Below are 72,089 nucleotides of genomic sequence, written 5' to 3' on the forward strand. Positions count from 1 at the left end.
CTCTCTGCCTTGTCCATATAAGTGATTGATTTTCCTTAATCATCTAGAAATGTTGTATTGGAATAATCCCCCTACTGAAAAGTTTAGATAATGGGGTCATAGAAAAGCAAGCCATATCTTTTTGTCTGAAGACCTAGAGAGTTCCCTTTCAACATAGGATGGATCAAGTCATGGTCTGGGTCGTTGTAAAAAAGATCAATCACACTCACACACATAGTTTCTATGACTGAATTGTATAGCCATGAATAGCAAATCTAATCTCTTTCTACCTTCCTCCTGAACTTATGTGTCCAACTGCCTACTGGGCATCACCACTGGTATGTAATCGCTTTACACATACCTCAGACGTAACAGATCTAATACCAAATTCATCACCACTCCCATCTTAATCTACCACACATATTTTATATTAGTCTTTGGCAACACCATCTATGCAGTTTCCCAGGCCAGGAAAGTGGGTGTCATCCTCGAATCCCCCTTTTCCATCACTCTTCCACATCCCATCACCAAATGCTGTCAATACAGCCTCGAAAAAGTTTCTCACCTCCATTCCCTTCTCTCTATTCCCATAGCTGTTGTCTGACTTTGGGACATTGCCATCACTCTGTTGGACTATTGTAACCTCCTATTCTGTGATCTCCCTGACATCATGCTCTTCTCTGTCATTCACTCAGTGATTATGAGGTTTCCAGAACACAAATCTGATCATATCTTTCCCATACTTAAGAGTTTGCTGATTTTCCTCTGGCTACAGGATCAAGTTTGAATTGATCAGTAGGCCTCTACCTAGCTATCCAGAGGTATCTTTCTGCTACTCCCACTCACATATCCTAGACTCCAGCCACACCAGACTACTTGTCCCCAGCACATTGCTAACTTGCCTCATGCTTTTCTCTTTGCCTGGCATGCTGCCACCTGACACCTGTTCTCTGCTCGTGAATACCTACTTCTCCTTCAAGTTGCAGCTCAAATGTTACCTCCCCTCTCAGTAGCTCTCCCTGACTTCGCCAGGCAGAACGAAACAGTCCTGCTTCTGTGCTTCCCTGGTCCCAGAATTGTCTGTAATTCCGTCCATACATTGAAAATAGCTCCTGTCTCAAGGTATTGCAGTTATTTGTTTTTCCACAAATAAAACAAGCTTGGGGTTAAGGAGATGGGTCTTATCTACTTCTCCCCCATCCTAAACATTTGCATAGTATTTGGCATTTAGTTGGTTTTCAGAGAATACTTACTGAATCTGTAATTCATGAATAACTTCATTTAATCATTGAGCCCCTATGTTAGGCCCTAGGAATTTGGCAGTGACCCAGCAACGCCTGGCCTGGCCCTTATGGAGCCCACCATCAATGCTTAGACTGGTAGAGGATGCCCACAAACTATAGAATTCTAGCAAAACATAGCAGTTGTACAGTTTGAATTTCAGCTGTCAGGAAGCATAACACAGAGGTTAAGAGCATGGTCTCTTCTCTGGAATTGGGCTAGCCTGGGTTAAAATCCTGATTTTTTTTAAACATCTTTATTGGAGTATAATTGCTTTACAATGGTGTGTTAGTTTCTGCTTTATAACAAAGTGAATCAGTTATACATATACATATATCCCTATATCTCTTCCCTCTTAAATCTCCCTCCCTCCTGGAGTATAATTGCTTTACAATGGTGTGTTAGTTTCTGCTTTATAACAAAGTGAATCAGCTATGCATATACATATATCCCTATATCTCCTCCCTCTTGCATCTCCCTCCAACCCTTCCTATCCCACCCTTCTAGGTGGTCAAAAAACACCGAGTTGATCTCCCTGTGCTATGTGGCTGCTTCCCACTAGCTATCTATTTTACGTTTGGTAGTGTATATATGTCCATGCCACTCTCTCACTTCGTCCCAGCTTGCCCTTGCCCCTCCCTGTGTCCTCAAGTCCATTCTCTACATCTGCATCTTTATTCCTGTCCTGCCTCTAGGTTCTTCATAACCATTTTTTTAAAGATTCCGTATATATGTGTTAGCATACAGTATTTGTTTTTCTCTTTCTGACTTACTTCACTCTGTATGACAGTCTCTAGGTCCATCCACCTCACTACAAATAACTCAGATTTGTTTCTTTTTATGGCCGAGTACTATTCCGTTGTATATATGTGCCACATCTTCTTTATCCATTCATCTGTCGATGGACACTTGGGCTGCTTCCATGTCCTGGCTATTGTAAATAGAGCTGCAATGAACATTGTGGTACATGACTCTTTTTGAATTATGGTTTTCTCAGGGTATATGCCCAGTAGTGGGATTGCTGGGTCGTATGGTAGTTCTATTTTTAGTTTTTTTTTTTTTTGCGGTACGCGGGCCTCTCACTGTTGTGGCCTCTCCCGTTGCGGAGCACAGGCTCCGGACACGCAGGCTCAGCGGCCATGGCTCACGGGCCCAGCCGCTCCGTGGCACGTGGGATCCTCCCAGACCGGGGCATGAACCCATGTCCCCTGCATCGGCAGGTGGACCCCCAACCACTGCACCACCAGGGAAGCCCCTATTTTTAGTTTTTTAAGGAAGCTCCATACTGTTCTCCATAGTGGCTGTATCAATTTACATTCCCACCAACAGCGCAAGAGGGTTCCCTTTTCTCCACACCCTCTCCAGCATTTGTTGTTTGTAGATTTTTTGATGATGGCCATTCTGACCAGTGTGAGGTGATAACTCATTGTAGTTTTGTCAAATCCTGATTTTACCATATACTAGCTGTGTTGCTTTAGGCAATTTATCTAATATCCTGCTTTCCTCATCTGTAAAATGGGAATTATCATAGTCTTTACATTACAGGGCTGTTATGAAGATTATATGAGTTAACATTTGTATAACAGTATCTGGCATATAGCAAGTGTTTAATAAAATAAATTAAACAAATCCTAGTGGAGAGTACAAAGAACTTTAAATTGCTTGGTTTGAGGACTAATGTGGCCGGCCTTGTTCCCTCCTTACCAACTGTGATTTTACCTCTGTATAATGATTGTCCCCATTCCTGTCACTTTAGGTGCAGGGCTTATTTGGGAAAAGAAAAGAGGAAGGTATGTTGGGAATGCCCATGCAGGATGGAATGCACAGCCCAGCATCCTGCCACTCTTTCTACTTCCCTGTCTCACACACTGGGAAGCTCAGCCTTGCTTGGGGCCAGTCACCTCTCTGGGGCTGGGGCTGAATCATGGGGCCCTGACAAGAGGGCCTTAGGTACCTCTCTGTCCTATCACCAGTCTCATCTCTTTTCCATCTCTTACTGGAGGTTGTTCTTAGCTCATCCCTGCCTGCTCTCCTCACAGAGAAGACTGTGGCGCCCCTTGGGGCTTTGCAGGCAGACATTTTTGCAGGGCTCTCAACCTCTGGCCAAATGGAATCCTTGGCCCCAGCTATTCCTTCCGCTGTCACCTCTCTTCCTGTGACTGTCACCCTTGTGGGGCCTTTGATCCCAGTAGTGTCAGGGATGGGGAAGGGAGGGAGAGAAAAAATAGCTAATAGTCTCAGTAATTATTTATATATTGCTTTATTTCCTGAGACAACTGTTTTGCCATATTGCTGCAATGTGTGTCTGTGGTCTCAGATTTGGCAGGCTAATTATGTCACTGCTTTAATGACTCCAGAGCCATGTCCCTGAGAGGTCAACCTAATTGTTTCTGCCTCCCCAGCTTGTGCCAGGGGTGTTATGTCTGTCTGGAGGTTGTGGCCAGAAAGACATGTAGTCTCAAGAACCTTGCCCTCTGCCCATTGCCCACCTCCTCTGCTCTGGGATCAGAGATCTTAAAACCTACTGCTGGCCCCTGGGAGAGCTGGTAAACTCCCCTTTTGCTGGAGATAGACTGAGAGATGAAGCATGGCAGGTACATGACATGCTCTACTTAACAGCAGAGGGGCTGGGAGGGACGCCAGATGTATCTCATCTGGTCATTAGCTGTCAAGGTCACTGCACCCTTAAGACTCCCTTGGGAGGTTCACCGGGTGCCTTTAGTGCTGGAGTCCTAATAATCCCTTATGTCTGGGTAGGGATTTCTAAGCATATTCATACACATTATTTCTTCTTACTCACAAAATAATCTGGTGAGGTAGATGGTATTATCATCCCATTTTACCGGAGAAAAAAACTGAGGCTTAGAGAGGTTAAGAAGTTTGCTGATAGCATGGGAACCCTGACCTTTGCACTCAAGTCTGTGCTCCTTCTAACCTTCCAGGGATGTCTCTTCAGTCCTTCCTGTCCCTCCATCCCCAGACAGGGTACAGATGAGTTGCTTTATCAGCCTACCCTTTTTGTGTCCCTCTCTCTGTTTATAGTGTCTCCTCTGCTGTTCCCAGTGCTCTCTAGCTGTACAGGAGGCCTAAGCAGTGTCCTGTCGTTTAAATCTCCCTCTTCCCCCCTCCCAGAGAGAGAAAGAGCTGGAGAATCTGATTCCTACTACTGAGCTGATGACTGATCCTTGGTAGCAGGCCTTATAGGCAGGTCCTAGGGAGTTCATCTTTTGAATAAGGACTGAGGCTTAAAGGAACAATGCTCACCTGCTGGAGGTTCAGAGGCCAAGGTCGGCTGGTAGTGGGGAAAGGAAAGTATTTCGAGTATGAGGACAGCTGGATCCTGCTATTTCCAAATGCTGTTCAGTTGCTACAGGAGTTAGGAGAAGGCTGTGAAGTTCTCGCTTCTGACATCTGCCTGAAAGGGGCTCAGTCTGTGCTGCTACGTTTCTGGCTGGTGAGCAGCAGGGAAGCACACACATCAGCAGTCTCCACTGCTGGGTCCAGATGGGACCCTCTCTTCTGGGTAGAGGACCAACTGCTCCCAGAGAACATGAGTGGGAAGAGCCCTGGGTTGGGAGTAGAGGGGTCTTGGGTTCTCATCCCTGGTTTGCCATTGCTTCATTGGATAAACGCCTTTACCTCTCAGGTCCCTTTTCCTGTCTGTAAAAATGGGGTGATGCTCTTTCAAACAGAAAATGAGCATCTGGATGGTACCGTATACTTTCCACACACTGTATTTTGATTAATCGGCAAGTTTGCTTTAAACTGAGGATGAGGAAGCAGGCTCAGGGAGGTATGTGACTTGCCCAAGGTCTTATGACCTGTAAGTGGTAAAGCCAAGGTTCAGGCTTAATTTTGTTGGCAGTCACACTTCAAATCTTTAGATGTTACATGGGGATGAGGAGGATGGGGGAGGAGGCTGAGAAAGCTAATGAATGCTTATCATAAGCCAGGCTCTGTGCTAAGCACCGTTATTATATCCTTACAACAACTCTGTAAGAACAGTACTACTCTTATCTTCATTTTACAAATGCTAAAAGCTGAGGCCCGGAGTGGTTAAGTGTCCTCTTTAAGGTCATAGTACTGGTAAGTGGCAGAGTTAGTGCTTAAATTCCTGGCTCCTAGGGTAGTGCTCTTGACGCTGTACTAGTCTGCTTAAAAGGCTAGATAAGAAAGTGCTTTGGGAATATGTGGTGCTATCTGAAGGCCAACTGGTCCCCTCCATCATGTTATCAGACCCACTGATGTGCCTGGCAGCCTCTAAGGGGAACACATACTTGTCTGGGCCCCAGGCCAGAAGGTCAAAGTAGGATGGGGACATGCCTTCAGGAGACTCACTTTCTCCAGGCTCGAGCTCTCTGAAGGTAGTGTGGCACAGAATCTTCAGAACTACCCTGTTGTAGTGTCAGCTGACTGCACATCTCGAGGGGGCCTAGCAGGCACCTGTTGGGAGCACGCATTGTTCCATTTCTTCCTTGCCACCTTGACTCCTGGCCAAAGCATTTGTTCCCTGTATCTCCGGCCTCCTCCAGCAAGTAGGGACACACGTCCCCTTCCCCGACCCCTGCTCTGTCTTTAGTTTGTCCAGACAGGAGTTGGTCTGTGAGCCCTGTCACTTTACCTCTGGGGTCTTAAGGGAACCAAACCTAACATACTATCTGCTGTAGCATTTTATTTGGATCCATGTCAGGACACCATAAAGCTTGCATCCTGTCTCTTGCAAATTAAAAGGGATTCTATCGCTGGGCTCTTGGAGTCCCGATCGGGACTCAAGCTACCCCTGGCACTAGCCCTCACCCTTCAGCAGTACCACTCCCTCTCTGCAAAGTCACAGTTTACGTTCCTCCTCCGAGTTTCCAGCCTACCGTCTGCCTGTTATCACGTTGCAAAGAGATTTCAGGGAAGGAAATCTAGAAATGTCTGGGGAGGCTGTGCCACTGTGCAAATTCGATGCCACACCAGGCAGGATAAAGTTGAGCAAGCTGCAGTGCCTGCTAACAAGATAGTGTTTCCGAGGACAGGCTGGTGCGGAATCAAGTGGTTGCCAGTGGCGGTGTCGCATTTTCCAAGTCTTTCAACCCATCTGCAAATCCTGACCCAACTCAACTCTTCCTTTCCTAGATCTCTTCTCCCAGACTTTGAAATACCTCTAGAGAAAGTTACATGACTGTGCAGATTGGTGCCGCCAAGTTCTGATTTTCCAAGCTAGGCCAAGCCTCCAGTGCCATTCCACACACACCTCCCTTTTGCATCTCCCGAGTCTACTTCCTTTTGAAAGTCCCACATCCAGGGATCCATCCTGTCCCACTGCCCTCTGCCTCACAACAGAAGAGCTTGTCTCCTGCCTCACAGAAGAAAGGGTCTTTGAGATATGAACTTCCACCACTCCACGGCAAATCTTATATTTGTATCTAACTTTATTTTCGTTTTTCAGCTGTTCCCACGCCTTTTCTAAGGCTAATCTCCCCACCCCTGCTTTTGGTCCTCCACCTCCTACCTCCACAGTGTGTTGTTCCATTTCTTTTCTCCCATATGCTCAGTCTTCTTCACCCAGTTCTCCCCTTCTCAGCCCTTGAATGTGTTTGCATCTCTCCATCAAAAATAAGAATCCCCACCCCCACCCCAGCTACTTCCTTCCCCATTCTCAACTCTGCTGTGAAAATTCTCAAAATCATAGCTTCCATTTGTTTAGTCTTCATCTCCAGTTTGGCTTCTGTCTCCGTGACTGATTTCCACCACATCACAACATTAACAGCAGCTCACATTAAGTTCTAAATATGAACCAGGCACTGTTAGGTACTTTGTACAAATTGTCTTATTTGATCCTCTCAACAATCCTATGAGGTCGGTACTAGTATAATCTCCATTTTACAGACGGTGTTGGTTAGAGCTTCTAAGTGACTTGTTGAAGGTCACATAGCCTAGTGAGTGGTAGAGCTGGGATTTGAATAGAGGTGATTTGACATTAGAGCCCATTCTGTTTTGTTTTTTTTTTTCCGCGGGTCTCTCACTGTTGTGGCCTCTCCCGTTGTGGAGCACAGGCTCTGGACGCTCAGGCTCAGCGGCCATGGCTCATGGGCCCAGCCGCTCCGTGGCATGTGGGATCTTCCCGGACAGGGGCACGAACCCATGTCCCCTGCATCGGCAGGCGGACTCTCAACCACTGCGCCACCAGGGAAGCCCAGAGCCCATTCTTTAACTCAGGGGCCCACAAACTTGTTCTGTAAAGGCTTAGATAATAAAGGTTTTAGGGTTTGCATGCCATATAGTCTCTGGTGCTACTGTTCAGCTCTGCCATTGTGGTCTGAAAGCAGCCATAGAGGATATATAAAAGAATGAGAGTGACTGCATTCCAATAAAACTTTATTTATGGACACTGAAGTTGAATTTCCTATAATTTTTACATGTCATGAAATCTTCTTCTTCTTTTGACTTTTTCCCAGGCATTGAAAAATGTGAAGATCATTTTTAGCTTGCAGTCCATACACAAACATGTGGTAGGCCAGATTTGTCCCATGGTTGTGGTTCGCTGACCTCAGCTCTAGCCATTACATAATTCAGGGCTCCTCAAATTGTCAAATCCAATGGTTACAGTTCTCAGTGCTGATAATACACACCCCCTTTCTTTCTCCCCCCATGATTTTGAAGGCAACACTTACTTCCAGTTCTCCTTCTACCTTTATGATCTCTTAGTCTCTTCAGAAAGCTTCCTTTCTCCCACCTACTTCTCAAATGTTGGCATTTCCAAGGATCAGTAGTTAACTTATTTCTTTGTTTACTCTACTCTGCTAGAATAATTGATTCTAGTTCAATGACTAACACCGCTGTTAACATGGTAGCTCAGCGCATGGGGTTTGGAGTTTTACTTGCCTGGCTTTAAATCCTGGCTCCAATAGATACTACTTGTGGTACTTCATAGGGTTGTTGTGAAGGTTAAATGATTTATTATTAGGAAAACTCTCGCAACCATGCCTTTAATGTAGTATATATTTAATAAAATAGTTGTCATCATCATTGTTATCACTATGATGGGATGTTGATTTCCTAATCTATGTCTCCAGCTCAGACTTCTATTTTGAGTCCTAGACCCACATATCTAACATCTGTACTTGGATGTCCACTGGCACCTTGACCTCAACATGTCCCACACCTAACTCATCATCTCTCTCCCACCCCTGTATCCCCTCACCCTAACCTGCTCTTTTCCCTCCATCATTCCTTGTTCTTCTTAACAGCAACACTGTTCACTCAGTCACTTAACTGAGAAAACTGGAAGTCCAGTTTCATGTTAGAAAAAAATGACATGAAACATCTAGCTTTAAAGTGAAGATGAGACTGAACATTTAAAATCTCTCCTTAGTTGGGACTGGAGATTAACTATGTGGTTGATTTGAAAAAAAAATTCCTCTCTTCCCTTTCCTAATCTTCTCTTCACTCCTGTCAGATGTATCTCCTCTCTCTCCCTTAAACTTGATGTGCCAATTTCTAACTCCTCACTTGGATCACATGATTCCTCTCATCTGAAATGCATCCCCCCATATATCTCCAAATGTCATCCATCGTTCAAGGGCTAAAACACCCATGAAAATTTCTTCACCTCTCTAGTCAATAAAATAAGGTATATTTTGGAACCAAGAGCTTATATTTTTAAAGCGAATGTCATTATTACATATTCCATACTTTATAATGCTCTCTGTCACAAGTCTCAATATCATATTGTTTCATCCGGATTATAAGCATCTTAAGTTCACAAGGCATAGAATGTTCTTCCTCTGAATTCTCCACGATGCTTGGCACAGTTATCCTTTTGCCTTCCATAACTCTTTCTCTGGCGCCTCTCCTTCCAGTTAACATGGACCATCAGGTTCTACTTTGTCTGCTTTTCCCCTCTTCTGACTTTCTTCCTTAGACATTGTAAATCTACTTTTTAGAGATAAAATTTTTATATGTATATCTATGACTTCCCAGATTTTCATCTCATTTCCTAACCTCTCTCTTGAGCTCCATTTCCACATCTAAATTTCTTGGTGGACATTTTTATAAGGATGCTTTGTCTGGCTTCAAACTTCATACTATATCAAAATCTCAATTCATCATCTTTGCATCTCACCCCACCTTCACGTTTCCTTTATGGCATCATCATTCTCTGTTACCTGGACAAAACTTGCAGTCATCTTTGACTACCTTCATCCCACATATACAACAGTTCACCATAATATATTTACTTTTCCTTATGGTGTCTTTCACAGCCCCTCCTTTCCAGGCCCACTACTACAGTAACAAAAACAGTAATAAAATCTACAACAGTTAACATGGATCAAGTGTGTGCTATGGCCAGGTACTGGGCTAAGTACTTTATATGTATTAACTCATTTTATCCTCATATCATTCCCATGAGGTAGGTCTTCTTAGTATCCTCTTTTCATAGACGAGAACATGAAGACTCAGTGTGGCAGAGCTAGAATCACACCCAGAGCTAGTCCACACTGGGTTTGGACTCAGATTCAATACTCAACCACAGTGTCACTTACTCCTCATGCCTGGATTTCTATAATTGCTTCCTAACCAGTATGCCTGCCATTGCTTGCTCCTCCATCAATCCTTCCTGCATAGGATTTCCAGGATAATCATCCCCAAACATTGCTATCCTTATTTCATTTCTTATCTCAAAATCCATTGCTATCTCTGTTTCATACATTAAATTAAATCTAGCCACATCCTAACATATAAAGCTCTCCACAGACTTACCACAACCTAATTTCCCAGTTCTGTCTCTTAGATGTGCCTGCGTAGATTTCCATGAATGGATTAAACCACAGTGTCCTACTCAGCCACACCATGATTTTACTCATCCAACTCACTCCTGATCATGTTGTAAGCTCCTAGAGGGAAAGAGTGGGCATGCACATTTGTATCCCACAGTGCCTTCCACCTAGTCCACACTCAGTGAACATCTGTCAAGTGATTGACAGTAGGGGCTCAGTTAACCCTTGGAGGATTTGACTGTTTAATGACTACTTAACACTCTCCTCTTTCTTTCCTCCCCATTCGCTCTCTCAGTTTTCTCTTCCCTGGTATAATGATCCTATGACAAATGTGAAAATCCTCTTTTCTGCAGTCCTAGGAAAACCTTTACTTATACATCACCACTTCATCAGCTCTTTCCTTGATTTATCCCCAAACATACCTTTCTTTATTGCTTGGTATTTCTTAGACTAAATGGTACCAATCTAGGAAATGTTTCTGGGAATGACCACTTTGTGAAGATGTCAGCACAGTCTATAGCATAAAGTGGCTTTTGAGGTAAAATATTTTATGTAAGCTGCAGACTTTCAGGTGATGTTCAGTACTGGCCAGGGCCCCTGAGCCACTGTATCTAAGAGATGGCAATGGAAGTGACAACTGGGAAGCTCAGTTCCAAATCCAGATGTCATAAATCCCCAGATGTTCTTGCATCACAGAGAGAAAGCATTCCCATTTTTAGTGGATTTTTAAGTTTTTCTTTGGACCCCTGTTGCTTTCTGGGCATTGCCACAGATTTGGTACTACAACACCAAAGGGTAGCATAGAGTTCCCTAATAGTTCAGGAAGACCAAGGTTTTTATGTTTAGGCAGAGATTCATTTATTTATAAGGATTATTTATAATATCTGGCCAGTGGTTCCAATAATTCAAAGCAATATTTATCAAACTTTTTGACAGTAACACACAGCAAAAAAAAAAATTTACATAGGATCCAACATACACACAAACGTGCACATACTCACACACACATATGTTCACCACACACACTCACAGACTCACATACATACGGTACTGAACAAAAGTTTCATGAAACAATGTTTACTCTTACTACATGTGATTCACATTTTTCTCTTTTAATCTATTTTATTTAAAAATAGTGGTGATGAACTACTAAACTGATTTCACACTATATTAATGAATCATTGCCCACATTTTGAAAAACACTGGTTTAAACAAAAAAAGGATGATAAGATGTTCTATTTTGTGCTATGAGAAGACAAGTACATACTGCATGCAACTGATATATTGGGAAGAAGCAGTTCTTAAGTTACAATGTCCATAGAAGGGATAACAGAAATAATTAACTGTGGCATATTGATTTTGTTATCAGTTTTACTCAATTATTTGTTTAAACCAAACTTGTCATCTTTTTCTCTGCCTGTTGATATATTACATTCCACCCAACTATATGGTAGTCTGTTTCAGTGTTTACAACTATGCAAAAGTTCCACGTTCTTTTGCAAGTTAGATGGAAAGCTGTGTCAGTTTTTAAAAGATTATTTATAAATAAGACATTGGGCTTATTTATACTAAAATATGATCCCCTTGTTACTCTGTGGGGTAATGAGAACTATATTTCATGAATTTTTAATGTTTTTTGCCCCAGTGTGCACTGTGAGCACTTCTCTCCTTTCTCTATCTTCCTCCCCCACCCCTCCCCTCTTGTGTTTGTGCTTCCTGGGATTCCAGGATTCTGGAATGTTCAGATAAAATTGGTGGGATATATAAAAATATTGAGGCATTAGGGTTATATGATGTACAGAGTATTCAGGTGAGCATCATGGGGTCAGTGGGACTATAAAGCGTTATAGAAAGTGGGCATGGTCACCAATTGCTTGCGTAACTGATTGGCCCAAAGATTTGTCCCTTAACACAGGTGTTAGTTCTTCCAAACTTGTGTTGTATTGAGAATGTAGCAAAGGGACAAAATGGATTTGGGCTGTAGCTTGAGAGGTTTTGTTATGATGTAAAAACCTTTCTGCACATCAATTCATAGTTTCTTACATTTTCATTCAGAAGTTCTAGAGGGGAAAACATAAAATGGTGCAGGGGTGGTGGCAACCAAGTAGATGGGAAACAGTGGAAGCAAGGCTTGTCACTGAATACCCTTTTATATATTTTGATTTTCAAACAATGGACATAAATTACCTATTCAAAAATTTAAATAAAAAAGAAAACAAAATAACAACAAACAGCAACAAGGAAAACAAAAATAACAATTGAAAGAGCTTTCTGATAATGAGCAGGCATTATAATGCAAGCCAAGGGGAAAATGCAAGATTTGGAGGAAGAGACACCTATGTTCCCATTGTGCCTCCACCGTTTGCTAGCTGTACAATATCAGGCATACCACTTAACTTGCCTGATCCTGTTTCCCCATCTGTTAAATGGGAGTAATAATACCTATCATTTAGAGACTGTAGTGAAGATTATTTAAGATAATGTATTTGTAGCACTCAACACATAGAAGATTATGGTAGGCAACGTAATGGCCCTGTTATTTAAGATAATGTATTTGTAGCACTCAGCACATAGAAAATTATGGTAGGCAACATAATGGCCCTGCAAATATGTCAGCACATCCCCAGAACCTGTCAATGTGTTAGGTTAAGGTTGCTAATTAGAATACCCTAAAATAAGGAGATTATCCTGGATGATCCAGGTAGGCCCAATATGATCACATGGGCTCTTAAAAGCAGAAGAGGAAAGCAGACAGAGATGCAAAGGAAGAAGAGGCAGGAGAGATTCAAATTGTGATAGGGACTCAACCTGCCCTGGTGGCTTCCTTTCAGTCAACTCTTTTGCCCACACTTAAGGCTTTTACACTGAGTACAGAGAGAAGTGGACCTGGGGAAAGTTCATATTTTTAGTTTTTTAAATGATAAGCTGCATGAATTGTCCCTACATGCCCAGTAGGTAGTTGTTTATTTTCAAATGACTTTCTGATGCTTTTTGGGATAAGCTCTAGCCAGTGCCTCTCAAACTTTAGCATACAAAAAAATCTCTGGGGGATATTCTTAAATGTCAGATTCTAATTTGGTAGGTCTGAGGAAGGGTCTGAGATTCTGTATTTATAAATAGCTGCCAGGGGATGGTGGTGCTACCACTGTGGGGACCACACATGGAGTAGCAAGGCCTTAGCCCACTCATTCTAGCCTCTTTCCTATACTTGTGATATTCTCCCTATAATGTGAAAGTTTTTCACATCATTCTTCTGGGCTGTAATAGACATGTCTTCATTGGCGTCTTTTCTCAGATCCTAAAAGAAACTATGGTGGGATTAATGGTAACCAGGCATCAGGGCTAAAGAATGGAGGCAGGAAACAGCCTCCCTGCAAACCTTCCTTCTTCTCATACTTTACTATGAAAATCATCTGCCTTCTCTTTTCTATTTCCTTTGTTTTAATTTTTCAGGAAGTGTGTGTGTGTGTGTGTGTGTGTGCATACATATTTATGGGTGCCAATTCTGAGTATACAAAGCCTAAACCATAGTTACTAGATTCTACCAGCTTCCATTCCTCAAAGCTAAAAGGGAGCGGCAGAGACTGGGTTTTCTAGATGTCTTGCTGTTGGTGGTGTGAGCCATATCAGTCAGATAAGTGTGAGCAGCTAAATCTTTGTCATGTTTAATTCTGCCCTCCACCTGAATATACTGGCTATAGGCATATGCCATGTTTTCTTAGCTAGCAAGATAGGTGTGTGTGTGTGTGTGTGTGTGTGTGTGCGTGTGTGCGCGCGCACATGTGTGTGTGCACGTGCGCGTGCTGGGGGCAAATGGTGGGTGAGAAGGCAATGCACAAAGATATGGCAATAAACATATAAGTATGAATATATAAATATGGGATGGAAGTAGAGGTCTGTGATCTTGATAAACTTGGCTTTTGTTACCTCTTAATTTTTTGGAAAGATCTTCAGAGAGCTTTAGGAAATATATTCAGTACCAGCAGGCAGTCCTGGGTTGGTTCTGTCACTAGCTGGTTCTATGTTTTGGGGAAGTTATTTCTACTTTCTGGGCCTCAATCAATTTCTTTCTTTCTTTCTTTTTTTTTTTTTTTTTTGTGGTACGCGGGCCTCTCACTGTTGTGGCCTCTCCCGTTGCGGAGCACAGGCTCTGGACGCGCAGGCTCAGTGGCCATGGCTCACAGGCCCAGCCGCTCCGTGGCATGTGGGATCTTCCCGGACTGGGGCACGAACCCGTGTCCCCTGCATCGGCAGGTGGACTCCCAACCACTGCGCCACCAGGGAAGCCCTGGGCCTCAATTTCTTTATAGGAGAAATGAGGGGATTGGACCCTGCCAAGATCCCTGCTTATTTCCTACCATCAGCTCTTTTCTTGCCCTTGCTAAGGCTAAAAGCTGGGGCAATTGCGTGGGCTACCAGCATCAACTCCACAGTGAGTGATGGACAACCAAACCTAGGGAAATTGCAGAGTTCCCTGACCCAGCGAACTGCAATTTTTGCTTTGTCCCACCAGCTTTTATTGTTATTATTTTTTAAATGATCTCTTCTTGCTCAGTTGAGTATGGTGTACATGTTTGCTTATGAGACCACAGCTGGGTCATTCAGGACTCCTTCCTTGCTATTGGGATGCGTTGGTTGGTCTCACTGGACAAAGGGCTTGAGAGACCCACCAACAGAAGGGAAGCTATGTGAGTTTAGAAGGGATGATACTATGGAAACCTCAGCTACTAAGCTCTGGACTCAGTGGCGAGCCTCAGCTTAGCCCTGGTCTGGGGTTGATTAGCTACAACTTCTGCCTAGAATGAGGCATCATTTCTGTCTGCAGGCTGCAAACTTTGTCGTACCCCTCCCCAGAAATCTGGAAACTAGCCAGGCCAGATCAGGCCGGTGGCACAGGGCACTCTGGGGAGAAAGGTCCTGCCCCTCTTATTCCCCACCAGTTCACAGGAGGCTTCTGAACGACTTTGTGTACTTAGCTGAAAACAAGAAACTTTGGCAGAAGTAAAGCAGGCAGAAATATTTTGGTCCCTCTCTTTCAGTGATGGAGTCATCGCAAAAGACAAAGTAGAATATTTGGAAGCAGGCTGGAGGGCAATAGCATGACATGTTTGAAATTATCCATTTGATAATTAAGCACCTGAATGGCTCATAGATTGGAATTGAATATGCCAAGGAGTGAAATGCGATGGCAAAAATGAAAATGTACTTCAGTGCTCCCCATTCTCAGGTTCTAAGGAATTCTCTCACTGTTTGCAGTGTTTACAAGGCAAGTCATAGGCAATTTTAGGGTGCTTCACTTCTTAATTAATTTCCCGGACTAATTCCATCCCCAGCCAAAGCAAAAGAAAGCAAACACCTGGATGGTTTTCTTTCCATGTTTCAAAACATCTTTGGGTTCTGTCCTATCCTTTTCCTCTTCATCCCCACTGCATCTGTAATTTTCTGGCCTGGACTTCTCTAAGCACTGTGGTTCTATGTGTCATTCTGGTTTCAGTTGTTAATTCTAGAAAGAATGGACTCATAGTGCTATAGCTCTTATAGCTGGTAGAAATGGCAGATGTTATCTGGTCCAGGTCTCTGCATTAGAGCATACACTAAAGCCAGGTGAATGTGTGTCAACACAGCTGAGGACTACATGGCTCTGTATCCCTGAACTGCCCATCTCTTTGTCCCCTGAGGAACCGTGGACCAGGACCCACTGCAGCAGCCAGATACTCACATCACCAAGAACAGAGCAAAGACCTATACCTTAGGCTTCATGCCTGTTGACACTTTCAGTTCTTCCCCTAGTATGAAGCTGCTGATTCTTTCCTACCTGTCTGCAACCTGGTCTTTGCTATTTATGGGAATGTGTAATTTTAACCTAAGAAGATATTTGCTTATGACTGCCTAAAAAAGTAACAGAACGGGCACCTTTTCAGTTCCTACTTGAGTAATCCTTGTTCTATCCTGTCTCTCGGCAGTGAGCATTAGAACAAATTGCCTGATGCAACATAAACAGTTCACTTAATGCAAAATCTGTTTCTCTCATTTGCTGAGTTGGAAAGAGGTAATTCATTGTATTTTGGTAACATAATAATAAATAGAAAGTTTAACAGAAGAGCCTGGATGCTTTGGAAGCACAAATTCAAATACTCCCCACTCAGCTACAGCAGCACAGAGCCCAGATTGTATGGAGTTGATCTGAGTCCTTGAAAAAATACATACACACCACATATATTACAACTTTATGAAAGCAGTGTCACACTCTATCTATCTATCTGCCTCTCTGTCTATCTATCTATCTATCTATGGTAAAACTTATATTTCTTTCTATCTATCTATCTATCTATCTACTTACCTACCTACCTATCTATGGTAAAACTTCATGAAAACAGCATCTTCCAGGGACCAAAACAGATTTCAAGTGGCATTCAGCTTTTCCTTCAACCTGGCAAATAGAGCTTGACCCTTTGGGTTTCCTTTATCCTAGGCTAAACATTTGCTTTGAGACCAACTTGGTACTATGCAAATGTATTTCCATGCCTTCTGGTTTAGAATAAGCAGATGTTAAAGACTGGGTGAAAGATACCATTTGACATCATTTATCTCAGGTTTTTAAGAGTCTGTAGGAAAGGAAACATCATATAACACCAAATACCAACATCTGTAGAACACCAAAAAAATGCCCGAGACCGACAATAGACAATTACAAACGCTACTATATAAACTTGCCATATTTGCTAAATGCCATGAAGATAAAGATATAGCAATAGACAAGTGGATCTGGGTGCCATGTCAATGTAGTAAATATTTTTTCATTTGAAGCCTAGGCTGACATGCACAGTCTCTAAAGGGAGCATTACTGATTAGCCTGTGTCTCTCCTAGTCATATGATAAACTCAGGTAAAGTTCAGAGATCCTGTCTTCCAGATCACTTTCCTGGCTTCCTGCTTTTTTCCTGGCTTCCTGTGGTAGCCATCACCACATACTTGACTATGGCAAGAAGATCCCAAGCTGGCAAAGGGGGAAAGAGCCCTTTTCCTAGTTTCACTCTTACAGACCATGGAGAAAGATCAGGATCTGGAAATACAGCTCAGTACCTGTGTGTGTGGGGGGGTACAATCATGATCATGGCTGTTTGTCCAAGTCAGTGTGTGTGTTTGGGGAGCGAGGGGGTGTCCACTTTGGAGCAGAGATCTGACTGATGTCTCCCTATTTGTATTTCCTGGTTCCTTTAAGGATCCAGGGAAATGAATCTGGCCATTTCATAAGTTTGAAGGATACAAAACAGAAAGAAGGTCAATGGGGGCTCTGGTCCCTGAGCCCTCGTGAGCTCACCTCCGGCTCTCGGCATCTTAAAGTGGCTTTTGGCCAAAGGGCCAGTGTCCTTATTCCATGCCCATCTCCCAAGTCAATATTGATCTCAGATCTCAGATCACTGTCCAGGGGTAGGGCAAAGCTCTGGTTTAGAAGAACATCCCAAATGAAAAGGATGTTTTTGGACATTGCCAAGAGCCACCTTGTCCTGACATTCCTAGAGCCCCAGCATATCTCTCTCCCTGTGTCCAAAAAACAATCTGTTGCTTGCTTCGCTCTGCTCCCCACCACCCTAGCCCACAGCCAGCCAGCGCCTCCCAGCCCTCAGCATCCCAGCATCTTCACTCAGCCCGCACCTCGCCGCCTTTTGGCAGCGCTCCGGCAGCAAAGCAGAGGGCTCTGGGCCGCCGGTCGACTTACCCCAGGCCAAGTGATTTGTTCGGATGTGCGTCGTCTGGCGTCCGAGAGCCAAGGAGCTCGGTGCTGCCGCCTTACCGGTTCTCCCGCGGCGCGCCAACAGCAACCGCCTGGGACAGCCCAGCCGGGGCCTCAAGGCTGCCTGGCCGGTGGGCGGATGGGCACCGGGAAAGGGGCGGGGCGTGGCAAGAAGCGCAAGTGCCGGCTCCTACCGCGGTTTCTCCCTTCGCTTCTCAGTCATTCCCAAACTTCCCTGTGGCCGGCCGGTTCTGCTCACCTTTCGCCTTCGTCAGCACCCCGAAACTCTCTGCTCTACCCGCGCCCCTGCCTTGTCCTCGCTCGCTTCTCCCGGCTCTCTGACCCAACGTGGGCCGCTTCAAAGGCACACACTCCTTCCCGCAGCCTGACACACAATAAGAGCAGGGGAAGAAACTGACACGGGGAACTGACAGAGGTAGCTGATGCGGGAGTGTGAGGGGGAGAGAGAGAAGACACGGGGAGAGACAGACCTGCATCCGCACTCTCACATGCACACACACACACTCCAGCTCCAGCTGCTAGGTACTAGCTGGCGGGAGCCCTGGCCACCCTTCCAAATCTTTCTAGACTAGAGGTTTCTGTCCCCTTCCGCTGTCGCTTCTGGAAAATGCTATACAACGAAGGGGAGAGAAAAGCAAAGAGGGGTGGGGAGGGGAAAATCGAGGAGGCGCGCTCCTTTTCTCCTCCGCACCCCAGCTCCAAAAATGTCCAACCCTGAGCTCTTCCCTTTCCCTTCTATCTGCTCCCGGCTTCCCTCTGCTCCTTTTCTCTTCCTCGTCTCCTTTGGGTGGCTGCGAGCTGGGAGAACCCGTCGCGGTTGTGAGGTGTGTGTATGTGTGTGTGTGTGGGGGGGGCGTTGGGGGAGCCCGCTGCCGTTGGCGAAAGCACCTCTCACCTCCCCCAACCTGGACCGGGTGCCTCACACACTCTGAGCTCAAGGCAGGGCGGGCGGGGCAGGGCGGGGGAGGCGGGGAGGGGGGAGGGAAAGAGAGGGAGGATGGGGCAGCAGCTCCTGCCTTCTCTGCAGCTCGGTGGCCAGGGGTGGAAGGAAGCCGCAGATGAAACCCCAAGTCAGCCCCCGCGCTGCCCTGTCCCACCGTCTCATCTCTCCCCCCTCGGTACGGAATTTTCTGTTTCATTCGTTTGCTCTCCCCGGGCTTCCCCCTCCCCTAGGGGGTGACAGAGACTGGGGGGCTGAGCGCGGTTTCGGGTAGAGGGGACCGGAGAACCTCGGAGCGCCTGGCCGGCAGACTCTCTTTGCCCCTTGTCCTGAGTGCCCCTCCTTTGGACTGTGACCCCCCCCCCGGCCCCCGTCAGCCCGGGCTCTGAGCCGCTGGTGGTGGGGCTGCATGGGCAGCCACGGGTCATCCCGGGGGGAAGGGAGTTGAGCCAGCGAGAGCGCGGGCGAGCGGCCGGTGGACAGCAGGACCTTGGCACCGAGCGCAGGACCCTGAGTCGCCAGGAGCTGACGTGGGGGTCTTGGATCCCTGACCCTTCTAGTGTAACCCAGTGCAGGCAGCCTTGGGGTGCAGCCCAATTCTCCCATCCTTGCCCCTCTCACCCGTAGGGTTAGGGTCGGTCATCCAAGACCCAACCTAGATAGAAGAGGAGTGGGGATGGATAGCAGTATTGTAGGATGAGGGAGTAAGTTGCTTAGCGGTGGCAGTGGCGTCTGTGTGTGTGTGTGGAGGGGTGGGTGTCACCGGCCACTTGGACCCCTCCTTGATCTTTGCACCTTCGGATCACGTGAGGCACCTCCCCACCCGCCACCACTCACGCTGTACTCGGGCACCCTGAACCCTCTTGAAACTTCCTGGGAAGAAATGGCTGAGATTCATACCTGCAACCTGCAGGTGCTTAGGTCCACTAGCTGGCAGCATCTCCTGGCCCGGCCACACAGCCCCAAAGCTCGGCTTTGTCTTTTATCTCCCTCACTACCTCTCTCCAGAAAGACGGGTGCGGGGCTCTGCCTTTCTGGCCGCTGGGCTGGTACCTGAAACCCTTTTCCCTGCCCGTTCTCAGAACAACCTAGAGCTCAGAGAGAGAAAGCTCTGCTGTGCTTGCCGCTGTTGCCTTAACCCCCTGAGCACGCACTGCGAGCTTGAGTCGAGCTCCAGAAAGAACCGTCTGCCCTAAATGGCCGAGTGTTCCCATTGCTGTACTGGTGAAGCTGGCTTACTTATGTTCAGTGGGAGCCCTAGCAACTCTCCTAGGCTACCCTGAGAAAGTCCCTCGAGGCACCAAGCAAGACAAGTTTATCTGTTGTCCTCTGTTCCCTAAGCCCCCGGTGGCCCAGTATTCTGGACAGTATTAAGCTTTTGTGTGGGATCAAGGCGCTGGAGAAAAGTATTGCTTTGGGGAACGAAGAGTTTGTGTTCCTGGCTGAGGGGGTTTGGGGGGCAGGGGTGAGAGTGGAACCTCCATTTCCATACTCTTTTTTTTTTTACAGCTTTATTGGAGTATAATTGCTTTACAATGGTGTGTTAGTTTCTGCTTTATAACAAACTGAATCAGCTATACATATATCCCCATATCCCCTCCCTCTTGCGTCTCCCTCCCTCCCACCTTCCCTATCCCACCCTTCTAGGTGGTCACAAAGCACCGAGCTGAACTCCCTGTGCTATGCGGCTGCTTCCCACTAGCTATCTATTTTACGTTTGGTAGTGTATATATGTCCATGCCACTCTCTCACTTTGTCACAGCTCACCCTTCCCCCTCCCCATATCCTCAAGTCCATTCTCTAGTAGGTCTGTGTCTTTATTCCTGTCTTACCCCTAGGTTCTTCATGACATTTTTTTCTTAAATTCCATATATATGTGTTAGCATATGGTATTTGCCTTTCTCTTTCTGACTTACTTCACTCTGTATGACAGACTCTAGGTCTATCCACCTCATTACAAATAGCTCAATTTCGTTTTTTTATGGCTGAGTAATGTTGCATTGTATATATGTGCCACATCTTCTTTATCCGTTCATCGGATGATGGACACTTAGGTTGTTTCCATCTCCGGGCTATTGTAAATAGAGTTGCAATGAACATTGGGGTGCATGTATCAAAGATATTGTTATGTATATTCCTTCAGGAGAACCAGGACCCTGCCCTGAGGTTGTACTATTGTTCCTTGATTGTTCCTCCTTTGTCTCTGCATCCCTCTTACTTCCCTGATTAGCAACTGTGAATCTGCCCTTTGGAACTCATGGAAGTTCTAGGAGGCTGAATGAAGCCTATTTTTCCTACAAACAAGAATGGGGGTGGGGGTTAGTGGAGTGCACAGAAAGGATTTGTACCTGGGAGGGCCCCACAGGGTGCTGCTTGGTTTCACCCCCATCTTGGGACAACCAAACATGTCTCCAGACATTGCTAAATGCCCCCTATGGTGCAAAATCACCCTCCCCATTGAGAACCACTGCCATTTAATGTAGTAGTGTCACATTTCAAAGATGGGGATGTTCACTTAATTTTACCCACCTGGGATTGTCCAGATGTTGTATGGAACAGAATCTCAGAAAATATGAAATATTTTGTGAGGAAACAACATGAAAAGGAGTCCTCACAAATTAATAAATTTTGACAAGTGATTGAATTCATTCTTACAATCATTGCTACCTCCCCATCACCATCTAACTTGTGGTGAGCACTAGCTGTGAGTAGGGTGTTGATTATAGCAAAGATCTACAAGGCATAATACCAGCTTTCAATACACTAAGAAACTATTGACTTTTTCATCCCCGAAGGGAAAGGTTTACAGATTTTCATGGAAAACCAGTTTCTGGATTGAATCTGGCCTTCTACCTCTTATTTCTCATTTGTCCCCAAACAGTGACTTATTCTTTTTTTTTTTTTTTTTTTTTTTTTTTTTTTTTTTTGCTGTACGCGGGCCTCTCACTGCTGTGGCCTCTCCCGTTGCGGAGCACAGGCTCCGGACACACAGGCTCCGCGGCCATGGCTCGCGGGCCCAGCCGCTCCGCGGCATGTGGGATCTTCCGGGATCGGGGCACGAACCCGTGTCCCCTGCATCGGCAGGCGGACTCTCAACCACTGCGCCACCAGGGAAGCCCCCTGACTTATTCTTTAAGGTTCTGCCTTAGGGAGATTGCCCTTTGTCTTGCTAATTACCATAGCTCTATGTTGAGATTTTTTGTGACTTCCCTATATAAAGCACTCATGCCATAACAATGTGTCCAGCATCGAAATGACCACAACATCATAAAGGCTTTAACAAATTGAGCAGTTTGAAGGCAGGTTTTTATTTACTGCTGACTAAAAAAAAAAAAAAAAAAAATGCACAGCCTAAAAGTTGAGAATTATTTTTTGTTTGGCAGACTGGAGGCAGCCTCTCAGATAGCTCTGAGGGACTGCTCCAAAGAGTTAAAGGAGGGGCCATGATACATAGGGGTTTTTGCAACAAAGACCAGGTAGTTGGAACAGCAAAAGATTACTGTTAATTAAAGAAAACCAGATGTCTCAGGTTGATGAATTTAGTGCTTTTCTACATATGGGAAGATGCAAGAGTCTGGGCTCATTAAAATCATTCCTTTGTTATGCACCTTAGTTATCTAGGGCCAGTATCCTGTTCTTTCCCATCCTGAGTCCCCCTCAGGGTGCACCACTGGGGGTTGACTGAAGGCTTGGCAGTGGGTAGCAGCCCGTTTGTCTCCATCCTGAGTTCCCTCAGGGCTAACTGTTGGGGCTATGGTAGTGGGTGATGGCTTGATGGCCGAAGCATCCTTTTTTTGCTGATATGACGGGCAACGTTTTTCATTCACAGTACAAAGGAAGGGACTTCTAGTTACCTGCATGTTAGAGAAATACTCAACAATGGCAAAGGAAATGGAATGAACTGGAATGGAATGGAACAAGAGATGATTCTTAAAATACTGCAGAGTGTTGAAAAAAATGTCTTGGTGTGATTGTGGGTTTTAACACTCAGCAGTATCTCTGCCCCAGGAAGTCAAACAACACTAATGTGAGTTGTGGGATCCTGATCAGGAATTCAGCAAAGGAAATGCAGGAGGAAGTGTGGAATATCTGTTTGAAAAAAAGCTGAGTAAACTCCTGCCTTAGAAAATAAGTTACCAGTGAGCCAGACTTACATCAGTGTCACTTACTTTGAATAACTCCTAACCCAACACCATGCATATGTATAGCAACATGCCACTTATAAAGGCCAATGCAGGGACCAACAAATCAGTACATTAAAACTTTGTGTATTCATAGATTATGATTTTCTTGTCAGGGCTGATGATTTATTTAAATAAAAGTTTGTCTGAATTGGGACCATGAGTGGCTGTAAGTGAAAACATGTTTCATATTTCAAAAGTAAGTTTAAGTTCTTACATAGCAACAGGATCCCTGTAATCAAGGCATAAGGCCTTAAATGGTGATTAATCTTAATAAAAGAAGTGTAAACAAAGTCACACATCATGGATTAGCTAAGGACTTTGCTGTGCTTACCACTAATAAGAATACAAATGGGGCTGGCCCTGGGCAAATTTATTAAGTGGGATTTCAGAATCACAGAAGATTAGAGAACATTGGGCCAGTGAGAAGGGCCTTGCCTGAGGCTGCATAATGCTTAGTGACAGAGACAAGTGACAGAGACAAGTCTTGCTGCTCTGTGACTGACTCTCTATGTGGCCTAAGGAAGGGAAGGTTTAGTCTTTATTCTGTCTGCTCCCTCCTCAGCTTATTAAAATCTGCCCTCATGAAATGATGTGATCTGCCCTAATCAAACTACCAGTGTGTTTCCTCTCCCAGGAGTAGTTCTGTCTTCAACCTTTTTTCTAATTGTGAACCCAAGACTCTGTCTCCTTAGTAAAGAGCATTAAAGCATGAGGGGGCAGGTATTTCTTTGGGATAAAGACTTCCCGAGCCCCCGAAATAACCCCAGTTACAGGTCAGGCCTTGTAAATCTGTGAAGGCTGTGTGTTTCTCCTGCCTTTTCAAGAATGGACATTTTTTTTTTTTAATTTCAGGGAGGGCTTGGTACAAAAATAAAATTTTAATTTGAGTATTTTTCTCTTCAGGGTTTGTTGGTGTGAAGGAATATCCGGTGAGCTGTGCTTTATTCTTGGTCAATAACACAGGTCCTTATGGACAGAGTACTGAGGGGCTAGCTGTGGAAAGTTCTTGGAGAGTGGGCTGTGCTAGAGAGTGTAGGCTTTGGAGTCAGACAGACCTGGGTTTGAATTACAGCTCCATGTATTATTAGTTATGGATATTAACTTACATGAACCTTGGTTTGCTGTTCTGGGAAATGGCAATAATGACTCACAGAGTTGTTTGGTGCATTTAATTGGATAATACATAATCTTAGCACAGAGCCTAATATATGGCATACCTCAACAATTGCTAATTTCCTTTCTTTTCCCTTTCTGCCCTTTTTGTATTGAGGTGACACATATAGCATAAAATTAACGATCTTAAACTGTATAATTCAGTGCCATTTAGTCCATGCCCATGTTGTGCAACCTTCATCTCAATCTAGTTCCAAAACACTGTCATCACCACAAAAGGAGACCCTGTACCCATTAATCAGTCACCCCCATTCCTCCCTCCCCTAGCTACTGACAACAGCTAATCTGCTTTCTGTCTCTATGGATTCAGCTATTCTAGATATTTTGTATAAATGGAATCATGCAATATATAAACTTTTCTGTCTGGCTTGTTCACTTAGCATAATATTTTCAAGGTTTATCCATATTCTAGCATGTATAGGTACTTCACTCCATTTTATGACCAACTAATATTCCATTATGTGGATATCATTATATGGACTGTCTTAGTTTAGGCTGTTATAACAGAATACCATAGATTGAGTGACTTAAGCAATAAATATTTATTTGTCATAGTGTCAACGTCAGGATTTCCAAGACCAAGATGCCAGCAGATTCTATGTCTAGTGAGGACCCTCTTCCTGGTTTGCAGATGACTGCCTTCTTGCTGTGTCCTTACATGGCAAGGGTTGGGGGAGGGAGAGGAAGAGAGAGAGAGAGAGAGAGAGAGAGAGAGAGAGAGAGAGCAAGCGTACAAGCATGCTAGCTCTCTGGTTTCTTCTTATAAGGGCATTAATCCCTCCTTGGGGGCTCCACTGTCATGACCTCATCTAAACCTGATTACCTCCCAAAGGCTCTACCTGCAAATACCATCACATTGGGGATGAATCTTGGGGGGATACAAAATTCAGTCCCTAGCAACCACATTTTGTTTTATCCATTCATCAAGTGATGGACATTTAGTTGTTTCTACCTTTTGGCTATTATGAATAATGCTGCTCTGAATTTTTGTGTACAAATATTTGTTTGAATACCTGTCTTCAGTTATTTTGGCTTTGTACCTAGGAGTGGAATTGCTGGGTCATAAGGTAATTCTGTGTTTGTTTGAGGAACCACCAAATTGTTTTCCACAGTGGCTGCACCATTTTACATTCCCACCAATGGGGTACAATGGTTCCAATTTCTCTACATCTTTGCCAACACTTGTTATTTTCCTTTTTTTTTTTTTTGCATTACAACCATCCTGGTGGTGTGAAGTGGTATCTTATTTTGATTTTGATTTGAATTTGCCTAGTGATTAGTGATGTTGAACATCTTTGCATGTGCTTGTCGGCCAATGTATATCTTTTTTGGAGAAATGTCTATGTAAGTCCTTTGCCCATTTTTAAATTGAGTCAATTTTCTGTTATTTGTTGAGTTGTAAGATTTCTTTATATATTCTGGATACTAGACCCTTATCAATGTATGATTTGCAAATATTTTATCTCATTCTGTAGATTGTCTTTTTACTTCCTTGGTAAGTATCCTCTGATTCACAAAAGGTTTTAATTTTGATGAAGTCCAATTTATCTATTTTTTTGTTGTTCTTGTTGCTTGTGCTTTTGGTGTCATATTTAAGAAACTATCACATAATTCAAGGTCATGAAGATTGCCCCTATATTTTCTTCCAGACAGCTTATGGTTTTAGCTCTTATGCTTAGATCTTTGATTCATTATGATTTATTTTTTTTATTATGTGAGATAGGGGTCCAACTTCATTCTTTTGCATGTGGATATCTAGTTGTTCCAGCACCGTTTGTTGAAGACACTGTTCTTTCTCCATTGGATGGTCTTGGCACCTGTCAAAAATCAATTTGCCCTAGGTGTATGGGTTTATTTCTGGACCCTCAATTCTATTCCACTGATACAATTTGTCTGTCTATGTGCCAGTACCATACTCTTTTGATTACTGTAGCTTTGTATTACTTTTTGAAATAGGAAAGTATGAGGCCTCCAACATTGTTCTGCTTTCTTAAGATTGACTTGGCTATTCAGGGTCCCCCAATTCCATATAAATTTCCATTTCCATTTTTTCAAAAAAGGCCAGCATTTCCATTTCTTCAAAAAAGGCCATTAAGATTTTAATAGTGATTATATTGAATCTGTAGATCACTTTGGGGAGTACTTTGATCTTAACAATATTGTCTTCCAGTCTATGACACTTGATGTCTTTCTTTTCATTTAGGTTTTCTTTAATTTCCTTCAGCAGTGTTTTGTAGTTTTTGGTGCATATGACTTATACCTCCTTGGTTAAAGTATCAATATTTTAATATTTTGATACTGTTGAAAATTAAATTGTTTTCTTAATTTTATTTTTGGATTGCCCATTCCTAATGTATAAAAATGTGAATGATTTTTGCACATTGATCTTGTACAACCCGCTACTTGTCAAATTCATCTAATGGCCCTAGTTATTTTGTGTATTCTTTAGGATTTTATCTGTATATAAGATCATGTCATATGTGAATAGAGATAGTTTTACTTCTTCCTTTCCAATTTGGATGCTTTTTATTTCTTTTTCCTGCCTAATTACACTGGCTAGAACTTTTATTCCAATGTGGAATAGAAGTAAAAAAAAAAAAAGTGGCATCCTTATCTTCTTTCTGATCTTAGGAGGATAGCATTCAGTTTTTCATAATTGAGTATAATGTTATCTGTGGGTATTTCATAAATGTCCTTTTTCCAGGTTGATGAAATTCCTTTCTATTGCTAGTTTGTTGAGTGGTTTTATCATGAAAGGTGTTGAGATTTGTCAAATGCTCTTTTTCTTCATTAACAGAGATAATCGTGTAGTTTTTCCTTCATTCTGTTAATTGGTGTATTACATTGATAATTTTCTTGAACCGATCTTACATTCCTCAGATAAATCCTACTTAGTCATGGTGTATATTCCTTTAATATACTGCTGGATTCAGTTTACTAATATATTGCTGAGGAGTTTTGCATCTATATTCAAAAGAGATACTGGTCTGTAGCTTTGTTTTTATGTCTTGGTCTGGCTTTCGTATCAGAGTAATGCTGGCCTCATAGAACGAGTTAGGAAAGACTTCCAAAATTTTTTTGGAAGAGTTAACCAAGGATTGGTTTTCATTCTTCTTTAAATATTCATAGAATTCAGCAGTGAAGTCATCTGGTGCAGAGCTTGTCCTTGAGACCTTTTTGATTACTGATTCAATCCCTTTGCCTGTTATACGTCTGTTCAAAATTTCTATTTCTTCTTGAGTCCATTTTGATAGTTTGTGTGTTCTAGGAATTTTTCCATTTCATCTTGGTTTTCTAATGTCTTGTTTTTTTGTTTTTTTGGGTTTTTTTTGCGGTACACAGGCCTCTCACTGTTGTGGCCTCTCCCGTTGTGGAGCACAGGCTCCGGACGCGCAGGCTCAGCAGCCATGGCTCATGGGCCCAGCCGCTCTGTGGCATGTGGGATCCTCCCAGACCAGGGCACGAACCCGTGTCCCCTGCATCGGCAGGCGGACTCTCAAATGCTGCACCACCAGGGAAGCCCCCAGATGCTTAATTTTTCTTATAATCTTTTAAATTTCTGTAATGTTGGTAGTAACGTACCCACTTTCATTTTTGATTTTAGCAATTTGAGCTTTCATTTTGTTCTTTCCTAGTCAAGCTAAGTAAATGTTGTTAATCTTGTTGGCTGATCTTTTCCAAAAAATAACTTTTTATTTGATTGATTTCCTCTGTTGTTTTTCTATTCTCTGATTTATTTATCTCTTCTCTAATGTTTATTAATTCTTTCCTTCTACTAGATTTGGGTTTAGTTTGTTCTTTTTCTAGTTCTTCAAAGTGTAAAGTTAGGTTACTGATTTATGTTTTAACATAGTTGTTTACAGTATGAATGTACCTTGGAGCCCTGCTTTTGCTGTATCACATAAGTTTGGGTATGTTGCATTTTCATTTTCATTCTTCTCAAAGTAATTTGAACTTTTCTCTTGTGATTTCTTCTTTAAAATTTTTGTTGTTTAAGGTTTGCTGTTTAGTTTCTGTTTATGAAATTTCCTGTCTTCCTTCTGTTATTGATTTCTATTCTTAGCTCCTCTCCATTTTGGTTGGTGAAGATACTTTGTACGATTTTAATGTTTTAAAATGTATTGAGGGACTTCCCTGACTGTCCAGTGGTTAAGACTCTGTGCTTTCACTGCAGGGGGCAGAGGTTCAATCTCTGGTTAGGGAACTAAGATCCCACATGCTGTACAGCATGGCCAAAAAATAAATAAATAAACAAAATAAAATAAAATTTAATGAGAATTATTTTGTGGTCTAAACTATGCTCTGTTTTGAAGAAGGTTCCTTGTGCACTTGAGAATATGTTTATTCTGCTGTTTTGGGATGGAGTGTTCTGCATATACCTGTTACATCTAGTTAGCTTATAGTGTTATTCAAGTCCTCTGTTTCATTAACCTTTTCTTTCTCATTGTTCTATTCATTATTGAAAGTTGGGTATTGAAGCCTCCAACTATTATTGTAGAACTATCTATAACTCCCTTCAATTCTTGAATCATATATTTTGAGTCCCTGTTGTTTGGTGTATATATGTCTATATTGTTATACCTTCTTGAATTGGCCCTTTTATCAGTATATACTATTCTTCTTTGTCCCTTATAACAATTTTTGGCTTAAAGTCTGTTTTGTCTGTTATTAGTATCTTCATCCCAGTTCTCTTTTTGTACCTATTTGCATCAAGTCTCTTTTCCATCCTTTTACTTTCAACCTATTTGTATATCTGAGTCTAAAGTGAGTCTGTTGTATACAGCAGATACTTGGATCCTGCTTTTTGTTAATTCTATTCTGCCAGTCTCTGTCTTTGAATTAAAAATTTTAATAATTTATACTTAAAGTAATTACTGCTAAGGAAGAATTTACTTCTGCCATGTTGCTATTCTTTTTCTATACATCATATATTTTTTGTCCCCCAATTTCTCTATTTCTGTCTCCTTTTGTGTTTGACTGATTTCCCCTTCAACTTTGGGATTCTTCCTGGCAAAGGACCAATATGGGAAAGCTATAAACCTATTCTTCATATATTTGTGCAATAACTATGAAATAGAAGACCCTCACCTCCCTCTATACCAACTTATTCATCTTCTCTCACAGGCATACAAATGAACCTCTCTGGTCCCTACCACTCACTCCCATACCTATCCACTTAAATGTTCAACCATCAGTTCAAACTCAGTGGTTCTGAAGTTGACTACCTCTCCCCATAAAATCCATTTTGTTTTAATAAGTAAAATATAATCAGGCCTCTTATTATCCCAGTCTTCTAGACTTAAGATTATCCTGGCTTCTCCACTCTCCTTTAGTCCCCCTTCTATAAAGTCACTAAGGTTTTTATGCAATTTCTCCTTGTCCCTTGAATGTGGGAGATTTTGAAGGCAAAATTCCAGGCAAAAGTGATAGCATGTGAAGACTCCTGGGCAAAAGCATGATATGTTCTAGGAAGTGAAAGAAAATAAAAACAAGTGTCATGTAGATTCCAAGGAGAATGAGTGGCGAGAACAGTCAGGGACTAGATTATGCGATTATGTGAAATCATGTGAGGGCTTGTCATGCTAGGGACTTTGAATTACATACTACGAAAAATGAGAAGCCATTGAAGAAGGAGAGTTACATGACCAACAATCCATGTTAGAAGGATCACTCTGTCTATGGAAAATGGGTTAGAGGGGAAAAGACTAGAAGCAGGGAGACGAGCTAAGAGTGTGTTGAAATAATATAGGAAAGAAGAAATGGTGGCCTAGAATTAAGGTAGTTACAGTCAGGATGTAGAAAAGAGGACAGAACCATGAGTTAGTTAAGAAATATTGTTAATGAGACAGTGATAGATTGAGTGTGGTTGATGAGAAAGAGAGATGTATCTAAGATAACTTCCAAGTTTCTGGCTTGAACAAGTAGGTGAATAATGATACCATTTTACTGAAATGGGGAAAGTGAAGACTATGCATATTTGATGGGAAGAACATGAGTTCAGGTAGGATAGGAAGAGTATAAGATGCCTGTGAGACATCCAAGGGGAGATGTTAGAGTAGGTCATATAAATCTGGAGGTCAAAAGAGAGCTCAATGTTGATGACTGGATTTGGAAGTTGTCAGAATGTAGATGGTATTTAAAAACACGTGATTGAATGATATCACCCAGGGAGAGAGTATATATAGAAGAGGGCAGAGGGCTGAGCTGTGGAGTCCTCCAAAATTTATAAATACATCAGAAAGTGAAGTAAAGTCCATCAAAGAAGACTGAAAGTACTAGGGAGAGAGGAAAAAAAATAGGAGTAGTGTGGTATTCCAAACAGCTGAAGATGGTGGCCAAGGGATAAATATTTCAAGAGGGAATAATCAACATTATCTGATGCTGCTGTGAAGGGCAAAAAATGACTAGTGAAGTTAATGACATGATAGTCATGGCTTCCTTGATTTTAGTTAGAATGCACTGGATTGATGAGTAAGAGAGAAGTGAGGAAATGGAAACAGTACAGAAAACTTGTTCAAGATATTTGGAAGAAAAGAGGAAATGAAAGGAGTGACTAGTTGGTAGGGCATGTGGCATCAAGTGAGGTTGGGTTTCTTTTTTATTTTCAAGATGGGAGAGGCTTTGAGATGTTTAAATATTGACAAGAAAGGACCAATAGGAAAGGAAAGAAGGAGAAAAGAGATAATCAATATGGTGGGGGTGCCCTAAAAGGGGGCAGGATTAGCCTTAGAGAGGAGGGGAACATCTTTTTCATAGTAACATGAATGAAGGGGCAAAAGTATCAGTGTAGATTCACATAAGTTTGTAGATTTCATGGTATAAAGGTGTGATGGTTTCCTTCTGACACTTATATTTTCTTTGGAGTATTAGGAAATGAGACCATTTGCTGAGAAGGAGGGCTCAAGGTGTGAGAGCTTGGAAGTTTGAGGAGAGTGGAGAAAATAATTTTGAGAATGGGAGCTCCAGCTAAGTAAGTAAACTAGAACTACCAGGCTGTGTTGAGAGCAGGTTAGTGGTTTTCTAACACTGCTCAGCAGACTGAGTGCAGATGTGGAGAAAGGGGATGGTTCATTTATCCAGGGTTTTACCAGGTGAGTGTGATAGAAGGTCAATGGATCCAGAGAGCTGGAGGTATGATGTGTCACTGAATCCAAGCTTGCCACAGAGAGGAGTGAAGGCAGGTGGAAGCTATGGATAGGGTAAAACAGACGGTTCCATGGACAGGTGGTCCCAGTGAGGTTGAAGGACCTCATTTTCTTGAGGATGATAGCATGCATGCAACAGAAAAACAGCAACTTTTGGTAAGAGAGTGGGGTCAGAAGTTGTAATTTTAGAGAATGAGCAATTTCTGGTACTGACAAAGTCAGGGTGTAGCTGTGAGAGTGGATGGCTGAGCTACAGTGGAGTAGAAGATAATTGGAAATAAACTGAAGGGTCAGGGTGCTGTTTGGATCATCCATACAGCCATGGATGTCACCCACGGTGATGGCAGGAGTTGGTATGTGGAGGAAGTTGAGGACATAAAGTTTTCAATGAACGGCAGAGGATGGAGATGGTGGTGGAGAGCAGTGGTGAGAAAGTGACTGTAAAGTTGGTACATGAAAATAAGAATGGTTAGAAAGCTATTTAGCTAAATGGTGTGAGCTATAAAGTAGCAGGGATTATATGGAATCTGGAGCCAGATTGCCTGAACTTGAATTCTGATTCCACCAGAGAGATGACTGTCAAGTTACTTGACCTCTGTGCCTCAATTTTTTATCTGTAAAATGGGTATGATAATAATACCTACCTCATAGGCTTGTTAAGAAGATCAAATGAGTTAATAGCTGAAGAATATTTAGAACAGCACCTGGTCCATAGTAATTGCTATTAAGTGTAAATTTTTATGTAGTGTCTTTTTTTTTTTTTTTTTCGGTACGCGGGCCTCTCACTGTTGTGGCCTCTCCCGTTGTGGAGCACAGGCTCCAGACTCGCAGGCTCAGAGGCCATGGCTCACGGGCCCAGCCACTCCGCAGCATGTGGGATCCTCCCGGACTGGGACACGAAGCCGTGTCCCCTGCATCAGCAGGCGGACTCTCAACCACTGCGCCACCAGGGAAGCCCTGTAGTGTCCTTTTTTACAGAAGGCTGGGTGCCCATCTATGATTATATTCAGAAGTAAGATCTCAACCAACTATAGATATCTCATTTATCTGCTTGAGGGGTTTTATTCCTATCATCTGTGATCTATTCTTAGTAGTTAGGTTCTTGGACTCAGCTGGGTCATCAGCAGGGAAGCCAGTTTGTTGAGAAAAAGACTAATGGGAAATATATCAGCAGTATACTGAAAGGCTGTAACAGTAATGAGGGACATTAGACTTACTAAAAGCAGAGTGACCTGGCAAGAACTTCATCAGCACCTTTAGAGTCACATTAAAGAATGTGGTATAACCATTCCCAATAGCCGTTTTCCTATTTGGAAACCACAGCCAGCCCCACAGTGTGAGAACCTTGCCTTACATAGCAAGGAAAGGATGTGAGTAGGGAGGTAAGAGGGTGGATTGTTTCTGCATGTTTTCTGTTTTCCTCCATTCCCACAGTAAGTGCCTAGCACTGAAAATGCACTTTTTATACCCCCTCTTTCACAATATGTTCTCTGGAAAAGATCTGATAAAATGATTTTGAGTACTTATGGCCCACCCCAGAGACACATTGTTCAATGGTGAGTGCCTTAAGTCAAAGGTGGAAAGGTGGAATTTTAGGCATTAGTGAGCTGAGAGGGGGTAGATGTTTGGAGGACCAGGAACCTTCTCTTCAATCTGGCCCTGACTATTGGTCCATTTTTTGAGCCATACACTGAGCTAGATCCTAGATCTGAATAAGACAGTTCCTGACTTCAAGAAGCTCAAGATCTATAGGAGGGGAATAGACACTGTAAAACACAATCACAACATGATTAGTACCGTTATCAGTGGTGTGGGCAAAATGGCAATCTAGAGGAGAAAGATTGACTACTTCCTAACCCTTTCTGTGGGACTCGGGGAAGACTTCGTGGAAGAGGTGATATTTTAACTGGGACTTGTAGGATGAATGAATGTCCTGGAGGAATATAGGGAAGGGAAGATATTCTATGCAGGGAGAATAACATGTGCAAAAACATGGATCCATAAAAGGATTTACTAAAAGTGTATTTTCTAGTGGTGTGAGAACTCTACTATAGCTAGAGCATAGAAAGTGTGTGGGGAAGGTGTGGCAGGAGATGAAGTAGAAGAGGGAGTGTCTCAGATTGCTAAGGAAGTTTTACACCATACTAAGGAGTTTGACAGTAGAGAATCAATAGAGATTTTTAAAAGCAAAGTGGATATGTGATTATATATGTTTGTTTTTATTTTTCAGAGACTGGGATTGGTAGCTTTATGGAGGATGAGGTAGAGACTAGAGAGGCATAGAGCTAGGAAGCTGTTGGAATAGTCCAAGCAAGAGACAGTGAGCATCTGAACTAAAGCTGTGTCTGTGATAGAACTGAAGAGACATTTCTGAAGTAAGATTGACAGGATTTGGTAACTAATTGGAAATACAGAGTGAGGCAGAAAGAAGCGTGAAGGATCATATTAAGGTTGGCTGTCTAGATATTAACCAAAATGAGGTAGACCGAAGGATGCAGCCTTAAGGGGGAATAAGATTAATTCAGTTTTGAGATGGTTATAGGGCATTCAGCTAGATAGAAATATGGTTCTGGGCTTCAGGAAGAAAACCAGAAGAAAACAGTATCCTGAAAAACAAAAGTATAACATTTTCCAAAAGGATAAATTAGAGTGAAGATGGAAAACCATAGTTTTCAGTGTATAGCTCTTTCACTTCCTTGATTAAATATATTCCTGAGTATTTTAATCTTGTTGATGCTATTGGAATTGTTTTCTTCATGTACTTTTTGGATAGTCTCTTGTTGGTGTATAGAAACACAACTAATTTTGTATATTGATATCGTATCCTACAACTTTACCAAACTCATTTATAAGTTCTAACAGTTTTTGATGGAGTCTTTAGATTTTCTATATATAATATCATGTCACTGTAAATTGAGACAATTTAACTTCTTTCTTTATGTGGTTGCCTTTTATTTCTTTTCCTTGCCTACTTTCTCTAGCTAGGACTTCCAGTACTGTGTTGAATAAGAGCAGTGAGAGTGGGCATCCCTGTTTTCTCTAGATCTTAGAGAAAAAGTTTTCAGCCTTTCACCATTGAATATAATGTTAGCTGTGACCTTATCATATATAGAAACACAGTTGACCTTTGAACAACACGGGGTTAATCCATGCATAATTTATAGTCAGCCCTCAGTATCTGTGGTTCCTCTGCATCTGTGGATTCAACCAACCATGGACTGTGTAGTACTGTAGTACTTACTTACTACTGAAAAAATGTCCAAGTATAGGTGTAACTGCACAGTTCAGACACACGTTGTTCAATGGTCAACTGTATATTCTTGATAGAAGCTGGCTCCAGAACACTATTGTATTAATTATCTGTTGCTATATAATAAACTACACTGAAATTTAGCAGTTTCAAAGAGCAAACATTTATTATGTCATACAGGTTTTGAGACTCAGGAATCTGGAGGTGGCTTACCTGGGTGGTTCTGAGTCAGAGTCCCTCATGCATTTTCTGACAAGACATTGGCCAGGGCTGTGGTCTTCTTAAGGCTTGACTGGGACTGAAGAATTCACCTCCAGATTTACTCACATGGTTTTCTGGCATGCCTCAGTTTCTCCCTGGGAGTTGGCCAGAGGCCTCTTTTTCTTATCCTTTGGGCAAACCGATAGGCTACCTGAGAGTCCTCATGACATGACAGCTGGCTTCTCCTAGAGAAAGTGATTCAAAGGAGAGTAGAGACAAAGACAAGGAAGCCACAGTCTTCTGTAACCTAATCTCAGAAATGTCATACCATCACTTCTGTCATCTGATACTTGTCACACAGACCAACTGTGTTAATGTAGGAAGGAGCTACACAAGATTGTGAATACCAGGAGGTAGGAATCATTGGGGACCATCTTGGAGGCTGGCTCCAAGAACAGTTATGCTCAACAAATATGCATATATTTGTGTATAGGGAGATACTGATGAAAAATACAGACATCAAAGTACCAAGAATGTTTATCTCTGGGAGATGAGATTATGGCTCTTTTTTAAATATATTTTTCTTTTTTATCTGTTTTGCAATTTTTATAGGGAACTCAATTACTGATATTTGATAAAATCAGAAACCAATCAATATATTTTATTAAAGGGATGAATGGGAGTTGAGGAAATAGAGAAACTGTATATAGACTATTGCTTCGACAATTTTGGTAGTCAAAGTAAGGTAGAGAGATTAGTTTTAGGAATAGGCGTAATTGAGGAATGTGGGTTTTTTACATCTGAATTGGAGTATAATTGCTTAACAATGGTGTGTTAGTTTCTGCTTTATAACAAAATGAATCAGTTATACATATACATATGTTCCCATATCCCCTCCCTCTTGCGTCTCCCTCCAACCCTCCCTATCCCACCCCTCCAGGCGGTCACAACGCACTGAGCTGATCTCCCTGTGCTATGCAGCTGCTTCCCACTACCTATCTAACTTACATTTGGTAGTGTATATATGTCCATGCCTCTCTTTCGCTTTGTCACAGCTTACCCTCCCCCCCCATATCCTCAAGTACATTCTCTAGTAGGTCTGTGTCTTTATTCCTGTCTTACCCCTATGTTCTTCATGACATTTTTTTCTTAAATTCCATATATATGTGTCAGCATACAGTATTTGTCTTTCTCTTTCTGACTTACTTCACTCTGTATGACAGACTCTAGGTCCATCCACCTCATTACAAATAGCTCAATTTCGTTTCTTTCTATGGTTGAGTAATATTCCATTGTATATATGTGCCACATCTTCTTTATCCATTTATCCGATGATGGACACTTAGGTTGTTTCCATCTCCAGGCTATTGTAAATAGGGCTGCTATGACCATTTTGGTACATGACTCTTTTTGAATTATGGTTTTCTCAGGGTATATGCCCAGTAGTGGGATTGCTGGGTCATATGGTAGTTCTATTTGTAGTTTTTTAAGGAACCTCCATACTGTTCTCCATAGTGGCTCTACCAATTCACATTCCCACCAGCAGTGCAAGAAGGATCCCTTTTCTCCACACCCTCTCCAGCATTTATTGTTTGTAGATTTTTTGATGATGGCCATTCTGACTGGTGTGAGATGATATCTCTTTGTAATTTTGATTGGCATTTCTCTAATGATTAAAGATGTTGAGCATCCTTTCATGTGTTTGTTGGCAGTCGGTATATCTTCTGTGGAGAAATGTCTATTTAGGTCTTCTGCCCATTTTTGGATTGGGTTGCTTGTTTTACTGTTATTGAGCTGCATGAGCTGCTTATAAATTTTGGAGATTAATCCTTTGTCAGTTGCTTCATTTGCAATTATTTTCTCCTATTCTGAGGGTTGTCTTTTGGTCTCGTTTATGGTTTCCTTTGCTGTGCAAAAGCTTTGAAGTTTCATTAGGTCTCATGTGTTTATTTTTGTCTTTATTTCCATTTCTCTAGGAGGTGGGTCAAAAAGGATCTTGCTCTGATTTATGTCATAGAGTGTTCTGCCTATGTTTTCCTCTAAGAGTTTGATAGTGTCTGGCCTAACATTTAGGTCTTTAATCCATTTTGAGCTTATTTTTGTGTATGGTGTTAGGGAGTGATCTAATCTCCTACTTTTACATGTCCCTGTCCAGTTTTCCCAGCACCACTTATTGAAGAGACTGTCCTTTCTCCACTGTACATTCCTTACTCCTTTAACAAAGATAAGGTGACCATATGTGTGTGGGTTTATCTCTGGGCCTTCTATCCTGTTCCATTGATTTATCTTTCTGTTTTTGTGCCAGTACCACTGTCTTGATTACTGTAGCTTTGGAGTACAGTCTGAAGTCAGGGAGCCTGATTCCTCCACTCCATTTTTCGTTCTCAAGATTGCTTTGGCTATTTGGGGTCTTTTGTGTTTCCATACAAATTGTGAAATTTTTTGTTCTAGTTCTGTGAAAAATGCCAGTGGTAGTTTGATAGGGATTGTATTGAATCTGTAGATTGCTTTGGGTAGTAGAGTCATTTTCACAATGTTGATTCTTCCAATCCAAGAACATGGTTTATCTCTCCATCTCGTTGTATCATCTTTAATTTCTTTCATCAGTGTCTTATAATTTTCTGCATACAGGTCTTTTGTCTCCTTAGGTAGGTTTATTCCTAGATATTTTATTCTTTTTGTTGCAATGGTAAATGGGAGTGGTTTCTTGATTTCACTCTCAGATTTGTCATCATTAGTATATAGGAATGCCAGAGATTTCTCTGCATTAATTTTGTATCCTGCTACTTTACCAAATTCACTTATTAGCTCTAGTAGTTTTCTGGTAGCATGTTTAGGATTCTCTATGTATAGTATCATGTCATCTGCAAACAGTGACAGCTTTACTTCTTCTTTTCCGATTTGGATTCCTTTTATTTCCTTTTCTTCTCTGATTGCTGTGGCTAAAACCTCCAAAACTATGTTGAATAAGAGTGGTGAGAGTGGGCAGCATTGTCTTGTTCCTGATCTTACTGGAAATGGTTTGAGTTTTTCACCATTGAGGACAATGTTGGCTGTGGGTTTGTCATATATGGCCTTTATTATGTTGAGGAAATTTCCTTCTATGCCTACTTTCTGCAGGGTTTTTATCATAAATGGTGTTGAATTGTGTCGAAAGCTTTCTCTGCATCTATTGAGATGATCATATGGTTTTTCTCCTTCAATTTGTTAATATGGTGTATCACGTTGATTGATATGCGTATATTGAAGAATCCTTGCATTCCTGGAATAAACCTCACTTGATCATGGTGTATGATCCTTTTAATGTGCTGTTGGATTCTGTTTGCTAGTATTTTGTTGAGGATTCTTGCATCTATGTTCATCAGTGATATTGGCCTGTAGTTTCCTTTCTTTGTGACATCCTTGTCTGGTTTTGGTATCAAGGTGATGGTGGCCTCGTAGAATGAGTTTGGGAGTGTTCCTCCCTCTGCTATATTTTGGAAGAGTTTGAGAAGGATGGGTGTTAGCTCTTCTCTAAATGTTTGATAGAATTCGCCTGTGAAGCCATCTGGTCCTGGGCTTTTGTTTGTTGGAAGATTTTTAATCACAGTTTCAATTTCAGTGCTTGTGATTGGTCTGTTCATATTTTCTATTTCTTCCTGATTCAGTCTTGGCAGGTTGTGCATTTCTAAGAATTTGTCCATTTCTTCCAGGTTGTCCATTTTATTGGCATAGAGTTGCTTGTAGTAATCTCTCATGATCTTTTGTATTTCTGCAGTGTCAGTTGTTACTTCTCCTTTTTCATTTCTAATTCTATTGATTTGAGTCTTCTCCCTTTTTTTCTTGATGACTCTGGCTAATGGTTTATCAATTTTGTTTATCTTCTCAAAGAACCAGCTTTTAGTTTTATTGATCTTTGCTATTGTTTCCTTCATGTCTTTTTCATTTATTTCTGATCTGATTTTTATGATTTCTTTCCTTCTGCTAACTTTGGGGTGTTTTTGTTCTTTTTCTCTAATTGCTTTACGTACAAGGTTAGGTTGTTTATTCGAGATGTTTCCTGTTTCTTAAGGTGGGATTGTATTGCTATAAACTTCCCTCTTAGAACTGCTTTTGCTGCATCCCATAGGTTTTGGGTCGTCGTGTCTCCATTGTCATTTGTTTCTAGGTAGTTTTTAATTTCCTCTTTAATTTCTTCAGTGATCACTTCGTTATTAAGTAGTGTATTGTTTAGCCTCCATGTGTTTGTATTTTTTACAGATCTTTTCCTATAATTGATATCTAGTCTCATAGCATTGTGGTCAGAAAAGATACTTGATACAATTTCAATTTTCTTAAATTTACCAAGGTTTGATTTGTGACCCAAGATATGATCTATCCTGGAGAATGTTCCATGAGCACTTGAGAAAAATGTGTATTCTGTTGTTTTTGGATGGAATGTCCTATAAATATCGATTAAGTCCATCTTGTTTAATGTATCATTTAAAGCTTGTGTTTCCTTATTTATTTTCATTTTGGATGATCTGTCCATTGGTGAAAGTGGGGTGTTAAAGTGCCCTACTATGAGTGTGTTACTGTCGATTTCCCTTTTTATGGCTGTTAGTATTTGCCTTGTGTATTGAGGTGCTCCTATGTTGGGTGCATAAATATTTACAATTGTTATATCTTCTTCTTGGGTTGATCCCTTGATCATTATGTAGTGTCTTTCTTTGTCTCTTCTAGTAGTCTTTATTTTAAAGTCTATTTTGTCTGATATGAGAATTGCTACTCCAGCTTTCTTTTGTTTTCCATTTGCATGGAATATCTTGTTCCATCCCCTTACTTTCAGTCTGTATGTGTCTCTAGGTCTGAAGTGGGTCTCTTGTAGACAGCATATTTGTGGTTCTTGTTTTTGTATCCGTTCAGCCAATCTGTGTCTTTTGGTGGGAGCATTTAGTCCATTTGCATTTAAGGTAATTATCGATATGTATGTTCCTTTTCCCATTTTCTTAATTGTTTTGGGTTTGTTATTGTAGGTCTTTTCCTTCTGTTGTGTTTCTTGCCTAGAGAAGTTCCTTTAGCATTTGTTGTAAAGCTGGTTTGGTGCTGCTGAACTCTCTCAGCTTTTGCTTTTCTGTAAACTTTTTAATTTCTCCATCAAATCTAAATGAGATCCTTTTTGGGTAGAGTAATCTTGGTGGAAGGTTTTTCTCCTTCATCACTTTAAATATGTCCTGCCAGTCCCTTTTGGCTTGCAGAGTTTCTGCTGAAAGATCAGCTGTTAACCTTATGGGGATTTCCTTGTGTGTTATTTTTCCCGCGCTGCTTTTAATATGTTTTCTTTGTATTTAATTTTTGACAGTTTGATTAATATGTGTCTTGGTGTATTTCTCCTTGGATTTATTCTGTATGGGACTGTCTGTGCCTCCTGGACTTGACTGACTATTTCCTTTCCCATATTAGGGAAGTTTTCAACTATAATCTCTTCAAATATTTTCTCAGTCCCTTTCTTTTTCTCTTCTTCTTCTGGAACGCCTATAATTTGAATGTTGGTGCGTTTAATGTTGTCCCAGAGGTGTCTGAGACTGTCCTCAGTTCTTTTCATTCTTTTTTCTTTCTTCTGCTCTGCAGTAGTTATTTCCACTATTTTATCTTCCACGTCAATTATCCATTCTTCTGCCTCAGATTTTCTGCTATTGATCCCATCTGGAGTATTTTTCATTTCATTTATTGTGTTTTGTATCGTTGGTTGATTCATCTTTAGTTCTTCTATGTCCTTGTTAACTGGTTCTTGCATTTTGTCTATTCTGTTTCCAAGATTTTGGATCATCTTTACTATCATTATTCTGAATTCTTTTTCAGGTAGACTGCCTATTTCCTCTTCATTTGTTAGGTCTGGTGCGTTTTTATCTTGCTCCTTCTCCTGCTGTGTGTTTTTCTGTCTTCTCATTTTGCTTATCTTACTGTGTTTGGGATCTCCTTTTTGCAGGCTGCAGGTTTGTAGTTCCTGTTGTTTTTGGTGTCTGTCCCCAGTGGCTAAGGTTGGTTCAGTGGGTTGTGTAGGCTTCCTGGTGGAGGGGACTAGTGCCTGTGTTCTGGTGGATGAGGCTGGATCTTGTCTTTCTGGTGGGCAGGTCCACGTCTGGTGGTGTGTTTTGGGGTGTCTGTGGACTTTTTATGATTTTAGGCAGCCTCTCTGCTAATGGGTGGCATTGTGTTCCTGTCTTGCTAGTTGTTTGGCATAGGGTGTCCAGCACTGTAGCTTGCTGGTTGTTGAGTGAGGCTGAGTGCTGGTGTTGAGATGGAGATCTCTGGAAGATTTTCACTGTTTGATATGTGGAGCTGGGAGGTCTCTTGTGGACCAGTGTCCTGAAGTTGGCTCTCCCACCTCAGAGGCACAGCACTGACTCCTGGCTCCTCAGTTTGGGATGATTTGTTGTCTATTCATGTATTCCACAGATTCAGGGTACATCAAGTTGACTGTGGAGCTTTAATCCGCTGCTTCTGAGGTTGCTGGGAGAGGTTTCCCTTTCTCTTCTTTGTTCTCACAGCTCCCGGGTGTCAACTTTGGATTTGGCCCCGCCTCCATGTAGGTCGCCAGAGGGCATCTGTTCTTTGCTCAGACAGGACAGGGTTAAAGGAACAGCCGCTTTGGGGACTCTGTCTCACTCAGGCTGGTGGGGAGGGAGGGACACAGAGTGCGGGGCGAGCCCGCAGCGGCAGAGGCCGGCGTGACGTTGCCCCAGCCCGAGGCGCCCCGTGCGTTCTCCCAGGGAAGCCGTCCCTGGATCCCAGGACCCCAGCAGTGACAGGCTGCACAGGCTCCCCGGAAGGGGGGCGTGGACAGTGACTTGCGCTTGCACATAGGCCTCGTGGCGGCGGCAGCAGCCCATGTCCCACGCCCATCTCTGGGGTCCGCGCTTTCAGCCGTGGCCCACGCCCGTCTCTGGAGCTCCTCCAAGCAGCGCTCTTAATCCCCTGTCCTCGCACACCAGGAAGCAAAGAGGGAAGAAAAAGTCTCTTGCCTCTTAGGCAGGTCCAGACTTTTTCGCGGACTCCCTCCCGGCTAACTGTGGCGCATCAGCCCCTTCAGGCTGTGTTCACACTGCCAGCCCCTGTCCTCTCCCTGCGCTCTGACTGAAGCCCTAGCCTCAGCTCCCAGTGCCGCCCACCCCGGCGGGCGAGCAGACAAGCCTCTCGGGCTGGTGAGTGCTGGTTGGCACCGATCCTCTGTGCGGGAATCTCTGTGCTTTGCCGTACCCACATACGTGGGGAATTTCTTGCCTTTTGGGTGGTCCGAGGTCCTCTGCCAGCATTCAGTAGGTGTTCTGTAGGTGTTGTTCCACTTGTAGCTCTATTTCTGGTGTATCTGTAGGGAGGAAGGTGATCTCCACCTCTTACTCTTCCGCCATGTTCTGGGGTTTTGTTTAAATAGGAAAATATGTTTGTAGACTGAGAGGAAGAATCTGGAGGAAAGGTCAAGATCTGAGGCACAGGAGAGAGAAGGGACTATTGATGAAGCTCTAGTGGATGTGGAAGGAAGTGAAGTGCAATTTGGAGGTGGAGGTCGTTGTCACAGTCACAGTGAATGATAATGGAAGTGTAGATATGTGAAAGAGTTGGCCTTGAACATGAGAATGTGTAAGCATTGGCCAAAATATATTAGCTTTGGCTAAGAATAGTTAACGTTGAGTTGGAGTGGGGAAACATTGAACTCTGAAATATGAGAGGAGGAAAAGATGGGTGCCATTATTAGAAATTAATTAGAGTATTAAGACAAGAAATTTTATGGAGTTCACACTTAATGGTAGGTTTTATTCCTCTGATAAAGGCAGCAAGACATTCTGCTGAGTCTGTCTGTGATAGGGTAAAAGGCCTGGAGAGGGTTATGCAAGTTTAAAACATCTGTTGTTTGGAATGAGAAAGGGCCAACCAGGGGAATGGATTGTAGAAAAAGCTTGAGAGTCCAGATGATAATATCTGTGGTCTCTTGTGTCATCTTTAAACACAAAGAATGACATTACCAGCTCTAATGTGTAATAATGTTTATCTGTTGATCATTAAAATAATTGCTGCCTTTCATGTTAAAGGGAAATGTTTCTCTACTCACAACACTTCTTACATCAAATATATGTTTTTTTCTTTGACATCAACCAATTTTCCAACTCTCTGGACAGTAAGTGGATATCCTATAATTTAACTCATCTCTGAGTTAAATTAATCAATTCTAATTACCCAGATTTAGTGTCAGACTTCATATGCTTAAGAGTTCATTTCCACAAGAATGCTCTCACTTTGGATGCCATTGGCAAGTAATGTAGGTCCCTACAGTACCTGCACTTCTGTTTGACTTGGCTACAAAGTTGGGGGTTCCCACAAAACCCTCCTCAGATCTGATAATTTGTTGGAATTGCTCAAAACTTAGGGAAATATTTATTTACATTTACTGATTGATTATAAAGGATACAGATGGAAAGCCAAATGAAGAGGTACGTTAGGGTAAGGTCTAGAAGGGTCCTGAGTGCAGGAGCTTCTGTCTCCCAGAGAGTTTACCACGCTCTTGGCACATGGATGTCTTCAGCAACCTGGAAGCTCTTCAAACCCCATGGTTTAGGGATTTTTATTGAGGCTTCATCATGTAGGCATGATCAATTATTAACTTAATCTCTACTCCCTCTCCCCTCCCAAGAGGATGAGGATGGAGCTGAAAGTTCCATGTTTCTAATCATGGCTTAATCTTTCTGGTGATCAGTTCCCATTCTGAAACTATCTGAGAGCTCATGAAAAGTCTCCTTATTAGAAAAAAAATGCTCCTATCACCCAGGAAATTCCAAGGGATTTAGGAGCTCTTTGTAAGATACTCCTGTCACCCCCATCAGTCAGGAAATTACAGGTTGCAAGAGCTCTGTGTCAGAAACAGAGGGCAGAGACCAAATATGTATCTTCTTATGTCACACATGTTATTGGCCAGCCTCTTACATAGTTTACATCTCTTTAAAAATGATGAGTTAATGTAAGATGTTTTCACAACATTTCTCCTTACTTCTTGTTAAGTTAGCTTGCTTGAATTATGTTTATAGAAATCCCACGATGTACCTGGCTTCAGTTTTAGGGTGACAGTTATCAGTCCCTATTTATGGGCCAAACCAAAAGCAAAATTTTGGTCTTCTTTTTGAAATGGCTGTGGCCATCAAAATGTGATGTTTGCAAGGGTATTTTATGTAGGTAATATGAATGATTTTTAGGTAGAAAAATTATATAGGTCAAGAGTTGGTACATAAAGCTTAGGATTTTTAGAACTTGGAAGCTCATTAACATTTAAGAGAAGCCCTCTATATTAGCAGTTTCCCTTTTTCTGAAGAAAACCCCCAAAACCCAATTTACTGGAGAACACAAAAAAACACTATATACCTGAGCACAGGAGCTGAAAAGTACATTAAAAACACCTTTCAGCAAATTGAAATGAAACTCTTTTCATCCTACATACAGATGGAGAATTTGGTATACACAAAAAATTATATTCACTTTCCAGTCCCTCTGTTGACTGATGCCTAGGGCTCACTGAATGCTTGCAGCTAATAGGCTCCTCTTTCTTAAGTCAGAATACTCTTGCTGACACCAGTTGAGAGGTATAAGAGTCAAGACAGGGTTGTATTTGTTTTCGTACCTGTTTAGGCCAATCGAACTTGCTATTGTAATTCCATAATTTAACTTTTATATTATGATAACCAGTCAGAACATGACTACAAAAATAAAATTATTGTTTCTATAAAAACCAAGTTGGCTGAACAATATTAGGAATAAAGCAAGGGACTTAACTAGAGATATAACAGAGATTAAGAAGAATATATTAAAGTATTTTGTGCTAAAACTGTTGAAGAATTAGATGAAATGAATAGATTTCTAGAAAAATATAAATTACCAAAGGTGACTCAATAAAGCAAAAGAAATGCCTTAATTAACTGTGATAATATTCAAGGAACTTACTCCAGTAGTTGAAAATCTCTACTGGAAAACACCAGACCCAGGCAGTTTTACCATCTCACACAAAGTATTTTAGGGGAGAAAAAAAGAGGAAACAATCCCTAAATTATTTTATCAGATAAGTATATAACTATGATACCAGACCAGAGAATAATATGTGGAAGGGGAATTAGAGGTCAAATTCACTCATGAATATAGATACAAAATTTTAGTAAACATATTTAAAAATTTATTCTAGCAATATTTAAAAACATAATTCATTAAGATCCAGATGGATTTATTTCAGACACACAAGGGTTTATTTCAGAAATGCTATGAAAATAAACTTTAGATTCCTCTGTGAGAATTTTTAAGCAATAATAGATTAGAAAATCTATTAATGTAATTCACCACATTAACATATCTCAGTAGATACAGGAAAAACATTTAATAAAACTTCAACATATATTCATGATAAAAATAAATACTTAGCAAATCAGGTATAGAAGGAAATTAATTTGATAAAGAAGACCTAAAAATGCCCCTAATGCAAACATCATACTTCAGGTTGAAATTTTAAAAGTGTTCCTTTGAAATTAGAGATAGGAATACCTATGAACACCATTTCTATTTATTATTTATAGAATATCTAAGCCAGAAGACTGAGACAAGGTAAAGAAACGGAACTTATAAGGATTTAAAAGGAAGAAACAAATGATAATTTTTTCTAAGATGTTATGACTTTCTGTCACTTTCTCAGATTATATGCCTGTGTATTATTATGTGACACCTTTTAAAAAATTTATTTTATTGAAGTAGGTTGATTTACAGTGTTGTGTTACTTTCTGCTGTACAGCAGAGTGTGTATATATATATATATATATATATATAATTTGTATTTTATATATATATATATATATATATATATACATATATATATACACACACACATCCTTTTTCATATTCTTTTCCATGATGGTTTATCACAGGATATTGAATACAGTTCCCTGTGCTATAGGAAGGGTTAATTTACTTGAAACAACCCCCTCCCCATTCAAAGAACTAACAATTGTGAATAAAATATTGTTTAAAATCTTCTTAAAGGCAACCAAGAGATTACTAGATATTAATAAATTACAAGGCCAAAGTCTAAGATAATAGTGGGAAAAGGGAGATATTAGCTGAGCTCCAAAGCCATTTTTTATCCTTTAGGAATTTGCCAAGATAGGTGACAGTCTCAGGGTAACAGGTGGGGCAACAGTTATTATCCAGGGCATGCCTAAGGTGAGGAGACTACTAGGTGACTTTTCCTATAAAAGTGAACCTCAAAGAACTATACTCTTGAGTAAGGGTAAATCAGAAGGAAATACCACCGATTCCACCTGCTGAGAAAAAGTGCATGAGAAGTTGCCTTGGCACTGAGCAAAATATGGGGATAAGAGGACTAGTCCCTAAGAAATTGTTAACACAAACTGGACCTCACATACATTTGTAGTCAACATTTATCACCTGGTTGGACAAACATCTTTAAGAAATGAATGTAATTAATGTTATGCTTAACAGACAGGTCCCTAGGTGCTTGGCAGAAGCAAACACAAATACTCTTTGGAGGAAAGTACTTTCATCTTAACCCCCAAATAGCGTCTACAAATGAAAACACGACATAACAAAACTTACGGGATGCAGCAAAAACACAGCATAACAAAACTTATGGGATGCAGTGGAAAATTTATAGCTGTAAAAACTTACATTAAAAAATATGTCAAATAAATAAACTAACTTCATGCCTCAAGGAATCAGAAAAAAAGAAGAGCAAACTAAATCCAAAGATAGCAGAAAGAAGGGAATAATAAAAAATAGAGCAGAGATTAAAAAAAAAGAAAACAATGAAATCAATGAAGCCATAAATCGCTTGGAAAAGATCAACACAGTTAACAGACATTTAAGTAGACAGAAAAGCAGAGAAGATGGAGATAACTGAAATCAGAAATGCAAGTGGAGGCAATACTACTGACTTTAAAGAACTAAAAAGGATTATAAAGAACACTGTAAACAGTTGTAACACCAACAAATTAGATAACCTAGATGATATGGGAAAATTCCTAAAAAACACATCAACTACCAATTCTAACTCAAGAAAAAATATAAATTCTGAACAGACCTATAAAAAGTAGATTGAAAGAGTTATCAAAAATGTCCCCCAGAAGGAAAGTCCAGGAACAGATTGATTCACTGGTGAATATACCAAACATTTAAAGAAGAATTAACACCAATCCTTGTTAAAATCTTCTAAAAATATAAAGGGAGGGGGAAACACTTCAGTTTATTCTATGATACCAGCATTACTCTGCTACCAATGCCAAAGATATCACACACACAAAAAATTACAGGCCAATACCCCTTATAAATATAGATGTAAAAATCCTCAGCAAAATAGTAGCAGACCAAATCTAACAGCATACTGAAAGGATTATTCACTGTGGTTAAGTGGAATTTATCCCAGGAATGCAAGGGTAGTTCAATCTAAGAAAATCAATGTAATGTACCACATTAATAGAATGAAGGGGGAAAAAAACCACATGGTCATTTCAACTTATGCAGGAAAAGCATTTTTCAAAATCCAATACCCATTGATGATAAAAAAAAACACTCAACAAAAAGTGGAAGGGAATTCCCTCAACATGATAAAAAATATTTATGAAAATCCAAAGTTGAGGGCTTCCCTGGTGGTGCAGTGGTTGAGAGTCTGCCTGCCGATGCAGGGGACATGGGTTCATGCCCCGGTCCGGGAAGATCCCACATGCTGCAGAGTGGCTGGGTCCGTGAGCCATGGCTGCTGAGCCTGCACGTTCTGAGCCTGTGCTCCGCAATGGGAGAGGCCACAACAGTGAGAGGCTTGCGTACCGCAAAAAAAAAAAAAAAAAAAAAATCCAAAGTTGAAATTATACTCGGTGGTAAATGACTGTAAACTTTCTTCCTATGATCAAGAACAAGATAAGAATGGCTGCTTTCACTGCTTCTATTCTATTGTGATACATGTTCTAGACAGAGCAATTAGGCAAGACAAAAAATAATAGGCATTCAAACTGGAAAGGAAGAAGTAAAACCATCCCTATTCAGATGACTTGATTGTATGTGTAAAAAATTCCAAAGAATCCATAAAAATTGCTAGAGCTAATAAAAAAATCAACAGTGTATATCTGTATACCAGCAATGAGCAATATGAAAGTAATTTAAGAAACCAATTTAAAATACCAACCAAACAATAGAATATGTAGGAATAAAATTTAACCAGGAAAGTGAAACACTTGTACACTAAAAACTATAAAATATTGCTTAGGAAATTTAAAAAGGCTTAAATAAATAGAAAGACATCACATGTTCATGGATTGGGAGACTTAATATTGTTAAAAATGTTAGTACAAACCAAAGCTGTCTACAGATTCAATGCAGTAAATATAAAAATTTTATTGGTCTTTTCTTTTTTCTTTCAGAAATAGAAAAGGTGATCATCAAGTTGTTAAGGAATAGCAAGGGGCCTTGATTAGCCTAAGCACTCTTGCATAGAAGAAAAGTATTGGAGAATTAACATTCCCAATTTCAAACCTTCTACAAATCTATAGTAATAAAAAATATGGCACTGGCCTAAGGACAAATACATAGGTAGGTATAATAGAATTGAGCATCCAGAAATAAATCTTTACATCTATGACAAATTAATTTTTGGCAAGAATGCCTAGGTCATCAGTGGGGAAAGAATACTCTCTTCAGCAAGAAGGGATGGGGTGTCTGGATACCCACATGCAAAGTTCTTAGAATAAAACTTAGGAGTAATTCTTCATGATCTTTCATTTGGCAATGATTTCTTAGAGGTGATACCAAAAGCATGGACAACAGAAAAATAGATAAATTGGACTTCATCAAAATTAAAGACTTTTGTGCACCAAAGAACATTATTAAGAAGAGGAAGAGATAATGTATATAATGGGAAAAATTTCTGTAAATCATGTCTAATAAGGGTCAAGAATTTATAAAGAACTCTTAACAACTCAACAACAAAATGACAATCCAATTAAAAAACATCATTAACCATTAGAGAATACATATCAAAACCATGAGATACCACTTCACAACCATTAGGATAATTATTTTTTTAAATGCAAAATAATTATTGGTGAGGATGTGGAGAAACTGGAACTCTTGTACATTGTTTGTGAGAATATAAACTGATTCAGCACTGTGGAAAACAATTTGGTATTTCCTCAAAAATTAAACAACCTCAATATATATATGTATTTGGGATCTCCAGGAGAAAGGAGGAGGGTCAAAAATATTTGAATACATAATGGCTGAAAGTTTCAAATTTGAAGAAAATTATACAAGAAGCTCAACAAAACCCAAGCACAAGAGACATGAAGAAAACTACAAGTATGGTAAGCAGTCTTCTGAAATATATACCACAATGACTTCCACCTCCTGATATAAATGCCCTTGTATAATCTCAACCTCTTGAATGTAAGTTGGGCCAAATGAATAGAATATAAAAAAGTGATGGGGTGTCATTTCTGACATTCAGTTATGAATGACCATGATTTCTAACTTGGTGGTACTCTCTTGTTGACGTTGATGAACCCAGATGCAGTGTTGTAAACTGCCCTATAACGATACCCTCAGTTTCTTGCCATATGGGTATCTTCTGACCAACAACCAGTGAGGAACTGAATGAAGTCCTCAGCCTAACAATCCACAAGGATATGAATCCTGCCAAGAATTACTAAGTGATCTTGGAATCAGAACTTGGCCCACCTGAACCTTGATATGACTGTAGCCCCAGCCAACCACTTGATTGTAGTTTGGTGGGCAGTCTGAGACAGATGCAGACAAGCAACATCCAAATTCCTGGTGCACAGAAATCATGAGATAATAAACCATTTTTTTAGCCCCTGAGTTTGGGAGGTAATTTTTTAATGTAATAATAAGTAATACACAAAATATTACAATTAATTGTTTAAACCAGTGATAGTATAAATAGAAAATCTTAAAAGTAGCAACAGAGAAAAAGAGACATTACACACAGAGAACAAAGAACGAAAGACAAAGATTTCTTGTCAGAAAAAAATGCAAACAAGGTAACAGTAGAACAACATCCTGAAAGTACTGAAAGAAAAAAAATGGAGGAACTTGGAATCCTATAATGTACAAATATCGCATTAAATGTAAATTATCTGAACATCACAGTTAAAAGGGAGAGATTATCAGCGTGGGTAAAAAAGCAAGACCCAGCTATTTACTGCCTACAGGAAACTATTATAAAGATACACTTACTTTAAAGTAGAAGGCTGGAAAAAGATATGTGTTAGTACTATTCAAAAGAAAGTAGGACTGGCTATATTAATAACATACAAGTAGATTTCAGAGCAAATTATCAGGAAAGTCATTTCATAATGATAATGGTGTCAACTCATCAGGGGAACATAAACCTAAATGTCTATATACCTAATAAGAGAGTGTCATTGATTGAATGTTTGTGTCCCCCACCCCCATTCTTATGTTGAAATCCTAACCTCCAATATGATGGTATAAGGAGATGGGACATTTGGGAGGTGATCATGCCATGAGGGTGGAGCCCTCATGAGTGAAATTAATGCCTTTATAAGAGAGTCCTGGAGAGCTCTCTTGCTCTTTTCTACCATGTGAGGACACAGCAAGAGGTTGGCTATCTGTGACCCAGAAAGTGGACCCTCATCAGACACTAAATCTGCTGAGAACTTGATCTTGAACCTCCCAGCTTCCAGAACTGTGAGAAATAAATGTTCAGTCATGATATTTTTGTTATAGCAGCCCAAATGGAATAAGATATAGAGGTTCAAAATATATGATGCAAAGATTGATAGACTGCAATCATAAATAAATAAATTCATGATTACAGTCAGATTCAACATTCCGCTCTCAATATTTGATAGTGCATGTATATAGAACAATTGTAAGAATGTAGAATACTTGGACACTATCAACAACTTGATCTAATTGACCTGTTTAGACTATTCCATCTAAGAACATCAGTATACACATTCTTTTCAAGTACACATTGAACATTTACTGAGGTAGACCATATTCTGGGCCATAACAGATGTATATGTATGACTGATTCACTTTGTTGTAAAGCAGAGACTAATAAAAAAAAGAAAAAGAAAAAAAATTCTCTATATATTAAAATAAAAGTCAAGTCATACAAAGCCTGTAATCTGACCATGATGGAATTGTATTAGACATCAATAACAGAATAATATTGAGAGAATCTCCAATTGTTGAGAAACAAAATACAATTTCAAGTGATCTATGGCCCAAAAGAGAAATTGAAAAAGGAAATTTGAAAGTATTTTGAATTTAGTGGAAAATAAAACATAAAATATCAAAACTTATAGGATGCAGCTAAAGCAATACTTAGAGGGAATGCCTAAATTAGAAAAGAAAAATGATCTCTAATCAGTGACCTCAGATTCTATCTTAAAAAAAATAGAAAAGAGCTAATTAAATCCAAAGTAAGCAGAAGAAACAAAATAATAAATATCAGAGCAGAAATCAATTAAGAAAATGGAAAACAATGGAGAAAATGAAACCAAAGGCTAGTCCTTTGAGAATATTAAAAGAATGTGATAAAATTCTATCCAGATTGGTGAAGGAAATAGAAAGAAGACAACATCAGTAAGGAGTTTCTACAGATATTAAAATGATAATACTGGAATATTAGTACAATTTATGCAAATAAATTCAACAACACAGATGAAGTGGATAAATTCCTTGAAAGACAAACTACCAAAGCTCGCTAAAAAAGACATAGAATGACTAGCCCTATACCTATTTAAATAGTATTTTTAGTTAAAAATATTCCTAGAAAGAAAATTACAGGGTCAACTGGTTTCACTGGCAAATTATACCAAACATTTAATGAAGAAATGGAACCAATCCTAAATAAACTCTTCCAGAAACTTCAAGAGGAACTGCTTCCCAGTTCATTCTAAGGCCAGCATTACCCTGATACCAAAACCAGACAGAGAGATCACAAAGAAACTATAGATAGATATTCTTCATGAAAATAGATGAAAAAATTCTGAACAAAATTTTAGTGAATTGTCTCCAAAATTATATAAAAAGAATAATAACCTGTGACAAAACAAATTCAAGACTGGGTACACATTATGTCTATCAATTTAATTCACCATATTGAGAGATTAAAAAAACAACAATATAATGATCATAATAAACACAGATAAAGCATTTGAAAACAATTCACTGCCCATTCCTGATAAAAATTCTCAGGAAACCAGGAACAGAAGGAAATTTTCTCAACCTGATACAGTTTACCAGCAAAAAAAATTAAAGCTAACATCATATGTAAAGGTGAAAGACTCAACGTTTTTGCCTTGAGATCATGAAAAATTCAAGTATGCCATCTTTTAACACTTATATTCTACAGTAGACTGACAGCTCTGTCCACCATTATATGGCAAGAAAAAGGAATCCAGGTAGAAAAAGAAGAACTAAAACTAAAACTACCATTATTTTAAGACTATATGGTAAGACAGGAATACAGACACAGACCTACTAGAGAATGGACTTGAGGATATGGGGAGGGGGAAGGGTAAGCTGTGACGAAGTGAGAGAGCGGCATGGACATATATACACTACCAAACGTAAAATAGATAGCTAGTGGGAAGCAGCCGCATAGCACAGGGAGATCAGCTCGGTGCTTTGTGACTGCCTGGAGGGGTGGGATAGGGAGGGTGGGAGGGAGACGCAAAAGGGAGGGGATATGGGAACATATGTATATGTATAACTGATTAAATTTGTTATAAAGCAAAAAATAAAAAATAAAAAAAGTGAAAAAAAAATAAAAAAATAAAATAACCATCTCACAAAAATTAAGTGACTTACCCGGGTCACACAGAAAAAAAAAAAAAAAAAGACTATATGATCTTTTATGTAGAAAATCTGATGGGATCTACAAAAAAGCTATTAGAAATAATAATGGGATTTAGCAGATATTCAGGATAGAATATTAACATACAAAAATCAGTTGTATTTTTATATATCAATACTAGAAACAATCAAACTGTAGTGGAGAAGCAATGCCATTAACAGTGGCATCAAATTATGTTAAATACTTAGGGATGAATCTGACAAAAGATGTGCAAGACTTATACAATGAAAGCTAAAAAGCATTGCTGAGAAAATTTAAAGGAGACCTAAATATTTAGAAAGGTATATTGTTCTCATGAATCAGAAAGAAGCCTCAATATTATTAAGATACTAATTATCCACAATTTTTTACTGAAGTATAGTTGATTTACAATATTAGCTTTAGGTGTACAACATAGTGATTCAATGTTTTATAGACAATGCTTCATTTAAAGTTACTATAAAATATTGGCTATGTTCCCTGTGCTGTACAATATATCCTTGTAGCTTATTTATTTTATACATAGTAATTTGTACCTCTTAATTTCCTACCCATACTTGTCCCTCCCTCCTTTCCTCTCCCCACTGGTAACCATCAATTTATTTGCTATACCTGTCAGTTTGTTTCTGTTTTGTTATATTCATTCATGTGTTTGTTCTTTATGTTCCACATGTAAGTAATAACATACAATATATGTCTTTATCTGACTTATTTCACTAAGCATAATACCCTTCCTGTCCATCCATGTTGTTGCAAAAGGCAGACTTTCTTTCTTATGGCTGAGTAATACTCATTTATATATATACCCATCCTTTTTTATCCATTTATATCTTGCTGGACACTTAGGTTGCTTCCATATCTTGACTATTGTAAATAATGCTGCTATGAACACTGGGGTGCATGCATCTTTTCAAATTATCGTTTACATTTTCTTCCAGATATGTACCCAGGAGTGGAATTGCTGGATCATATGGTAGTTCTATTTTTAGTTTTTTGGGAAACTTCCATACTGTTTTTCATAATAGCTGCACCAATATACATTCCCACCAACAGTGTACAAAGGTTCTCATTTCTCCACATCCTCATCAATGTTTATTAGTGGTCTTTGTGATGATAGCCATTCTGACAAGTGTGAGGTGATACTTCACTGAGGTTTTGATTTGCATTTCTCTGATGATTAGTGATGCTGAGCATCTTTTCATGTGCCTGTTGGCCATCTGTATGTATTCTTTGGAAAAATGTCTGTTCAGTTCTTCTGCTAATTTTTTAGTCGAGATGTTTGTTTTTTTGCTATTGAGTTTTATGAGCTCTTTCTATATTTTGGATATTAACCTCTTATTGATCATATCATTTGAAAATATTTTCTCCCATTCAATAGATTGTTTTTTCATTGTGTTGATGATTTTCTTTGCTGTGCAAAAGTGTTTTTTGTTTTGTTTTTATGGGGGTTCTTTTGCTTTTGCTTCCTTTGCCTTAGGAGACAGATTTAAAAATATTTCTAAGAATTATGTCAAAGACTGTTCTGCCTCTTTTCTTCTAGGAGTTTTATAGTTTCTGGTCTTACATTTAGGTATTTAATCATTTTGAGTTTATTTTTATACATGGTTTGAGAAAACGTTTTAATTTCATTCTTTTATGTGTAGCTGTCTTGTATTCCCAGCACCACTTATTGAAGAAACTGTCTTTTCCCAATTTTATATTCTTGACTCCTTTGCTGTAGATTAATTGACCATATTTTGTGGGTTTATTTCTTGGCTCTCTATTTTGTTTTATTATCTATGTGTCTGTTTTTGTGCCAGTAGCATACTGTTTTGATTACTGTGGCTTTGTAGTATAGTCTGAAGTCAGGGAGCATGATATCTCCAGCTTCTTTTTTTTTTTCCTGAAGATTGCTTTGGTTATTCTCTGTCTGTTGTAGTTCTGTACACATTTTAGGATTATTTGTTCTAGTTCTGTGAAAATTGCCATGGTTATTCTGATAGAGATTGCATTAAGTCTGTAGATTGCTTAGGGTACTATGGACATCTTAACAATATTAACTCTTCTAATCCGTGAACATGAGATGTCTTTCTATTTCTTTGTATCATCTTACTTTACTTCATTAATGTCTTATAGTTTTTAGAGTATAGGTCTTTAATCTCCTTGGTTAAGTTTATTCCTAGGTATTTTGTTACTTATTTTAACTGAATTATAGTTGATTTACAACATTGTGTTAATTTCAGGTGTACAGCAAAGTGATTTGGAAATATATATATATATATATATATATATATTTCAAAGAATATATATATTTATATGTTTATTTTTTCTTTTTTTGTTTCTTTTCCATTATACATTATTATAAGATATGGAATATAGTTACCTGTGTTATACAGTAAATCCTTGTTGTTTATCTATTTTATATATAGAAGTGTGTATCTGTTAATCCCATACTCCTAGTTTATCCATTCACCACCCTTCCCCTTTGATAATCATAAGTTTGTTTTCTGTGTCTGTTAGTCTGTTTCTGTTTGGTAAATAAGTTCATTTGTACTATTCTTTGGATTCCACATATAAGTGATATCATATGATATTTGTCTTTCTCTGTCTGACTTCATTTAGTATGATAATCTCTAGGTCCATCCATGTTGCTGCAAATGGAAAAAATTTATTCCTTTTTATGGCTGAGTAACAGTCTGTTGTATATATATATATATATATATATATATATATATATATATACACCATCTTTCTCCATTCATCTGTTGATGGATACTTAGGTTGCTTTTATCTCTTGGCTATTGTAAACAGTGCTGCTATGAACATTGGGGCGCGTATATCTGTTTGAATGAAAGTTTTCATCTCTTCCAGATACATGCCCAGGAGTGGGATTGCTGGATCATATTTTAACTCTATTCTAAATTTTTAAGAAAAACCTTCATAGTGTTTTCTATAGTGGCTGCACCAATTTATATTCCCACCAACAGTATAGGAGGGTTCCTTTTACTCCACACCCTCTCCAGCATTTATTATTTAAAGACTTTTTGATGATGGCCATTTTGACTTGTGTGAGGTGATACCTCATTGTAGTTTTGATTTTCATTTCTCTAATAATTAGCAATGTTGAGCATCTTTTCATGTGCCTATTGTCCATCTGTATGTCTTCTTTGGAGAAATAATTATTTAGGTCTGCTGTCTATTTTATTCATGGGGTTGCTTGTTTTTTTTGATATTGAGTTGTATTTGTACACTTTGAAAATAAAGCCCTTATTGGTCTCATCATTTGCAAATTTTTTTTCCCAGTCCACAGGTTGTCTTTTCATTTTGTTTATGGTTTCCTTTGCTGTGCAAAAGCTTGTAAGTTTTATTATGTACCATTTGTATATTTTTGCTTTTTTTTTTGCCATGGGAGGCTGACCTAAGAAAACGTTGCTATGATTTATGTCTGAGAATATTTTGTCTATGTTCTCTTCTAGGAGTTTTATGGTGTCATGTCTTATGCTTAAGTCTTTAAGCTGTTTTGAGTTTATTTTTGTGAATGGTATGAGGGAATGTCCTAACTTCATTGATTTACATGCAGATGCCCAGCTTTCCCAACACTGCTTGTTGAAGAGACTGTCTTTTCTCCATTGTACATTTTTGCCTCCTTTGTCAAAGATTAGTTGACCATAGGTGTGTGAGTTTATTTTTGGCTCTCTATTGTGTTCCATTGATCTATATGTCTGTTCTTATGCCAGTATCATGCTGTTTTGATTACTGTACCTTAGTAGTATTGTCTGAAGTCTGGAAGGGTTAGGCCTCCAGCTTTGTTCTTTTTCCTCAGGATCACTTTTGCAATTCTGCATCTTTTGGGGTTCCATATAAATTTTAGAATTACTTGTTCCAGTTCTGTGAAAAGTGTCATAGGAAATTTGATAGGGATTGCATTAAATGTGTAGATTGCTTTGGTTAGTATTGCCATTTTACCTTTATTAATTCTTCCAATCAAAGAGCATGGGATATCTTTCCATTTCTTTCAGTCATCTTCTATTTACTTTATCAGTGTTTTAGAGTTCTCAGCATATATAGCTTTCATCTCCTTGATGAGGTTTATTCCTAGATAGTTTTTTAAAATTAGATTTAAAACTGGATTATTTACTTTCTCTTTCTGATATTTCATTGTTAGTGTAAAATTTCTGTATATTAATCTTGTGTCCTGCTATTTTGCTGGATTCATTTATCAGTTCTAATAGCTTTTATGTGGAGTATTTACTGTTTTCTGTATAGAATATCATGTCATCTGCATATAGTAAAAATTTTACCTTTTCATTTCTAATTTGGAAACCTTTTATTTCTTTTTCTTGTCTGATTGCTGTGGCTAGTACTTCTAACACTAAGTTGAATAGAAGTGGTGAGAGTGGGCATCCTTGTCTTATTCCTGAATTTAGCGGGAAGGCTTTCAGATTTTCACCTTTGAGTATCATGTTGGCGGTGGGTTTGTCATAAATGGCTTTTATTATGTTGAGATATGTTCCCTCTATACCCACTTTAGTGAGAGTTTTTATCAAGAATGGATGTTTAATATTATCAAATGCTTTTTCTGCATCCATTGAGATGATCATGTAATTTCTGTCTTTTCTGGCATATGACATATGTTCATAGTATTATCTTATGATTTTTTTTGTATTTCTGTAGTATAGATTGTTATTTCTCCTCTTTTATTTTGTTTATTTGAGTCCTATCTCTTCTTCTTGGTGAGCATCGCCAGCCAGAGGTTTGTCAGTTTTTTTTATCCTTTAAAAAATCTACTTCTTGGTTTTATTGATTTTTTCTATTTTTGAAAAATCTTTCTTTTATCTATTTTCTCTCTGATCTTTATTATTTCCTTTCTTTTGCTCACTTTAAGTTTGGTTTGTTCTTCTTTTTCTACTCCTTTTAGGTGGTAAGTTAGGTTGTTTATTTGGGATTTTTCTTATTTTTTGAGGAAGGCCTGTATCACTATGTACTTCCCTCTTAGAGCTGTTTTTTAGCATTCCATAGATTTTAGAAAATTGTGCTTTTATTTTCATTTGTCTCGACCTATTTTCATTACCTTTTTTTTTAAGGGCTGGGAAGATGCTGAGATAATTTAATTAGAAACATGAAGAACTCAATCCATTTTCTGATTTCCACTTTGATTCATTCATTGACCCAACTGTGTTTTAGTAGGATGTTGTTCAGTCTCCATGTGTTTGCATTTTTCCCATTTATCTGCTTCTGATTGATTTCTAGTCTCATACCATTGTGGTTGAAAAAAATGCCTTATAGAATTTTTGGCCTCTTAAATTTTTTGAGACTTGTTTTGTGGCCTAGCATGTGATCTATCCTGGAGAATGTTCATTTTACACTTAAGCAGGAGGTGCATTCTGCTGTATATGGATGAATTTCCTGTAAACATCTATTAAGTCCAACAGTTCTAATGTATCATTTAAGACCTATGTTTCCTTTTTGATTTTATGTCTGGATGATCTGTCCATATAGCTGATTCACTTTGTTATACAGCAGAAACTAACACAACATTGTAAAGCAATTATACTCCAATAAAGATGTTTAAAAAAAAAAGTGGACTGTTGAAGTCCCCTACTATTACTGTATTATTGTCAATTCCTCCCTTTATAACCATTAATAATTGCCTTATATATTTAGGTGCTCATATATTAGGTGCATACATATTAACAATGTTATATTCCCTTCTTGTATTGATCCCTTTATCATTATAAAATGCCCTTCTTTGTCTTTGGTTATAGACTTTGTTTTAAAGTCTACTTTGTCTGATATGAGGGTTGCTCTTCCATCTTTCTTTTCATTTCCATTTGCATGAAATACCTCTTTCCATCTCCTCACTTTCAGTCTGTGTGTGTCTTTAGCTCTCAAGTGTGTCTTTTAATCAGCATATTGATTTGTGTGTGTGTGTGTGTGTGTGGTATGCGGGCCTCTCACTATTGTGGCCTCTCCCGTTGCGGAGCACAGGCTCCAGATGCGCAGGCTCAGCAACCATGGCTCACGGGTCCAGCCGCTCCGCGGCATGTGGGATCTTCCTGGTCTGGGGCACGAACCCGTGTCCCCTGCATCGGCAGGTGGACTCTCAACCACTGTGCCACCAGGGAAGCCCTGTTTTTTTTTTAATCCAATCAGCCACCCTTTGTCTTTTATTCAGAGCATTTAGTCCATTGCCATTTACCGTGATTATTTATAGGTATGCAGTTATTGCCATTTTATTATTTGTTTTCTGGTAGTTTTTGTAGTTCTTCTCTGTTCTTTTCTTTTTTTCTCATCATTTGATGATTTTTTTTAGTGTTATAGTTGTGTTCCTTTCTCTCTAGTTTTTGCATATCTGTATTTTAGGTTTTTGATTAGTGGTTACCTGTGGGCTTCATATATGTTGACTTTTAACTATATCTACTTATTTTAAACGGATATTCATTTAAGTCAAAAACATTCTAAAAGATCTACATTTTTACTCCCCTCCCCCTCGTTTTGTGTTTTTGATGTCATATTTTACATCTTCATGTTTATCCCTTTACTATTTATTATAGTTATAGTTGATTCTACAATCTTTATCTTTTAATGTTTGTACTAGCTTATTTAAATGGGTAAACCACAGCCTTCATCATATATTTTTCTTTATGTATGGGATTTTTTCCTTTCCTGTAAGTTGTACATCTCTTTGTAGTCTTTGCTTTTCCAGTTTGAAAAGATCCTTTAACATTTTTTTAAAGATGTGATTTAGTATTGATGAACTCTTTTAGCTTTTGCTTTTCTGAGAAGTTTTTTTATGTCTCCTATAATTCTAAATGATAATCTGCCTAGGTAAAATATCCTAGGATGAAGGTTTTCCACATTCAGCACTTATATCATGCCACTCCCTTCTTTTTTTTTTTTTTTTCCATACGTGGGCCTCTCACTTTTGTGGCCTCTCCTGTTGCGGAGCACAGGCTCCGGATGCGCAGGCTCAGCGGCCATGGCTCACGGGCCCAGCCGCTCCGCGGCATATGGGATCCTCCCAGACCGGGGCACGAACCCGTATCCCCTGCATCGGCAGGCGGACTCTCAACCACTGCGCCACCAGGGAGGCCCAGCCACTCCCTTCTTGCTTGCAAATTTTCTGCAGAAAAATCAGTTGATAGCCTTTTGGGGTTCCCTTGTATCTGAGTTTTTGTTGTTTTCTTGCTGCCTTTAGAATTCTCTTTAACTTTTACTATTTCAATGGTGGTATATCTCGGTGTGGATCTCTTTGAGTTTATCTTTTTTGGGACTTTCTGACTCCTATACCTGAATATCTCTTTTCTTCTTTGATATGTTTTCAGCCATGATTTCATCAAGCTTATTTCTATCCCTTTATCTCTCTCTCTTCTCATTCTGAGACTTTTATAATGCAAATGTTAGTATGCTTGATGTTGGCTCCAAAGTACCTTAAACTATTCTCAATTTTTTAAAAAAATTCATTGTTCTTTTTGCTCTTCTGATTCATTGGTTTCCATTTTTCTATCTTCCAGATCACTTATGCATTCTTCTATATCACCTAGTCTGATGTTAATTCCTACTAGTTTGTTTTTCATTTCAGTTATTGTATTTGTTAGCTCTGACTTGTTCATTTTTCTATTTTTAGTCCTTTGTTAAAATTTTCACTGTGTTCATTTATTCTTTTCCCAAGGTTATCTACCATTCTTATTACTAATGCTTTGAACTTGTTATGTGGTAAATTATTTATCTTTGTTTCATTAGTTGTTTTAACAGGGTTTTTTTTTCTTGTTCTTTAGCTTGCAACAAATGCCTTTGTTTTCTCATTTTGCTTAACTTTCTCTTTCACTATGACATTAGGTGAAGCAATTACTTATCTCAGTCTTGAAGGGGTATTCTTGTGTGGGAGCATCTCTATTCAGTCTGTGTGTGTTTGTTGGCTTTTGTGGGAGAGCTAGATTTGAAGTGAGAGTGGTTCACATCTTCATCGGGATGCGCTGTTGTCTATCACCTTGGTGGGAGGTGGGTCTGGAGATGTAGGAACCAGAGCCAGGTGTGTGCTGGGGTTTCTCCTATGCTCAATGGCTGTCTTTGACCTATCAGGGACAGGTTCAGGTCCCAAGATGCTGGAGCAGAATCTTTGAGGGTCTGATTTGAGCTCATCCTATTTCCTCTAACTGTACTCTCTCTCCTCTTCTAGCAACAGCATCTTTACCACAGAGGGGAGCAGCACTGGAGCAAAATGGGGCCAGAGTAAGCATTTGGCATAGGCTGGGACATGTGCTGGGGTGATCCCAGCACAGCAGTCAGAGTTCCAGACTGTACCCCATCTGTTGCCTCCGTGAACATTATTAATGGCTGCCTTCACCCCCTTTGGATGCCCTACTGGGTTAGAGCTGACTCTGTTACTGCCCTCTCCCCACCAAGTGCACACTCCCCTCAGCAATGGTAGCCTTCCCCCTTTGTGAAGCTGCTCCATAGCTAGAGATGCTGGATTGGGCACTGGGCATGGGTTGGACTATGTGCTGTGATGGTCATGGGAAACTGGCCAGAGTCCCAGGCAGTTCCATATGCTTCTTCCTCCTTGTTCCTGGGAGTTAGCAATATGTGTGTGCTCTTCACAAGTGGAGTCTAGGTTTCTTACAGCCATCCTGTAAGTCCCAGTGGTTTTTAAACCAGTTAAGGGGACTCGTCTTCCCAGTGTCAGACCCCAGGGCTGGGGTACCCAATATGTGGTTTGAACTGCTTACTACCTAGGGAGGATCTCTGAGCTTGTGTAATCCCCCTGCTCTTCTGTGTCCCTGCCTATGGGCATAGTTCTTGACCTGATCATTCTCTTCCCATCCTACCTGACTCTGTGTGTATCTTTCTTTACAGCCTTGGTTGTATAAGAGTCTTTCTGCCAGTCTCCAGTTTATTTTCTGTAGAATTGTTCCACATGTAGATGTATTTTTGATGTGTTCATTGGGGGAGTTGAGCTAAATGTCCTCCTACTCTGCCATCTTGATCTCTTCCCTCCACAATTCTATCTACAGATTCTACACAATCCCAAACAAAATGCTGGTATGATTTTTTTTTTGGAAATTTACAACCTGATTCTCACATTTACATGGAAATATAAAGAACCTAGATCAGCCAAAACAACTTCAAAAGAGAACAAGGTTGGAGGACTTGCACTAGCTGATTTTCAAGTCTTATAATGCTACCGTGATCAGAACAGTGTGGTATTGGCATAAAGATAGATAACTAGATTGATTTTTGTCAGCATCCATGAAACTGGCAGGCCAAGTTGTCAGCTTGCAAGTAGGGTAAAATCTCAGACACTTCACAGTTCTTGACACAAGGGCTTTCAAAGCTATCTGTAATGATGTATTTGTTAAACTGGTTGTAAGTACATGGATGCTCTTTTAATGTTTGTCCTTTACATCTTACATATACATTATATATAATTTTTGTATGATATATTTAATAATAAAATTTAAAAATACTAAAATTATTTGGGAAAATTCAGTAAATCCATGTCACTAGAAATGTTGCTGTCAACCCAAACTGGGTTATTACAAGTATAAATACATGGGAATAAGATAATAAAATCTGCAAGGATTCTTATTTAATATACTTTATAATTGTTTGTTGGTTCTTAAACTCCATGTTAATGGGACTGAAACTAAAAATTACTGATGATTCTTATGGGTAAGTTTTATAAAAGTAAATGATAATGTAAGCCTTGGTACTATATCAAAATATTAGAAAATGAATATACATTTATGTTTTAAGTTAAAATAAGGTATACATGTAATTTTTAAATTGTTTTCTGCTTTGAAGGAGATTTTTAAATTAGTCAGCCATCTACCTGTTATTGCATTGGTTGGAAGGTTTTTTCCATATTTTTATTACTTAATGTAGCAAACAAGACCTTGGGTAAATATTGCTTGTATGTTTGGCTTTTCATTTATGTAGAAGCTCAAGAGCTTGGGGAGAACTTCAAATTTCCATGGCACTCAGGGTCTTGTTTGCAGCTCTGAGTACAACAGGAAATCTGACATTGATTTTGGCTGAGATTGAGCCATTCAAGGGGATAGGATATGTTTAGAGGTAATTGTGTATTTATATATGAGATTTATGGTGAAGATGCAGTAGTTCAGTAATGAGATTTGGTATTCCTTGAAATTTGACTTTAACAAATGCTTTTTATTTTCCATTGACTATTCATGTCTTAGAATCTTTCAAGTTTGTTCATGTTTCCCTGTTTTCTGACAAGTGGATAGCAGGGAAGACAGGTATAGAGTGAGATAAAGAGAGTGATTAAAGAGAGAAAGTAGAAAGAAATTGAAAAATAGAGGGGGAAGGAGAGAAGGAAGCGGACAACCAGAAAAAAATAATAGGACAAAAAATATAAAATATAAATATAAAAAACATGAATATATAATATAAAAATATAAATATAAATATTAAAAAATAAACATATAAAATATAAAAAATATAACAGGACAGAGAGAAAAATAAGTAGAGGGAATTTTTTAAAAAACAGGAGTAAGAACGCTGTGATTATGATGATAATAGTGAACTCTCATAAGAATTTCTAATATTTATTATGCTCTTTCTATTTACCAGGCACTTCACCTTGTATCATTTAATCCATACAACAATATTATGAAGTAGCTCCTATTATTCCCATTTTATAAATGAGGTAACAGAGGCTTAAAGAAGTTAGGTAACTTGCCCCAGAATGGTAGAGTCTGCATTTGAATCCAGGTCTGTTTGTCCCTAGAACCAATACTTGCCCCCACTGTATCCGGCTACCTCTGTATGAAACAGGTTAAAATGCAAAAGCTTGTATTCAACAGGTTATTTGTCATCATATAAACAGAACACACAGCACAAAATACCTAACATTTTTCTCTTCGTCACCTCTCCTCATGCTCCCTATAAGATTAGCAGGCAGATAAGCAGGCAGGCAGAAAAATAAAGCCCTAGACTCAGTTTTCACTTTTACTGGGGCTTTCAGGTCAAGCAGACAGCTTACCTCCCTCTGATCTCACAAATGGCCTAATGCTCAGTTCAGTCATAAAAACTTGGTCCAAACCAGAGTTTCCTAACCTGATGGGGGTTGTGAGCTCATTTGAGATTCTGAAGAAAGCTAGACTCACTCTCCAGAAATCTGCACATACCTGCAGAATTTTGCACAAAAATGGAAGAGTTTCATAGGGCCCTTTAAAGTTCTGAGGTTTGCATCTGAGATGAAAATATTAGGGTCTGGCACTGCAAAGAAAGTGACAGTGAATTCTGAGACACAGGGTGAGCACCAAGCCTAGCACCCTGGCTCTGGCAGAAATTTGATGAGTCTTTTTCAAATGTGAGGTTGCCTGTGGTTGTCTTCTCTTCCATATTAAGGCATATTCCTATAAAAAGTTTGATGCAAGAAGCTTAAGCTTAAATTCCTACCTGGCCTCCTACCTGATTTGCGCTAAGAAAGATAAGTTCCATCATAGCATTACATATTTTGTACACTCCACTGTCCACTGGTGGTCAAGGAAAAATCTTTTTTCTTGAGTATTTGGATATTGGAGATGGCTATTACTTCCTGGAGGAGGATAGCTCACTCTGAATTTCAGAATAGGGTCTTCTCTCTAGACATTGTTTACTTTCAATTTTGATTTTTCAAAACTCATGTATTCCAGTAAAATTTTGATGAAATATTTTTGGGGTTCATGGTGAAGCAGTGACGTACAGGAAAGAATACTAGACAAAGAGTCAGGACCTGCCATTAACTTGCTGTTATTGTTACTGAAGGTAAAGCACATTCCCTTTGTGTTCTCAGTAATTTCATCTGCAACATGAAGGGATTGTACTGTTATCAGAGCTTTTCAAACCTCTTAAGTTTTTTTATTAGTAGTGAAAACTTTTTGCACTGAAATCTTGTGCAGAATGTGGATATATAAACAAATAAAAGTAGAGCTGCTGTGATCAAAAAAGTGAGGATAGTGATGATGAGGGTCAGACTTCCTCCCACCTTCTCACCCTCCCTCTACACCACCAACACATCCATGAAACATTTCCACAGAGTGTAGTTTGAAAACATTTGATCTAGAGAGCAACAGCATGTGATGGTCAAGAGCATGTGCTTTGGAGCCAAGCATCTATGGGTTCCAGTATAGGCTTCACCACTTAATAGCTCTGTGCCCTTGGACAAACCACTTAACCTCTCTATGCCCCAGTTTCCTTGTCTGACAAGTGAGGATGATAAATAGCTCTTACCCCATAGGGTGATTATAAAGATTTAATGAGTTAATACATGTAAAGTGATTAGTCCAGTGCCTGGCACACAGTAAGTGCTCAATAAATGTTTGCTTTTATTACTATTATTGATTTATATGATTTTAAAGAAAGGTTCATGAAAAATTAGGCCATCCAAATTTCCCATTCTGCTCTCTTGCTCAATAACTCCTTTCTTCCTATTCCATGCTAGAGCTGATGTAACGAGATTGGTAAAAAGGACTTCCCAATCTCTCTAATGTTTTAGCTACACTATAATAACTATAATAAATGGATGTAGTGAAAAATTAGTCACATAGCAGACTGAGCTATACCTGTAGACTTTCCATTTTTTTAAAGTTGTGAAGTGCTTTTATTTTTGTAAATGAAATATTACTCTGAAATTCAGTATATAGCAAATGAGTGGAGGTACTCTAATTGAAGCAGAATGGAAGAGGGACCATTACCTTCTATGTCTTCTCAACGCTGACAACACCCCCCCTCATATATACATACACTCTGGAGAACTCAGAGGAACTCCAGTGTCCTGTGGAGTAATGTCTGAAAACCGCTGAACCACTAAGAGCCTTCCAAAACTTAGGTTCTCTGGAACTAATTTATTTTAGACTTGGACATACAATTTGAGGTTTTTCATATGTCCATCCTTTCAAGGAAAGTACAGATTCTAGACAATACAGATCATTTTTACACCTATTGAATGAGTAAGTGAGGGCTCCCTGTCCTACTACTGTGATCTCTCTCGAGTCTATCTACTCTAAACTCCCATAATACTTCAAAAAATAACAGATTTTTGGATGTGTACATGGCATACAATAAACTGTACATATTAAAAGTGTACCATTTAATATGTTTTCACATATGTCTACACTCGTGAAACCATTACTGCCATAAAGATAGTGAACGTATCCATCATCGCCCAAAGTTTCAACAGGCCCCTTTGGTATACCCTCCCAGTCCTTGGAAACTTATTTTGGTCAATATACATTAGTTTACATTTCCTAAATTTTTATATAAATGGAATCATACAGTATGTACTCTTTATCTCTGTGTGTGGGGGGTCTGGATTCTTTAACTCGATTGTCATTATTTTGAGATACATCTAAATGTTGTTTAGTGTGTATCAACAATTTATTACCTTCCTGTAAAAACTTTTTTAAGTTTTATTTTATATTGGGGTACAGTTGATTTACAGTGTTGTGTTTTAGGTGTATATCAAAGTGGTTCAGTTATACATATACATATATCAATTATTTTTCAGATTCTTTTCCCATATAAGTTATTACAAAATATTGAGTAGAGTTCTCTGTGCTATAGAGTCAGTAGGTCCTTGTTTTTTTGTTTCTTGTTTTTGTTTTGAATTATATTTTTATTCTTTTATGCAGCAGGTTCTTATTAGTTATCCATTTTATACATATTAGTGTATATATGTCAATCCCAGGCTTCCAGTTAATCACACCACCACCACCAACCCCCACCACATTCCCCCCTTGGTGTCCATATGTTTGTTGTCTACATCTGTGTCTCTATTTCTGCCCTGCAAACTGGTTCATCTGTACCATTTTTCTAGATTCCACATATATGCGTTAATATACGATATTTGTTTCTCCCTTTCTGACTTACCTCACTCTGTATGACAGTCTCTAGATCCATCCACGTCTCTAAAATGACCCAATTTTGTACCTTTTTATGGCTGAGTAATATTCCATTGTATATATATACCACATCTTCTTTACCATTCGTCTGTCAATGGGCATTTAGGTTGCTTCCATGACCTGGCTATTGTAAATAGTGCTGCAATGAATATTGGGGTGCATGTGTCTTTTTGAATTATGGTTTTCTCAGGGTATATGCCCAGTAGTGGGATTGATGGGTCACATGGTAATTCTATTTTTAGTTTTTTAAAGAACCTCCATACTGTTCTCCATAGTGGCTGTATCAATTTACATTCCCTCCAACAGTGCAAGAGGGCTCCCTTTTCTCCACAGCCTCTCCAGCATGTGTTGTTTGTAGATTTTCTAATGATGCCCATTCTAACTGGTGTGAGGTGAAACCTCATTGTAGTTTTGATTTGCATTTCTCTAATAATTAGTGATGTTGAGCAGCTTTTCATGTGCTTCTTGGCCATCTATATGTCTTCTTTGGAAAAATGTCTATTTAGGTCTTCTACTCATTTTTGGATTAGGTTATTTGTTTTTTTAATATTGAGCTGCATGAGCTGTTTATATATTTTGGAGATTAATCCTTTGTCTGTTCATTCGTTTGCAAATATTTTCTCCCATTCTGAGGTTGTCTTTTCATCTTGTTTACAGTTTCCTTTGCTTTGCAAAAGCTTTTAAGTTTCATTATGTCCCATTTGTTTATTTTTGGTTTTATTTCCATTACTCTAGGAGGTGGATCAAAGAAGGTCTTGCTGTGATTTATGTCAAAGAGTGTTCTGCCAATGTTTTCCTCTAAGGGTTTTATGGTGTCTGGTCTTACATTTAGGTCTCGAATCCATTTTGAGTTTACTTTTGTGTATGGTGTTAGGGAGTGTTCTAATTTCATTCTTTTACATGTAGCTGTCCAGTTTTCCCAGCACCACTTATAGAAAAGACTGTCTTTTCTCCGTTGTATATCATTGCCTCCTTTGTCATAGATTATTTGACCATATATGCGTGGGTTTATCTCTGAGCTTTCTATGCTGTTCCATTGATCTATATTTCTGCTTTTGTGCCAGTACCATATTGTCTTGATTACTGTAGCTTTGTAGTATAGTCTGAAGTAAGGGAGTCTGATTCCCCCAGCTCGGTTCTTTTCCCTGAAGACTGCTTTGGCTACTTGGGGTCTTTTCTGTCTCCATACAAATTTTAAGATTTTTTGTTCTAGTTCTGTAAGAAATGCCATTGGTAATTTGATAGGGATTGCATTGAATCTGTAGATTGCTTTGGGTAGTATAGTCATTTTCACAGTACTGATTCTTCCAATCCAAGAATAGAGTATATCTCTCCATCTGTTGGTATCATCTTTAATTTCTTTCATCAGTGTCTTATAGTTTTCTGCATACAGGTCTTCGGTCTCCCTAGGTAGGTTTATTGCTAGGTATTTTATTCTTTTTGTTGCTTTGGTAAATGGGAGTGTTTCCTTAATTTCTCTTTCATATTTTTCATCATTAGTATATAGGAATGCAAGAGATTTCTGTGCATTAATTTTGTATCCTTCAACTTTCCCAAATTCATTGATTAGCTCTAGTTGCTTTCTGGTGGAATCTTTAGGATTCTCTATGTATACTATCATGTCCTCTGCAAACAGTGACAGTTTTACTTCTTTTTCAATTTGTATTCTTTTTATTTCTTTTTCTTCTCTGATGGCCATGGCTAGGACTTCCAAAACTATGTTGAATAATAGTGGCAAGACTGGACCTCCTTGTCTTGTTCCTGTTCATAGAGGAAATGCTTTCAGTTTTTCACCATTGAGAATGATGTTTGCTGTGGGTTTGTCATATATGGCCTTTATTATGTTGAGGTAGGTACCCCCTCTGCCCAGTTTCTGGAGAGTTTTTATCGTAAATGGGTGTTGAATATTGTCAAAAGCTTTTTCTGCATCTATTGAGATGATCATATGGTTTTGTTAATATGGTGTATCACATTGATTGATTTGCATATATTGAAGACTCCTTGCATCCCTGGTATAAATCCCACTTGATCATGGTGTATGATCCTTTAAATGTGTTGTTGGATTCTGTGTGCTAGTATTTTGTTGAGGATTTTTGCATTTATATTCAGCAGTGATATTGGTCTGTAAATTTCTTTTTTGTAGTGTCTTTGTCTGGTTTTGGTGTCAGGGTGATGGTGGCCTCCTAGAGTGAGTTTGGCAGTGTTCCTTCCTCTGCAATTTTTTGGAAGAGTTTGAGAAGGATGGGTGTTAGCGCTTCTCTAAATGTTTGGTAGAATTCACCTGTGAAACCATCTGGTCCTGGACTTTTGTTTGTTGGAAGATTTCTAATCACAGTTTCAATTCCATTACTTGTGATTGGTCTGTTCATATTTTCTATTTCTTCCTGGTTCAGTCTTGGAAAGTTATACCTTTCTAAGAATTTGTCCATTTCTTCCAGGTTGTCCATTTTATTGGCATAGGGATGCTTGTAGTAGTCTCTTAGGTTGCTTTGTATTTCTGCAGTGTCTGTTGTAACTTCTCCTGTTTCATTTCTAATTTTATTGACTTGAGTCCTCTCCCTCTTTTTCTTGATGAGTCTGGCTAATGGTTTTTCAATTTTGTTTATCTTCTCAAAGAAACAGCTTTTAGTTTTATTGATCTTTGCTATTGTTTTCTTTGTTTCTATTTCATTTATTTCTGCTCTGATCTTTATGATTTCTTTCCTTCTACTAACTTTGGGTTTTGTTTGTTCTTCTTTCTCTAGTTCTTTTAGGTGTAAGGTTAGGTTGTTTATTTGAGATTTTTCTTGTTTCTGGAGGTAAGATTTTTTGCTATAAATTTCACTCTCAGAACTGCTTTTGCTGCATCCCATAGGTTTTGGATCATCATGTTTTCATTGTCATTTGTCTGTAGGTACTTTTTGATTTCCTCTTTGATTTCTTCAGGCATCTCTTGGTTATTTAGTAACGTATTGTTTAGCCTCCATGTGTTTGTGTTTTTTATGTTTATTCCCTTGTAATTGATTTCTAATCTCATAGTGTTGTGGTCAGAAAAGATGCTTGATATGATTTCAATTTTCTTCAATTTACTGAGGCTTGATTTGTGACCCAGGATGTGATCTGTCCTGGAGAGTGTTCCACGTGCACTTGAGAAGAAAGTGTAATCTGCTGTTTTTGTTGGAATGTCCTATAGACATCAGTTAAATCTATGTGGTCTACTGTGTCATTTAAAGCTTGTGTTTCCTTTTTACTTTTCTGTTTGGATGATGTGTCCATTGGTGTTCGTGAGGTGTTAAAGTAGCCCACTATTATTGTGTTACTGTTGATTTCCTCTTTTAGTGCTGTTAGCAGTTGCCTTATGTGTTCAGGTGCTCCTATGTTGGGTGAATATATATTTATAACTGTTATATATTCTTCTTGGATTGATCCCTTGATCATTATGTAGTGTCCTTCCTTGTCTCTTGTAACATTCCTCATTTTAAATTCTATTTTATCTGATATGAGTCTTGCTACTCCAGCTTTCTTTTGATTTCCATTTTCATGGAATATCTTGTTCCATCCCCTCACTTTCAGTCTGTATGTGTCCCTAGGTCTGAATTGTGTGTCTTGTAGACAGCATATATATGGGCCTTGTTTTTGTATTCATTCTGTGAGTCTGTGTCTTTTGGTTCGAGCATTTAATCCATTCATGTTTAAAGTAATTATCGGCATGTTTGTTCCTATTACCATTTTCTTAATTGTTTTGGGTTTGTTTTTGTAGGTCCTTTTCTTCTCTTGTGTTTCCCACTTAGAGAAGTTCCTTTAGCATTTGTTGTAGAGCTGTTTTTTTTGGTGCTGAATTCTCTTAGCTTTTGCTGATCTGTAAAACTTTTGATTTCTCTGTCACATCTGAAGGAGATCCTTGCTGGGTAGAGTAATCTTGGTTGTAGGTTGTTCCCTTTCATCACTTTAAGTATATCATGCCACTCCCTTCTGGCTTGTAGAGTTTCTGCTGAGAAATCAGCTGTTAACCTTATGGGAGTTGTCTTGTATGTTATTTGTCATTTTTCCCTTGTTGCTTTCAATCATGTTTCTTTGTCTTTAATTATTGCCCATTTGATTACTATGTGTCTTGGCGTGTTTCTCCTTTGGTTTATCCTGCCTGGGACTCTGCACTTCCTGGAGTTGGGAGGCTAATTCCTTTCCCATGTTAGGGAAGTTTTTGACCATAATCTCTTCAAATATTTTCCCGGGTCCTTCCTCTCTCTCTTCTCTTTCTGACACCTCTATAATGAGAATGTTGGTGCGTTTAATGTTGTCCCAGAGGTCTCTTAGGCTGTCTTCATTTCTTTTCATTCTTTTTTCTTTATTCTGTTCCATGGCAGTGAATTCCACCATTCTGTCTTCCAGGTCACTTATCCGTTCTTCTACCTCAGTTATTCTGCTGTTGATTCCTTCTAGTGTGTTTTTCATTTAAGTTATTGTATTGTTCATCTCTGTTTGTTTGTTCTTTAATTCTTCTAGGTCTTTGTTAAACGCTTCTTATATGTTCTTGATCTTTGCCTCCATTCTGTTTCCCTGGTCCTGTTTCATCTTCACTGTCATTATTCTGAATTCTTTTTCTGGAAGGTTGCCTATATCCACTTCATTTACTTGTTTTTCTGGGGTATTATCTTGTTCCTTCATCTGGTACGTAACCCTCTGCCTTTTCATCTTGTCTGTCTTTCTGTGAATGTGGTTTTTGCTCCACCGGCTGCAGGATTGTAGTTCTTCTTGCCTCAGCTGTCTGCCCTCTGGTGGATGAGGCTATCTAAGAGGCTTGTGTACTTTTTGTGATGGGAGAGACTGGTGGTGGGTACAGCTGGGTGTTGCTCTGGTGGGCAGAGCTCAGTAAAATTTTAATCTACTTGTCTGCTGATGGGATGGGTAAGGCTGGGTTCCCTCCCTGTTGGCTCTTTGGCCTGAGGCGACCCAACACTGGAGTCTACCCGACTCTTTGGTGGGGCTAAATGTGGGCTCTGGGAGGGCTCACGCCAAGGAGTACTTTCCAGAACTTCTGCTGTCAGTGTCCTTGTCCTCACGGTGAGACACAGCCACCTTCCACCTCTGTGGAGACCTTCCAACACTAGCAGGTAGGTCTGGTTCAGTCTCATATGGGGTCACTGCTCTTTCCCCTGGGTCCCGATACACACTACTTTTTGTGTGTCCTCCAAGAGTGGTGTCTCTGTTTCCCCCAGTCCTGTCAAAGTCTTGCAATCAAATCCTGCTAGCCTTCAAAATCTGATTCTCTAGGAATTCCTCCTCCCATTGCCAGACCCCCAGGTTGGGAAGCCTGATGTGGGGCTCAGATCCTTCACTGTAGTGGGTGGACTTCTGTGGTATAAGTGTTCTCCAGTTTGTGAGTCACCCACCCAGCAGTTATGGGATTTGTTTTTATTGTGATTGCACCCCTCCTACCATCTCATTGTGGCTTCTCCTTTGTCTTTGGATGTGGGGTATGTCTTTTGGTGATTTACAGTGTCTTCCTTTCAATGATTGTTCAGCAGTTAGTTGTGATTCCGGTGCCCTCTAAAGAGGGTGTGAGCGCACGTCCTTCTACTCTGCCATCTTGAACCAATCTTAGTCAACAATTTATTACTCTTATTTATGAGCAGTATTCCATTGTATGGCTTTGCCAGTATGTTAATCCAC

The sequence above is a fragment of the Mesoplodon mirus genome, assembly GCF_964341445.2.
Source record: "Mesoplodon mirus genome assembly, chromosome: X".
Lineage (NCBI taxonomy): Eukaryota > Metazoa > Chordata > Mammalia > Artiodactyla > Ziphiidae > Mesoplodon > Mesoplodon mirus.